The following is a 72,089-nucleotide window of genomic DNA, read 5'->3' as shown; positions in this document are numbered from 1 at the left end:
AATATTTGTAAATTATATTTACCTGTTAGTCGTCTGGGAAAAAACCGTGGGGGAAGATATCGTGTATCATGTCTGAATTTGTTAGTAATTTTGCTAGTATGCGAATGATGTTTTTAATTTGGAGCAGTGGCCAAAGCAATTGAAGTGCTTTAATAGTTTATAGTTCTTCGGTGCCTACTGCAAACTCATAAGGTGTGTTTTGATTGAGATTATATATTTTGTGATTGTATTTAGTATTGTGAATAAATTCTAATATAGGGATTTCTACAGGTTGGATAAATTCATGTGGGATAAGGAAGGGTCTGGATTCTTCAGCATTAAAGGTCTTCGTGATGGGACAAAATATATACATTTGTGTTATTGGGTCATAATTGCGGAGGATGCCGTGGAGGTTAGTATCTTTGATGCAATAGGTGAAGTTTAGAAAAAATGGCGAAGTCTACTTAGAGTTAAGAAACTGAAAACTATGGTGTGGTTGTCTTGATGGAGTATGTAGATCAAAATGATTTTGTATGAAGCGATAGTATGTATATGTGTGAGTTTGTTTAGTGCGTAACATAATGTCGTGTGAACAGTGCAACTCGCGTTCATGTGGTGCAAGGAAGTGGAAGGTTAGTGAAAATAATTGAAATTTTTCTTTAAAATTTTCGTAAGCTTACATATCAGTTAGTGCTTCAGAAATGATGTGATCATATTTTCGATCAAAAATATTGAGTGTGAATACATATGGTGTTTTGATGAAGAATTTTTCTGTTGGTTGTGGGTTAGCGAAGCGGTCGTCATCTAAAAATTGGTCTTGATTGGTTCGGATGATATTATGGTCGTAATATTCTATTGTAAATTCGTTAGCTCGGGGTGCAGTGAAGGTTTTTAGTGATTTTTTATATCCTACATAAGTAAATTGTCGATGTGTTAGTGGTGTGGTGAGTCGATATAGCATATCTTTATTCCTTTCTATATCGTTATGAGTACTAGATAATGGCAGGCAAAGGGGATTAGTAAAATGATAATAGGTTGTCCAATGAAGTGCAGGCATTAAAACGTGTTCATCTACAAAACTACGTGTGTCGTTAGTGTCGTTAGGTGTGTTTAAAGTATATTGTGGGAATGAAGGTAAGGTGATTGCTAGAAAATCTTTCGTGTTGGTGTGGTGTGGATGATAAATATATTCGCAGGCTGTTCCTGGTTTGGTCGGGAATGAATGGTTTGGTAATTTTCTTTTAAAAGTGCGATAAGCTCGGTTAGTGCTATTTGATGATTCGGTGGATGTGGATGATTGTGCTAATGATGCAGTATAAGCTGAGGAGGGTGTAGGAGTAGGTGGGTTTGAGCATTCTATTGTGGATGAAATTTGATTTAGAGTGAGGGTGTTAGGGTGTATTAGCTGTTGTTGTAGGGTGATAAAATTATCGAGTTCTTGGGAGATTTGGGGAGTATCGGGAGAATTAGATGATCGGTCGGAATGAAATGGAGAATAGGTTGGGGTTACTTGTGAAGCATAAGAGGGAGTAGAAACGGACGGGTGTGGATTATTTAGTGGGATCGGTTGAAAAGGGGGCTTTGAAAAATCGGAGGAGTTGGTTTGAAAATTATTAGATGGAGATGGTTCGGAGTCTGCAAATTCATCAGGGGTTTCTATATTAGGGTTATTAAGTTGTGAAATGGAGTATAAAACTGAAATATCTGAATTAGTATCCGAATTCATGCTTGATGTTGTATTAATAGTAGGAAAATTGGGTGGCTGGAAAGCAAAAAGTGGGATTATTGTAATTGGAGTGTTGAGGTTGGTTGGATGGGAATTTGAGCGGTGTAGGGATCCAAGTTGTCGGCTCATCGTGGGCTAAAAAAAATATTATTTTGAGACTGAAAAGCGGTGGTATGGGGTTGTTCTATAATTTGCTCATATGTATTATCATCTTGTGAATGATGTGTCATTATATGTTGTATGGGACTTTGCGATATGTTTGGTCTAACATTTGGGTTATGTGTTATTGCTAGGTTTCGGAAATTACGTGGGACTAAGGATAATGGATGGTTATCTGGTAGGGGTGGCAACTGTGGTGCTGTAGGCGTTACTTCTATATTATTATGTTCTTCGTCGTACGTGTTCTGTCTTGTCGCTATTTTTGTGTTATATTCTTTTATTTGTGCGTCTAGAAGAATTTTGTTTATTGATAATGAAAAAATTCCAAAAAATTCTGCAAATAGTATGCGTGCTACACTTGCTTGTCTATTTACTTGTGTGTGTATAGCGCATGTATTATAGATTCCTTTTAAAAGTGAAAAAGAAATCCTATAAAGTTTAACATTGCGTATAAGATAGTTAATTTTTCTAAGATGTAATAGGGCCATCCTAGAAAATCGAGAATTTCATTTTTTAGTGTAACAAAGCTAAAAATATTTATAGGTGAAATATCTTGTGGTCTGTATTTTTCACCGTTTAGATATATATAGTCTTTAATGTATTTAAAATATCCGCTATAATCTTGTGTATAGATATCTGCAAATCCTGCGGTTTCGGCAAGTTTGCGTAAGTTTTGCTCAATTGATTGTCATTGTATAGTGTCCATTTGTGTTAATAATTCTTGGAATTGTTGTGTTCTAATGTGGTGTTGGATATCGGATTTTGAATATATTCCAATTGATTGTAAATCAATGTTTGGGTTACGAGCAATAGCTCTGATGCTTTCGGGTGAAAATTTTTGGAGTGATTGCATTAACGTGGGGTATGGGGTAAGAAGATAATATTTATCTTCATCAGGGTTCAATTGTACTACATTGTGGCTATTTTTTGATCCACATGGGACTGTGGTATCCCAAAAATATGTTCGTCTTGAAAGTGTGTCAACAAAATGTACTTTATTTTTATAAAAGATAGGGATTCTTTTATAGCATCTTTTATCTTCAAAAACATATAGTGGTGATACTTTTTTGGTACAAGTATAAAACCATAAAATTTTTCCTTCGTAGTTTAGAAAATTTGATCTATTTCCTGATAATAAATATCTTGCATAGGTGGTTTTACTACTGCGAGTGCAAGTGATTGTAAAATTTGTGTCCTTTCTATTTCGCATAGTTGGTGAAGTGTTTCTAATTTGGAGAGTGACATTTCTTGAAAAATTCGACTAATCGTGTAGTCTAATTTCATATCTAAGTGGATATCATGGTGGATATTACCAAAATAAGAATTATTCATTAGTGATAGTTCTTGTAAACGTGTGCTTCTTGTGTCATGTGGCTTTAGATGTCCACCAGGTTGACCATTACTTTTTTGAAAGTTAACTGGTATATAAGATGTTCCTTCGTGTAGAGGATGACCTGTGGCATAAGGGTCAATTTTTTTTTTCCAGTGGTCATGTCGAAACCTTTTTCGTATTCAACTAATATTTCAGAATATTGTGTTTTGTGAAGTGGGTTTCTGTATTTGCATGCGAGTTCTGTTTCTTGATATATTTGAAAACGTGTTAATTTATGTTCTATATTATGGATATTTCGAAAATCAGTACTTTGTTTTCGTTATGGATTGACTTGTTCATATGGAATTGATTGTATAAAATATTTTTCGTGAAATTTTATCATTCGAGCGTGTATTTTTGCTACTTGAAATGTTGTACAGGTATCTTCGGGAAACCAAACAATTGTTGCTTGTGTCCGTGTTGTAGGATCACAATATCCTTGATCGTTTTTACAAGGTAGTCTTATTCCTTGATAGATCCTTGTGTTATCAGATAAATCTCGTGTGAGCTGTATTTTTTCGAGTTGTATTTTCCAATCGAAAACCATTATTTCTTGATATCCTCTATTTTTTGTGTCTGCTTTGCAGTTTGATGGATTATTTATACCAATGTGTGGTATCCAGTGCTTATCGTGTATGTCATAAGTTAATCTTCCGTGTGCGCCATTGTATGGGTAATTTTCATCTATTTTTATATGTCCTTGATATCTTTCAAGTTCTGCTTGATGTACAGAATCGGCAAAAACTTGAAAATATACTAGTTTTCTGTCGGTGTTTTTATTTCTTGTGATGTTTAATCTGAGTAGTTCGTTTTTACAATCATCGGGATTTAGATGTAGAAGTCGTTCTATATTACTTTGGTAGAATGATTCGTGGTCAAGTCGGTTTTTATTTCCGTTTGAAACTTGTGATCAATGTACTTTCTTTTTGGAAAATGTTGCTGTAAATTTATATTCTATGACTGTTGTTGCTCGGGCTTTTGAATATAGTGTCGCTTTTACATTTGTAGTTTCTATAGCTTGTGGTTCCGTTTCGCATTGTGATACTTGATTTATTGCATATTTGTGTAAAGTTTTTTGTTCATTTTCTTCACAATCGTAATGTGTTACTAATAAGTCTTGAGGTCCTGTGCGGGGAGAAGTATTTATGTTCTGATCGGAGAGTATTAGAAAAAAGAGTTGGAGAAATATGAATATTTTTAGAATATACATGATAATCCTGAGTATGGGTTATAAAATGTGATGTAACCAATTGTCTTTTTGGTATATCTGTCGTATTTATATATTACTTCAGTTGTTATAAATGGTGGTGGTAGCGATTGAGCTGTTATATTGGGTGGGTTTACTGGGCAAGGATGTTGAGCAATGTTGTTTAGTTTAACCGTGATTTCAAATTTTAATTGTAAACTGTTTTGTTGGAGTATTTGGATATTATGATCACGAATGTCTTCGTGGATGTCTTGTCTATACTGTAGTCTATGGAGTGCCCAGTTGTGGAGTCGGTTACTTTCCGGGTGTTGTCCAAATAATGGTGGGGGTGCTGTGAACGTGTTCCAATCTAATCTTAAAGGAATATTTGTTGATGATTGTTCTCGATATCTAGCGTCGAGACTATTTGGGAATTTTAGTGGGAAAGGCGTCGGTGAAATCTGGCTTATTGATGGTGTTGATGGTAGTGATAATGTTTCTGGTAGTGATGATGATGTTGTTGTATCTGTAGAAATATCTATTGGATCATTTATTAAATTTGGTTCACCTTGTGTGAATGATTGTGTTGTCCAATATGGTAGTCGTGATGTTTGGTTTGGGTGGTTAAAGGGATTTTCACGTATTTGTTCAGATGTTGGTGTTGAACCTAAGTAATCTGAGGGTATACTTGAGGTGCTACGTTGTGAAAGAAGTGTAGGGGTTTCCGGTAATATGTTAGTTGGGTTTTCTGGAGTACTTGGTGATGGGGATTGGGGTATATCAAAATTAACTCGGGGGGTTTTGAGAGTTTCTATTTCGTCGTGGATGTATAATTTGTCTGTTTATTTCAACTGTTTTTTGGTTTTGATTAAGATTTCTTATTCTAGTTAAGTCTTGTGGTAGTGTTGGGTACAAGTTATATGTTGGTTCACTTAGAGGTGCCTGTCGCTGAACTGGTTCTAATGGTTCAGATAAGCGAGCGTGTCGTTCTTCAAAAGTATATGGGTTATCTTGGAAAGAAATTCGTGTAGATGTTTGGGGGTTTTGGGTAATTGTAGGTATTGTCGGGTTTTCTTGGGATTTTGTCGGTGAAGACTGACTGTGTGATTGTTGGTTAGCAATTTTGGAGGGTTTTTTGATTGATTTCTTTTTAGTGAAAAAATTTATGTTTATTGTAGTATTCTTCAAGAAAAAGAGTTAAAAGGATTGTTGCTAAGGCGAATGTTATGATTGCCTTCTTTTTACATTTGCATTTTGTCAATATTAGGGATGATAAAAATGTTATAAAAATTACAAATAGTAAAAAAATATCTGTTCTACTAAAAAATGGTTCGTATCATTTAAATAAATTTTGGGTTTTTGTACCGTTAATATGGTCAATGACTTGGGAAATTTGGAGATATATTTCAAATAGGGAGTAGAAAATTAAAAAAATATTGCAAAAAATGATTAAAATTATTATAAAAGCTTCAAAAGTATCAAAGAGAAATATGAAGAAAAGTTTAAATATTGTTAAAAAGTTTATGAAAATGTTGAAAATTATGTTGACTGATCGAGAGAAGAGCATTTAAGAAATAGCTTCTTGGTCGAATATTTTTTGTTGTTTGGGGCAATTTTCAAGTGTGGTCGAATTATTTATTGGTTTTTTGACAAGTGGGTTGAGTTTTGTGAAAAGTTGTCGGGGGCGAGTTTTATGGTGTTCGGGAGGTCTTCTTTTACTTTATTTTTATTTGTCAGGTGATCTGGGGTATTTTTGAGGTTTTTGTACTTTAGGCTAAATTAATATGGTCGTACTTTTACTTTAGGCTAATTTAACATTTTTGTTTGGGGGGTTTTTGAGGTCTAAGTTGGGAAAATATTGTTGATCTTTGCGTTATTAGATAAAGGAGGGTTATGATATTATGGTGGTATTTATTTTAGTTGTCAAGTTTGAGTGGTTTGCTTATTTTTGACCTGGAGGTTGTAAAGTTACAGTTATAGATATGCCTGGAGTTTAATATCTTTCGTCTAATTGGTTTGTGTTAGAGTTATAGAAGGTGACGGATTGAATGAATCCTATTGGCTAACTTTGAACTAGAATCGCAGCGTTTTTGCAGCATGTTATTGTGAAAAATGAAAGTTCAAAATGTTTCAGAGGTGTAAACCTTATTAATTTTTAAAATTAAAGCTGTTTTTGAAATTCAATTTTCTTTAATATTTTAGATTGTGGGATGAATGTTTTGTAGTTTTTACGTGGTTGATTTCGAAGTCGTGATGACTCTCTATGTTCTGATTTCTCGACTTGTTCTTGGGGTATATTTTTTTCTATCATTTTCCTATTTTTCCTTTCTTTTTGAGGTATATTTTGATCTAGTTTTTTTGTATTGTTTTTGGTTGTAGTTGATTTTTTAATTTGTTTTTCAAAGTGAATGTCATTTTGTTCATTTATTTCATTTTCCGTATGTGGGTGTTTTTGAATAACTTTGAAACCTGTGAAAGAATATAATTGAGTTAGTTCGCATAGTGCGTATTCTTTTGGGTAGTAAGGTAATAGATTGTTTCTATGTTGAACAATTTCTTTTTGGTCTGAATCGGTGATTTTATATGTTACGTCAGTGGGTTTGGCGATTATTTGGTATGGTCCTTTACGAAGGGGTTGTAATTTTTTAGAAATTCCTTTTTGTGTATTAAAATTAGGTATTAAGACAAATGTTCCAATTTTTAAATCGGAGGCTGGTGTAAAGCGTGAATTTATTTGTTCGTTAATGTTTTGCCTTTGTAACAATTTTTTTGTTACTTTTTGGTAAATTTCATTGTGTTTTTTATCTCTATTTAAAATCCATTCGGTGTGTGTACCGGAGGCTAATTTAAGGATTTGTGGGTGATGAAAATGATCTTCATCACGCGTGTGTAAAGGTAGGTTATAACAAATTGAGTCTTTAGTCGGTTGGCAATGACCTTGTGCATTTTTATGAGAGTTTGCTGTAAACATAATTGGTTTACGTGGCTTTTGATTAAAAACCATTTCATATGGTGACATTCCTAGAGTTGTCGTAATTTGTGAATTATATGCTAAGGGAAATAATTTTACATCTGCTGACCATTCGGTGTATCTTGTATCATTTCCATTTATGATACATCTAAGATATTCTTGTAGTGAACGGTTCATACCTTCGACTAAACCGTTTGTCCAAGGTGCATGAGATGTACGCGGTTTGTGCTTAATGTTGTATAAATGACATGTTATTTATGAACTCTGTACCGTTGTCTGTAAATAAATTTTCGGGTAATCCGAATTTGGCTATCCAGTGTTCATAAAGTGTTGTGTAAGCATAATAAGCGTTACAATGTTGTACTGGGTTGAGTGCTACATAATGTGTAAATGCGTCAACAATTACCATAATGTAGGAGTTTCCTTCAGAGGATGGTGAAATTGGTCCTTTTGTATCGAATGAAATACGGTGGTTAAAATATAAACTTTATCCTTTAAAATCTTGTTTTTGTGCTATTTGTTTTTGATTTGGGTAAGGTTTATTTAGTTGACATACTATACAATCATTGCATAGTACTTTTATCCAAATTAGTGCATTTGGGAAATAAAAATTTTGTGTAAAATTTGAATATGTTTTCTCTGATCCAGAGTGTCCTTTAATGTTTTGTGTATGTTAAATGTTAAAAGCTATGAGAATCATACTTAAAGGGAGACAAGGAACTGTAAAATCAATTAAGTGATATTCTAGAAGGTCTGTGTTTTCATTAATTGTTGTATTATTAAATTTTCGAAAATATCGGAGAAGTGTTTTATTTCCTAAAATTGTTGTATCTGCTTTTACGGGCTTAGTTTTGTATTTGTGCCATGATTTTAGTTGTCTAATTACTGGGTCAAGATTTTGATATTGTTTCAAGGTATTAATTGTAATTTTATCTGTTGGAGGGAGAAAAATGTTTTCAATTTCTAATTTAGACAAAGGAATTGTGTCAAGTGGGTCATGGAGGTCAAAAACTTGATTTATTGTGTATTTTGAATCATTTGTTTGTGGTCCTGATAAATTTATTTTATCAGTTAAATTTTCTTTTTCAATTAACGGAAAAAGGTCTTTTTTATGCGAGTGTTGTTTAATTCGTTTTTGTTGGGTGTTATTTTTTATCCATTGTGAGTATGGAATTGGTTTGAAAGTCGATGTTCCAAGTAGATCAACTTCGTAGTGATTATTTTGGCAATCTAAGTAAAGTGGGAAGTGTTGTAGAATATTTATTTGTGATTGATCAATGTCAGTTTTTACTGCATATTTGCATTCTAGTCGGGGTGATGTTTCGTCTTTTGCAAAGTAAAATTTTATATTTTTGGGTATTTCAATTGTAGTTTTTTGTGTAAGTAATTCAGGTAGTGTATTTCGACTTAATGTATCTGGTAATTCAAGATTCTTTCCTGCTGTCCAAAATATATGTAAGTTTGGAAATTTCATTAGAATTAATTGAAATCTATTAACTCGGTGATTTGGATTTGACTTTTGTAAAAAAAGAAAAAATGATTGGTTTATGATCTGTGAATAGAACTATTGGATGTTTTGATCCAAGTATCAGAAATTCATATTCTGTAAGTGTATAAATTATAGCTGTACATTCTCTCATTAGAGTTGAAAGTCGTAGTTCTGCTTGAGTGAATAATTGGGAATTTGCTGATATAAGGTTCATTTTATTTGTACCATTGTGTGATGGTAGTAAAGCTGCGCCGATGCCAAAATTTGAAGCATCGCACATTGCATAGAATTGTTGATTTGGATCTGGAATTGTGTTTGAAATTTGTTCAGTTAAAAGTTTTTTAATTTCTTCAAATCGTGTTTGATGTTCAGTGTTCCATTCAAAATTATTTTGTTGTCTGAGAATATTATAGAATGGTCTTAAATATAATTGCATTTTATAAACGTACTTGCTTAAAAAATTTAACATTCCAAGGAATTCTTGGATTTTCTTTTTGTTTGTTGGTGGTTGAATTTTTTGAATAGCATCAATGCGTGATTTTAATGGAGTGATTGTGTTTCTTTCTATTTTATGTCCTAAAACTTTAACTCGTGTCAAAAAGAAGTGTGATTTATCGGGGGCGGCCTTCAGATTTTCATTTTGAAGTATTTTATGATAGTGTTCTAAGACTGTAAACATTTCTTTTTTTGTCTGTGATTGCATAAAAAAACGTCTAAATAGGTGATTGCGTTTTTCTTAAGTATTAGTGGTCTAAAAAATTTGCTCATAAAAGCTGAAAACGCTGCTGGTCCTATGCATATTCCATAGAATAGGCGGTTGAATTCATATTGTTGATTTCCAATAACAAATTGTGTTAAACGTCGTGATTGTTCATCTAGTGGCATTTGATTGTATGCACTATTCATATCTGCGGTTGTAAAATATTTTCCGTTTATTTTTTTTAAAATAACTTGGATTGGTTCAATAGGCCAATTGCATTTTGATTCGTCTAATAGTGAATTGAGATATCTAGCGTCTAAAACTATTTTTAATGATTCTCCTTTTGCTAGGATGATAACAGTGTTAATAAATGTGTTACTTTTTGGTTGTTCTTCTTTGTTTACCGGTGAGATAATTTTGTATTGTTCTAAAATATCGATTAATCTATTTACTTTGTCGTGTAAATGAATTGGTACTTTACTTGCTCTTTGTTTTTTGAAAACTGCGTCAGGTTTTAACGGGAGATGTAGTGATGAACTGATTTTTCCAACATCAAATTTTGATGTTGCATAGACTGATGAATATTTTATTAGCTGTTTAGCTAACTTGTCAAATTCATTTTGTGTTATTTGTGAATGTTGGAAGTTAAACATTGTTAAAAATTTCTGTTGATCTTCTGTATAGTTGGTTATGTTGAATGTAGGTTTGAAATATGGGGTTTTTGTGAAATAATCTGTATTTCTTTTTTTATTATTTATTAAATTATTTATGGATAGTTCTTCGTTAAGAATTGTGGATTGACAAATATCTAACAATTGGAGTATATTATTTACGCGGTATGCTTTTTCATGTACGGGTGATATTGTAGCGTTTGTTTCGCAATATCCTAGAAGTCCTAAGGGTAATGTTACTTGATACGGTGTATTGTTATACACATGTAGCGAAATGATGTCTGAATTCATATTTTTCAAATATTTTATAGATGAAATTGTGATTTTGAAAAATTTATGAATAGGTTTAAACTCAAAGCCCGACATAAAAAGTTGTTGTTTATTTTGACTTTTATCATATTGGTGAACTTGTTTTATTGAAAAGTTATATATATTTCCTGATAGTGGTTTCAGGTGTTTCCGTTAGTAGTTATAAATTGGATAAAATTTTGAAACGAATGGTGGTTGTTTATTTAATCTTTGAAAAAATGTTAGAGCTGTATTTTTTGTTTTTGTGTACTTATCTTTGATTAGTATTTTAGTATTCAAGATGTTGATTGCTGGTATATATTTCGATATAAATGGTATGCCAATGATATTGTGTTTAATATCAGTAATATGAAATATTTGTTTAAATGGTTTGTTTAGAATTTTGTTTTGCTCCATTGTTCTTGTGGGAAGGAGGAATAATTGGAATTTTCCATAATTTACTAATGTTGATTCTTGTGATGTTGCTAGTTTACTAAAGGTTGCAAGAGGCGTTAATTTTGGATGTAATGTTTTGATTTCATTCCATGTGGGAATGTTAATTATGTTTGATTCTGCTCCTGAATCAATTAAAAAATCAATTTCAAGATCTGGTGGTTGAAATTCGTTGTTTCTTGGACTTTCTAAGAGAAATGGTATTGTCCAAATTTTTTCTTTGGGTTGTTTTTTTTGTATATTTTGATAAATATGAATTGTGTTTAAACATTTTGTTTTGTCATTTTCATTGGGTTTCTTTACCGTGTTAATTTCGTTTATTTCTTGTGCAGTTTGTGTAGTATTGATGGGTTCAAAAATAATAATTGTGAAGGATTTCCAATTGATTTTCATATATATGTGATCTAAAAGGTTGTTCATATATAATAGGTTCGTAGTCGTTTTCGACTGCTATCATATTTATGGAGATGGTATTTTCTGTATCACTTTCTGTGTCTGATGATCCACAGTTTATTTGATTTAGTTATAGTTCGTTATTTCCTGTGTCATCAATACCTGGGGGGTCTGATGTTGTTTCTTCATTTGACTGTACTTGATTAATATGTCTTTGATGTTTTGGTGTACTACTTCTGTATCGATGTTTAGAATTATTATAATGGTTATTATTCCTATGTGGTGATTGGGAATAATTTCTATATTGATTATTATAACTTGAATTTCGATTTTGTGAATTATTCCGTGATCTGTTTTGATGATTGTCATTTGATCTGTGATAGTTTGATCTGTTATATGAGTTATTTCTTGATCGATTGTTTGTGTAATTCTGGTTTCGATTGTTCGAATAACTTCTATTTCGATTATGTGAATAGTTTCTGTTTCTGTTATTTGATGAGTTTCGTGATTGATTATTGGAATAATGTTTATTTCTTGGGTTTGATTGGGAATTGGATCTAGAAACAAGTTGTGTTGCATTTGAATTTGATCTCGTATAGTTATTTCGACTATTTGATCGATTATAATGATTTTGTGAAGAATTCTGTGTATTTCTTCGTTCTGGTGATCTTCCTCTATAACTTGAGTTATATGGTGATTGATTCCTTGTGTAATTAGTGTTGTTCGGTAGTGGTTTTCCTGAACTGTTGTTACTGTATACATTTTTGTTTGGTAGATTTTGATCTTTCTTCATATATTGATAGAATGATTTATTTGGTTCTTTATATTTTTGAGGTTTGTTTTGGTTATCTTGTTGTTTTTGTCTACATTCAGAAATACTGTGTCCGTATCGTCGGCAATAATTACACCATTTTTGAAAGATGGTTTGCCTTTAAAAATTGGGTGTTTTTCATAAATATTGAGTATTTCAGTGATTTTTTCAACTAGGTCTGTATCTGATTCTTGTATGTTATTGATATGTGTAGTGTTTGTTTCAATTCGATTAACATAATGTAGTTTTAGATTTTCTGTTTCTTCAAGTTTCATTGTGATTTCCGCTTGCTCTAGTTTGTCTACTAGTTTTCGAAAATCTAAATCGGGCTCCCGAATTGAAGAAGGATGAGATGCTCTCTTTTTTATTGCTATTTTCCTTAATTGAGGTGTTAAGTCATCATTAAAATTTCTGTCATTTTTGTGTTTGTATAGTCATGTGTATTTAATGGACTTTGTTTCTTGGACTTTCTAAGAGAAATGGTATTGTCCAAATTTTTTCCTTGGGTTGTTCTTTTGTATATTTTGATAAATATGATTTGTGTTTAAACATTTTGTTTTGTCATTTTCATTGGGTTTCTTTACCGTGTTAATTTCGTTTATTTCTTGTGCAGTTTGTGTAGTATTGATGGGTTCAAAAATAATAATTGTGAAGGATTTCCAATTGATTTTCATATATATGTGATGTAAAAATTGTTCATATATAATAGGTTCGTTGTCGTTTTCGACTGCTATCATATTTATGGAGATGGTATTTTCTGTATCACTTTCTGTGTCTGATGATCCACAGTTTATTTGATTTAGTTATAGTTCGTTATTTCCTGTGTCATCAATACCTGGGGGGTCTGATGTTGTTTCTTCATTTGACTGTACTTGATTAATATGTCTTTGATGTTTTGGTGTACTACTTCTGTATCGATGTTTAGAATTATTATAATGGTTATTATTCCTATGTGGTGATTGGGAATAATTTCTATATTGATTATTATAACTTGAATTTCGATTTTGTGAATTATTCTGTGATCTGTTTTGATGATTGCCATTTGATCTGTGATAGTTTGATCTGTTATATGAGTTATTTCTTGATCGATTGTTTGTGTAATTCTGGTTTCGATTGTTCGAATAACTTCTATTTTTATTATGTGAATAGTTTCTGTTTCTGTTATTTGATGAGTTTCGTGATTGATTATTGGAATAATGTTTATTTCTTGGGTTTGATTGGGAATTGGATCTAGAAACAAGTTGTGTTGCATTTGAATTTGATCTCGTATAGTTATTTCGACTATTTGATCGATTATGATGATTTTGTGAAGAATATTTCTTCGTTCTGGTGATCTTCCTCTATAACTTGAGTTATATGGTGATTGATTCCTTGTGTAATTAGTGTTGTTCGGAAGTGGTTTTCCTGAACTGTTGTTACTGTATACATTTTTGTTTGGTAGATTTTGATCTTTCTTCATATATTGATAGAATGATTTATTTGGTTCTTTATATTTTTGAGGTTTGTTTTGGTCATCTTGTTGTTTTTGTCTACATTCAGAAAGACTATGTCCGTATCGTCGGCAATAATTACACCATTTTTTGAAAGATGGTTTGCCTTTAAAAATTGGGTGTTTTTCATAAATATTGAGTATTTCAGTGATTTTTTCAACTAGGTCTGTATCTGATTCTTGTATGTTATTGATATGTGTAGTGTTTGTTTCAATTCGATTAACATAATGTAGTTTTAGATTTTATGTTTCTTCAAGTTTCATTGTGATTTCCGCTTGCTCTAGTTTGTCTACTAGTTTTCGAAAATCTAAATCGGGCTCCCGAATTGAAGAAGGATGAGATGCTCTCTTTTTTATTGCTATTTTCCTTAATTGAGGTGTTAAGTCATCATTAAAATTTCTGTCATTTTTTTGTTTGTATAGTCATGTGTATTTAATGGACTTTGTTTCTTGGACTTTCTAAGAGAAATGGTATTGTCCAAATTTTTTCCTTGGGTTGTTTTTTTGTATATTTTGATAAATATGATTTGTGTTTAAACATTTTGTTTTGTCATTTTCATTGGGTTTCTTTACCGTGTTAATTTCGTTTATTTCTTGTGCAGTTTGTGTAGTATTGATGGGTTCAAAAATAATAATTGTGAAGGATTTCCAATTGATTTTCATAAATATGTGATGTAAAAATTGTTCATATATAATAGGTTCGTAGTCGTTTTCGACTGCTATCATATTTATGGAGATGGTATTTTCTGTATCACTTTCTGTGTCTGATGATCCACAGTTTATTTGATTTAGTTATAGTTCGTTATTTCCTGTGTCATCAATACCTGGGGGGTCTGATGTTGTTTCTTCATTTGACTGTACTTGATTAATATGTCTTTGATGTTTTGGTGTACTACTTTTGTATCGATGTTTAGAATTATTATAATGGTTATTATTCCTATGTGGTGATTGGGAATAATTTCTATATTGATTATTATAACTTGAATTTCGATTTTGTGAATTATTCTGTGATCTGTTTTGATGATTGCCATTTGATCTGTGATAGTTTGATCTGTTATATGAGTTATTTCTTGATCGATTGTTTGTGTAATTCTGGTTTCGATTGTTCGAATAACTTCTTTTTCGATTATGTGAATAGTTTCTGGTTCTGTTATTTGATGAGTTTCGTGATTGATTATTGGAATAATGTTTATTTCTTGGGTTTGATTGGGAATTGGATCTAGAAACAAGTTGTGTTGCATTTGAATTTGATCTCGTATAGTTATTTCGACTATTTGATCGATTATGATGATTTTGTGAAGAATATTTCTTCGTTCTGGTATCTTCCTCTATAACTTGAGTTATATGGTGATTGAGTCCTTGTGTAATTAGTGTTGTTCGGAAGTGGTTTTCCTGAACTGTTGTTACTGTATACATTTTTGTTTGGTAGATTTTGATCTTTCTCCATATATTGATAGAATGATTTATTTGGTTCTTCATATTTTTGAGGTTTGTTTTGGTCATCTTGTTGTTTTTGTCTACATTCAGAAATACTATGTCCGTATCGTCGGCAATAATTACACCTTTTTTTGAAAGATGATTTGCCTTTAAAAATTGGGTGTTTTTCATAAATATTGAGTATTTCAGTGATTTTTTCAACTAGGTCTGTATCTGACTCTTTCTAGGTCTGTATCTAGGTCTGGTCTGAGTTATTTCTTGATCGATTGATTGTGTAATTCTGGTTTCGATTGTTTCGTTGATTGAACTCATACGATGTAGGAGTTCTGTGTTGAACTATTTCCTTTTTAATTGAATCAATGAGTTTGTATGTTACATCAGAGGGTTTTTCAATAATCACAAATGGTCCTTTTCGGATTGGTTGTATTTTTTATATATTCCTTTTTATTGTTGCAAAATCTGGTATTAAGGCATACGTTCCGAGTAATAAAAGGTAGCTGGTGTGAAACGTGAATTGTTTTATGATTGAATATTCTTTCTTTTTAATAGTTTTTTGCCTTTTTTTTGATAAATGTTATTGTTCTTTTATCTCTACTTAAAATCCATTCGGTATAAGTGCCGGAGGCTATCTTTAAGATTTGCAGGTGATTGAAATGATCTTCATCGTGCGTATGTAACAGTAAATCATAACAAATTGATTCTTTAGTAGGTTGCAAATAGCCTTGTGTCTTTTTTGAGGAATTTGCTCTGAACATTATTGGTTTCCATGGTTTTTGATTCGAAACCATTTCAAAAGGTGATAGTCCTAGCGTTGTTATTATCCGTCAATTTTAAGTTAAGGGGAATAATTTCACGTCTGTTGACCATTCTGTGTGTTTTGTATCATTTCCTATTATGATACATCTGAGATACTATTGTAGTGAACGGTTCATACCTTCGACTAAAACATCAGTCCATGGGGCATGAGACGTTCGGGTTTATTTTTAATGTTGTAAAGATTGCATAAAGTGATGATTTCATTATTTATGAACTCTGTACCGTTGTCTGTAAATAAAATTTCGGGTAATCCGAATTTGGCTATCCAGTGTTCATAAAGTGTTGTGTAAGCATAATAAGCGTTACAATGTGGTACTGGGTTGAGTGCTACATAATGTGTAAATGCGTCAACAATTACCATAATGTAGGAGTTTCCTTCAGAGGATGGTGAAATTGGTCCTTTTGTATCGAATGAAATACGGTGGTTAAAATATAAACTTTATCCTTTAAAATCTTGTTTTTGTGCTATTTGTTTTTGATTTGGGTAAGGTTTATTTAGTTGACATACTATACAATCATTGCATAGTACTTTTATCCAAATTAGTGCATTTGGGAAATAAAAATTTTGTGTAAAATTTGAATATGTTTTCTCTGATCCTGAGTGTCCTTTAATGTTTTGTGTATGTGAAATGTTAAAAGCTATGAGAATCATACTTAAAGGGAGACAGGGAACTGTAAAATCAATTAAGTGATATTCTAGAAGGTCTGTGTTTTCATTAATTGTTGTATTATTAAATTTTCGAAAATATCGGAGAAGTGTTTTATTTCCTAAAATTGTTGTATCTGCTTTTACGGGCTTAGTTTTGTATTTGTGCCATGATTTTAGTTGTCTAATTACTGGGTCAAGATTTTGATATTGTTTCAAGGTATTAATTGTAATTTTATCTGTTGGAGGGAGAAAAATGTTTTCAATTTCTAATTTAGACAAAGGAATTGTGTCAAGTGGGTCATGGAGGTCAAAAACTTGATTTATTGTGTATTTTGAATCATTTGTTTGTGGTCCTGATAAATTTATTTTATCAGTTAAATTTTCTTTTTCAATTAACGGAAAAAGGTCTTTTTTATGCGAGTGTTGTTTAATTCGTTTTTGTTGGGTGTTATTTTTTATCCATTGTGAGTATGGAATTGGTTTGAAAGTCGATGTTCCAAGTAGATCAACTTCGTAGTGATTATTTTGGCAATCTAAGTAAAGTGGGAAGTGTTGTAGATTATTTATTTGTGATTGATCAATGTCAGTTTTTACTGCATATTTGCATTCTAGTCGGTGTGATGTTTCATTTTTTGCAAGGTAAAATTTTATATTTTTGGGTATTTCAACTGTAGTTTTTTGTGTAAGTAATTCAGGTAGTGTATTTCGACTTAATGTATCTGGTAATTCAAGATTCTTTCCTGCTGTCCAAACTATATGTAAGTTTGGAAATTTCATTAGAATTAATTGAAATCTATTAACTCGGTGATTTGGATTTGACTTTTGTAAAAAAAGAAAAAATGATTGGTTTATGATCTGTGAATAGAACTATTGGATGTTTTGATCCAAGTATCAGAAATTCATATTCTGTAAGTGTATAAATTATAGCTGTACATTCTCTCATTAGAGTTGAAAGTCGTAGTTCTGCTTGAGTGAATAATTGGGAATTTGCTGATATAAGGTTCATTTTATTTGTACCATTGTGTGATGGTAGTAAAGCTGCGCCGATGCCAAAATTTGAAGCATCGCACATTGCATAGAATTGTTGATTTGGATCTGGAATTGTGTTTGAAATTTGTTCAGTTAAAAGTTTTTTAATTTCTTCAAATCGTGTTTGATGTTCAGTGTTCCATTCAAAATTATTTTGTTGTCTGAGGATATTATAGAATGGTCTTAAATATAATTGCATTTTATAAACGTACTTGCTTAAAAAATTTAACATTCCAAGGAATTCTTGGATTTTCTTTTTGTTTGTTGGTGGTTGAATTTTTTGAATAGCATCAATGCGTGATTTTAATGGAGTGATTGTGTTTCTTTCTATTTTATGTCCTAAAAATTTAACTCGTGTCAAAAAGAAGTGTGATTTATCGGGGGCGGCCTTCAGATTTTCATTTTGAAGTATTTTATGATAGTGTTCTAAGACTGTAAACATTTCTTCTTTTGTCTGTGATTGCATAAAAAAACGTCTAAATAGGTGATTGCGTTTTTCTTAAGTATTAGTGGTCTAAAAAATTTGCTCATAAAAGCTGAAAACGCTGCTGGTCCTATGCATATTCCATAGAATAGGCGGTTGAATTCATATTGTTGATTTCCAATAACAAATTGTGTTAAACGTCGTGATTGTTCATCTAGTGGCATTTGATTGTATGCACTATTCATATCTGCGGTTGTAAAGTATTTTCCGTTTATTTTTGTTAAAATAACTTGGATTGGTTCAATAGGCCAATTGCATTTTGATTCGTCTAATAGTGACTTGAGATATCTAGCGTCTAAAACTATTTTTAATGATTCTCCTTTTGCTAGGATGATAACAGTGTTAATAAATGTGTTACTTTTTGGTTGTTCTTCTTTATTTACCGGTGAGATAATTTTGTATTGTTCTAAAATATCGATTAATCTATTTACTTTGTCGTGTAAATGAATTGGTACTTTACTTGCACTTTGTTTTTTGAAAACTGCGTCAGGTTTTAACGGGAGATGTAGTGATGAACTGATTTTTCCAACATCAAATTTTGATGTTGCATAGACTGATGAATATTTTATTAGCTGTTTAGCTAACTTGTCAAATTCATTTTGTGTTATTTGTGAATGTTGGAAGTTAAACATTGTTAAAAATTTCTGTTGATCTTCTGTATAGTTGGTTATGTTGAATGTAGGTTTGAAATATGGGGTTTTTGTGAAATAATCTGTATTTCTTTTTTCATTATTTATTAAATTATTTATGGATAGTTCTTCGTTAAGAATTGTGGATTGACAAAAATCTAACAATTGGAGTATATTATTTACGCGGTATGCTTTTTCATGTACGGGTGATATTGTAGCGTTTGTTTCGCAATATCCTAAAAGTCCTAAGGGTAATGTTACTTGATACGGTGTATTGTTATACACATGTAGCGAAATGATGTCTGAATTCATATTTTTCAAATATTTTATAGATGAAATTGTGATTTTGAAAAATTTGTGAATAGGTTTAAACTCAAAGCCCGACATGAAAAGTTGTTGTTTATTTTGACTTTTATCATATTGGTGAACTTGTTTTATTGAAAAGTTATATATATTTCCTGATAGTGGTTTCAGGTGTTTCCGTTAGTAGTTATAAATTGGATAAAATTTTGAAACGAATGGTGGTTGTTTATTTAATCTTTGAAAAAATGTTAGAGCTGTATTTTTTGTTTTTGTGTACTTATCTTTGATTAGTATTTTACTATTCAAGATGTTGATTGTTGGTATATATTTTGATATAAATGGTATGCCAATGATATTGTGTTTAATATCAGTAATATGAAATATTTGTTTAAATGGTTTGTTTAGAATTTTGTTTTGCTCCATTGTTCTTGTGGGAAGGAGGAATAATTGGAATTTTCCATAATTTACTAATGTTGATTCTTGTGCTGTTGCTAGTTTACTAAAGGTTGCAAGAGGCGTTAATTTTGGATGTAATGTTTTGATTTCATTCCATGTGGGAATGTTAATTATGTTTGATTCTGCTCCTGAATCAATTAAAAAATCAATTTCAAGATCTGGTGGTTGAAATTCTTTGTTTCTTGGACTTTCTAAGAGAAATGGTATTGTCCAAATTTTTTCTTTGGGTTGTTTTTTTTGTATATTTTGATAAATATGATTTGTGTTTAAACATTTTGTTTTGTCATTTTCATTGGGTTTCTTTACCGTGTTAATTTCGTTTATTTCTTGTGCAGTTTGTGTAGTATTGATGGGTTCAAAAATAATAATTGTGAAGGATTTCCAATTGATTTTCATATATATGTGATCTAAAAGGTTGTTCATATATAATAGGTTCGTAGTCGTTTTCGACTGCTATCATATTTATGGAGATGGTATTTTCTGTATCACTTTCTGTGTCTGATGATCCACAGTTTATTTGATTTAGTTATAGTTCGTTATTTCCTGTGTCATCAATACCTGGGGGGTCTGATGTTGTTTCTTCATTTGACTGTACTTGATTAATATGTCTTTGATGTTTTGGTGTACTACTTCTGTATCGATGTTTAGAATTATTATAATGGTTATTATTCCTATGTGGTGATTGGGAATAATTTCTATATTGATTATTATAACTTGAATTTCGATTTTGTGAATTATTCCGTGATCTGTTTTGATGATTGTCATTTGATCTGTGATAGTTTGATCTGTTATATGAGTTATTTCTTGATCGATTGTTTGTGTAATTCTGGTTTTGATTGTTCGAATAACTTCTATTTCGATTATGTGAATAGTTTCTGTTTCTGTTATTTGATGAGTTTCGTGATTGATTATTGGAATATTGTTTATTTCTTGGGTTTGATTGCGAATTTGATCTAGAAACAAGTTGTGTTGCATTTGAATTTGATCTCGTATAGTTATTTCGACTATTTGATCGATTATGATGATTTTGTGAAGAATTCTGTATATTTCTTCGTTCTGGTGATCTTCCTCTATAACTTGAGTTAAATGGTGATTGATTCCTTGTGTAATTAGTGTTGTTCGGAAGTGGTTTTCCTGAACTGTTGTTACTGTATACATTTTTGTTTGGTAGATTTTGATCTTTCTTCATATATTGATAGAATGATTTATTTGGTTCTTTATATTTTTGAGGTTTGTTTTGGTAATCTTGTTGTTTTTGTCTACATTCAGAAATACTATGTCCGTATCGTCGGCAATAATTACACCATTCTTTGAAAGATGGTTTGCCTTTAAAAATTGGGTGTTTATCATAAATATTGAGTATTTCAGTGATTTTTTCAACTAGGTCTGTATCTGATTCTTGTATGTTATTGATATGTGTAGTGTTTGTTTCAATTCGATTAACATAATGTAGTTTTAGATTTTCTGTTTCTTCAAGTTTCATTGTGATTTCCGCTTGCTCTAGTTTGTCTACTAGTTTTCGAAAATTTAAATTGGGCTCCCGAATTGAAGAAGGATGAGATGCTCTCTTTTTTATTGCTATTTTCCTTAATCGGGGTGTTAAGTCATCATTAAAATTTCTGTACTCTTTATTCTGTATTTTTTATAGTCATGTGTATTTAATGAATATGCTTTTCGAACTAGTGTTTCGATACGTACTGCTAATTGTTTGATGGTTTCATTTGATAATCTGCGAATTTCATTACATAAAACTCTTTGGTGTTGTTTATTTCTTTCGGAGTCAAACATTTTTGAAAATTCTTGTGTAAATCTTTTCCAGTCTGATTTTTTTTCTATAGGTAATACTGAAAACCATTTTTGAGCTGCCTCATCTAAAGTTGTTTGTATCAACGCTGTGCGTCGATGTATCCAATTTTGATGTAGTGGTGTATTAATTGGTTCAGGTCCTATATTTAAAATTAAATTTGCTGTTACTGCATTTAAATAATCTTCTACAGAATATTCAGGGTCTGTTCCTGTGAATAACATTAGTGGTTTATTTGATGTTATTGATGATCCACCCATAAGGTATGGATTCCTTGTCATCTGTAGTGATTCTGCGGCATTTGGCATTTGTGAAAAATTTGAAAGTTGATTTTTTGTTATTTCGTGTTGTTGAAGATAATATGGGAGTGGTATTTCATTTCGCATTTGAGTTGGTTGATACGAGGGCATAATCATTGGATTTTGTGGTTGAATTGGTTGAAAAGATTGTGTATTAGTTGGATTTGGCATTTGTATTGGTTGTTGATTTCGTGTATCTGTTGGATTTGGAGAAAAAATTCTATTATATGTATAAGGTCGTCGCGCTCCTTGTTTGCGATATTCTTGGGTATATGGTGCAAAAATGTCTGGTTGTAAATAATAATCATCATCAGATGATAAGTAATCCGTATGATGAGGTGCTTGCTTTTTATTTTTATTTTGTTGAAAGAATGGGTAATTTTCACTACGATCCTGTGGAGGATGTGAATTAGTTGGAAAATTTACTGAGTTGGTTGTTGTCATTGGGTTATCCCAATAGTGAGAACATACAAGATTATTATTAGTTTTTCGTGGGGGATAGTTTGTTCTTGACGAATGTGCATAATTATAATTGTGTTCTGCAAAAGTGTTTCTTGTGAACGTTCTTCGTGTTTTTGACGGTACTGTCATAGGTCTATATGTTTGATAATCCATATGTGAATATTTTGGAGCAACCAAAGGTTTAACGGTTGGTTGTAAGGTTACTTGTGCCAGTGAAGTGTTTGTATTTTTTGGTGTTGTTAAATTTGGATGTATCGGTGAAATACTTTGTTGTGTAGTTGTTGTTGTTTGGACGATTTCTTCATTTATGAAGTGTGATGGTGTTTGGATATCTTGTTGTGTAAGATTCCAAGTTCCATTAAGGTTTTCATTGTATATGACGGTCGAATTTAAACTGTTATTTCGCGTATCAGGTAAAAATGTATTGTAGTTTAATGGTGTTGCATCAATCGTCAGTGGTACTACTTTCACATAATCTCTTTGGTAAGATATTGTACTTATTGCTTGACTTGAGATTGATTGTGAGATATTTATAAATGCAGGAAGAGACCATTCAAGGTCCCAAATGTAGTCTGACTGTTCTGTAATGGCAGTATCATCATTTGGATTTTGAGGTCTGAAATTTTTTCTTGCTTGTGAAATTAAGTCTTTATTATGTGTGAAATAATCTATTATAAACCATGCCAAAATTTTTTGTAAGTCATGTTTTGTGTGTCGTGAAACATCGTCTTTTGTGAAATTTTTTTTGATTATATGTAGAAAAATTGAAAAATAATGTGATTTCATGTCGTACTTTTGTATGTTTGGATGTTTCAGTTGTTGAGAAACTTTGAAATTCTGTTTTTTCTAATATAGAAATATAGGTACATAGTATTGCAAAAACTTCGTTAATGAATATGGAGTTTGCTCTTTGTGAATTATGATATTGTATGCTTTTAATATATTCTAAGAATACTTTTGAAAATTCTATTTCAAGATCGTCTGTTTGAATTACATATTTACGATGATTCGGATTTGGTGTGCTGAATTCTATGGTGTAGATTCCATATTGTTGTGTTAAATTACATATATCTTTCAGATAATGTTCAATAATTTGTCTTTTGATTTTTACATCTGGGAATTCTGCTTTGCATGGGCTGATTCCGGGTTCAAACAAATTTACAAGTAAATTCTTGCAAAAATCATGTTGCCCTCTATCATCGGGTGCATCTATGAGGAAGGGGTAAACCTCTTCATCATCTGGACTATCGTCACTTTGAGTGTGGCCCATTTTTTTGTTTAATGACTGTTAATATATAACTATCGATGTGTCTAATCGGTTGATTCCAATTATATAAGTGTACTGGTTTGTGTTTATATTGCTTTTTTATTCTTCTTTTTCCTCTTTTTGATGAATTTGAAGTTGTTTCTGAATCGGAAAAATATAATTGATCGTGAATGGGAAAATTTTTAACAATCGATTTTTTTAATTTATAGAGTTCATCTAAATTGCTGGCTTCTGATTCTGAAAATGCGTTTCTATTTTTTGAAAATCTTTTTCGTGTGATTTGTCTTTGCTTGTTTATGATTTTAAGTTTTATTGTTAGTCGTTTTGTTCTAATGTATCCAACTGTTTGTGTATGAGGTGTGATTACAAGATCGTATTTTTGGTTATCTATCTCACAGTTGTGTAAAACGATTGTTTGTTTATTTCCTAGATTTTTGAATGACATAAAATTTAGGATGAGGGATGCAAAAAGTTGTTAGATGATTTCTATTTTCTTAAACTGTTAGTCCTTACGATTTTTTGGTTAGCTTAACCTGGGTCTTTTTGTTCAGGGTCGGAGAGAAAAGTATATCGATTCCGAAGAATGATTTTTTACTTTCTCGTGGCTAGTATAAGCTAAGGTGTTAACTTACTTAAACTTACTGAGGGGTAGTGATTGTGTTCAAGGGTTGGAGAATAGTAAATCGATCCGCAAGGTTCAGGTATAATTATAACACAAGTAGTTCGTTAGATACTATTTTAAACTTACTTAATTTAAGTATTATCCTGGGTGACGTAAGAGGGGGGATCAAGTTAAGGATGAATAACCGAAGTTCTTCACTGTTTATCCTAATAAGATTGGTTAGTGTGATTGAAAAGTTTCTGCTAGTCCTGGGTCGTAGCAAGGGTTGGGTAGTAAATTGACGTTTGAGGTCGTTAGACATTATGCTAATTGTGTGGGGGAATAGAATTGTTCTATTTGATCCAAGGATAAGCCTTGATGATCTGATTTTAAAATTAAGTGAATTTAAGTTTAAAATGGTGTAAAATTATTTAAGAAAAAGATTTAGTTTTTTAATGATAATAGTGAGCTTATGATTGCTGTTATGTTTAGGTGATGAAGCTGGGACAACAGATGATTTTATGATTATTAACAATTTATTGTCATGCTACTAATTTTTCTTTGATTTTCAATAAATATTTTTCAAACATGTTTTATATAAGACTGCAGAAATTACGAAAACGATCTGAGATCTTTTTATCAATCGTTATTGTATATTAATAATTTTGTTTAGCGCCTGAAATGATCATGAAGATTGACTTCAAAATTTTATCATTGCTAATAAGATTCTAAATATAAAAGTTTGTGTTGGCTTTTGCCGTACAATCATATAACTATATGGTAAGTTTCTACTTTGTCGTATGTCGTCTCTTGTTCGAGGTCTTCCTATGATTCCGGGTAGTTCTGTTATCGTTCGGAATATCGGCTCTGATCTATTGAGTCGTAGAGACATTTCGATTAAATTATTATCGTATAATATTTTTAAAATGTTTTGTCTAAATTCTAATCTATTTTTGGTTAAATCTAAGCTATTAAGGTCTTATTCGAGACTTATGGTCGCACCAGATGAGTTAGAACCGATGTGGTTAACTCATAGAGTAATTTCGGATAGGGTACACCGTCTGCTCGTCACGCTATCTTATTTTCGACCGGATAGATTCGTGCAACTTCTTAGTCTAATACCGATCCTAATCTTACTCTTATACTTTCTAGTCTCAGGGTGTTTAACTAGTCTCTGCTAGGCTCAATAGATCTAGAGTATACTGGTTTGTTGCGGCTGCTGAAGTTCTCTTGGAGAGACAACCAATTTCTAAGTTAAATTCAAATCTCTCTGGTGCTGAAATTACAAGTAATTTCAGCACTTACAAATAAGTGGGTTGTTAGTTAGATGGATCATGATTGGTTAATATTAAATACTTTACAGTGGTAAAATATCTAATTTATCCAATCATAAAAAAAAGTTTAGATCAGGTTCCAACTCAAAAGAAGGTTGACAAATACTGTCAAGTTAAACCTATGATTATCGATTATTTCAGCACTTCAAACAGAAAATAAAGGAACTATGTTCTATGGTAGACTTTATTTACGCTAGTCACTTTCCTCAAATAATTGTTTTTAGCCAAAAAAATTAAAAATTGATATTCTTTGAGATATCAACTTCTTGAGTTCAAATGTCCGAACATATTTCAGAGAAAAGCTCTGACTACTTCAACAGACCACCTTTAACTTGTTATCGAATAATTTCTGTTAAAAATATATTGAAAATTATTAAAATTTGGACAGTACTTAGCAAGTTTTGTTTGAATTCCCGTGTTCAGCACCATCTACTTTCAAACAACTCTATTCAAAAAAATAATCATCCAAATCAATACAAGGAGTGTATAAAAATGTTTATCATACAATTTCCATGTATGAAAAGTAGAAAATAAAAAATATTTGTGTTTTCCATGGCTACAGAAAAAACTCAAAGTAAAAAAATTAAATTTTGAGAAAAAAATTTTTTATTCGCAAAAACACTTCTATGATCAAAGAAATGTTTTCCAGGAAATTGAAAAGTGCGTTTGTGTTTGTTTTTCAACCTTTATAAATTTTTTCATACAAAAGATTCTTAAAAAGTTTGGATGAGCCAAGATTTAATAATGTCTCGTTTTTATGTTGCAAAAAATTTTCGTTTCCCAAAAAGTAACTGCTATCAGGGGCGGATCTAGGATTTTCTCGAAGGGGAGACTTTTTTTAACTCGACCAAATTGATTTTCCGAGCTCTCCTAAAGCACTTAAAGACGTTGTTTTCACCAAATTTGCTGCGCTGCAGGCAACAATTTGAAAAAAAACAGGTGAAAAAAACGTTTTTGATTTTTTGGAAAATTTTGGCAAAAAAAATTCGGATTTTTTTGGCGCGCTCTTGATGGAAGTTTTCATTGATAGCTGTTAGCTGAGTTTTTATAGCTGTTCGATTTTTCGCGCACAAACTGCTTCAGAAACGAGCGGAAATACAAAAACGTCACCTTTCATTGGCTCCGTGTGTGCACGAGAAGAGGTTCGATTTCAAGTTTTTTTCTGTTGAAACACGGATAATAATGGAATTTTTTGAGACATTTTTGTTATATTTTGCCAATTAATTTAGTTGCTTAAATTACGTTATTACTTTTTATATATCAATTAGCTCTTTATTGTTTTGTTGCCCATCCCATGCGTAGATTTGCCAAATAAAGCAAACAGGCGCAAATCTAGGTTTTATCGGGAAGAAGTGGATTTTCGAAACTAAATTTTCTCGTTTTTTTAGGTCGACCAAATTAATAGTAATGAAATTTTATGAAAAAGATTCTTCAGTTCTCCAATTTTTGGCCTATCATCAATCACTGGCCTATCATCAATCACTGTTACAATGGGTTATAACATATTTTTCTCAAAAATAACTAATTACATTAGCATCGTAATTGTTTTTGTGGTTTGAATTTTATTTTCGTAATCAACTACAATGAAGTATTTTTATTCATTGTACTTAGGTATAGGAAAGCTTTGTCATAAAAAAAAATCTTGTAGTAACAATGAAACATGATTATTGTTTCAAAAAATTGTCAGTTAATTGTTTATGTTCTCCAGGTAAACAAAGTATTAAGGATGCTAGAACTCTGGGATTTATAATAAAAAAGATACTCGGAGAAAAATGTTGGATCTTTTCTCAAATTGCAATGAGGATCTTCTCGCCTAAAATCCGCTATTTTATACTGACTTCTCGTTTGTCTAACAATTTTTTGTTATTTTCAAATCTATAATTTTTAAATGACCGAATCTCAGCCCAACAAACTAGTTGCGTTTACCGCTCTGGGTTTTTGTCAGGTTTCTGTTGAACACGGGTTGAAGTCATAGAGGTTATAAGCACTGTTGAAGTAAACAACAGTTGTAGAACAAAAATCAGTCATGTATTAGAATAAATCAGAATTTTACTCTGTTCATTAGCTAACCAAGAGATTGAACAGGAAAAAAGATGTAGTAATCTAGAACTTTAATTTTACTGTTACAGTACTGTTTTATTCTGTTTTTAATCTGTAACATAACTGAAAATAATTTTTCGTAAACTCGAACTAATTTCAAAGTTTTGTTACGTGTCGCTACAAACAAAAACCATTTGAATGGCCATAAAACTATAAAACCTATGCAAAAAACCACGTTGAAGCGCGGTCTTGGGCAACAAAATAAAAAATACAGCTCTGCAGGAATAGCGTTGGGAATTACTGGAAACTGTTAATTTTGGTTGTTTGAAAACGGTTACTTCCAAATTTTGTATTCACCCCCACTGCAGAAAAAAACAGCTGAAGCGACCTTAAAATTCATTTTTTCTCGCGAAGGAAAAATGTGGTGGCGTTGGTATTTAGAAAACTTGAGCAAATAAAATTGTCAAGTTTTTGAATTACTGTTTTTCTCTAAAAGCCGAAATATATAACTGCATTGCAGTCACGTTTGTGTCTAGGCGCAAAGTTTTCGTATTTTTTGAGAATTTTGTCAAGTTTTTGTATCAGAAAGTGATGTTGGGATTATTTCTGATTCCATTCTGATCATAGAAATAGCAGAGCAATATCTTTGTTTTAATTGATCATAGATATAACGAAACAGGAAATCTGATTTCGATAAGATCAGAGAAATATCAGAACAAAACCTTTGAATTTATTCTGATCAGAAAACTAAAAGAATAAAAACTGTAGTGTAACAGTGCTAACTCATTACTGTTACAATACTGCGGTTTTTTCTCTGATTTATCTCCGATCAGATACAAATTGCCACTTGCTATAATCTAATGCAGAACAGAAATTTTACTGATACATTGCTTTTTATCACCGCGACTAATTTTGTGACTACCGCGACTAATTTTTCGACCATCGCGACCGAGATACGCTCTTTCCAGAATTTGTCCGCGACTTAAAGCCCTGTCCAGACTATGGATTTTCGGTCGCGGAATTAACATTTCCGCGACGAACAACGTCGAAAAATTAGTTGCGGACTTTGACCCGTGTCTTACATATCTTGTTACTGATACTTACATATGCTATATGCTAAGTTAGATTTATATAAACCTGGTAAAACAAAACGTTAACAAAAATGTTTTTTAAAGACTATTATGATTGTCATTGCGACTCACATGCTTGTGGTGAATGGATCCTTGAAGTTCATCTGCGGAACATGCTTAAATGAGATTAAATAAAAAAAATTCAATTCACTTGTATAAATTTTGGCATTTTGGGTGTATGGCGTGATGAAAGGAACAAAACTAAATTTTTTAGCACAAAAAAACTTTGTCAACTGGCCCAACTTTTTTCCCTAAGACGCACTGTATCCTGTGTGAAGCTTCAAAAACTAAATTTTTCAAAAGAAGATTTTTAAATTTTTAAAATAAGGTAATTTTTCGAAAACTTTCACTTCTTTAAGGATTGTTTTCCTTTCATAAAACCTACTCGCTCGAAAGCAAGGTAAAACGAAAAAAATGGAAAAGGATTTTCTCTACACTGAGCTAACTGTCGGTTACTGTATTGGTTACTGTATTGGTTACTGTACTCATAGAGTAATTTCAGATAAAGTACACCGTCTGCTCGTCACGCTATCTTATTTTCAGTCGGATAGATTCGTGCAACGTCTTAGTCTAATACCAATCTTAATCTTACTCTTATATCTCCTAGTCTCAATAGATCTAGTGTACACTGGTTTACGCGAGTTAAGTTCAGAATGAGAACAACTGTCGTCTAAGTTTAATTCAAATTGTTCTGGTGTTGAAACTACAACTAATTTCAACACTTTACAAATCAATAGGTTGTTAGTTTGATGGAGTCTGATTGGTTTGTATTTAATCTTTTATAGGGATAAAATATCATCATAATAACCAATGATAAATAATAGTTTAGATCTGGTTCCACCCATCCGGGGTTTAGAGAGTTTTAGTTTTGTTCTTTGACATTTATCTGCGATGGAGGATGGATGAAGTTCGTTTTTGTGTCGCGAGCTTCATTTCTGTTTCGTTCTTGGATATCAGTTTGTCATTCGACAATTGTTGTTGATCACGATCGTTTCGGAAGATCGTATCATGATTTTTGATTGATTGTGATGAATGCTGATCTGATCAATAGGAACGTTGTTTTTCTCAATCTCGTCTGGGAACGGCAGTTATTTCGACTTTGCAGGTAATGCCTGGTGATTTGGATCTGTACGTATACTTGAACATCGAGGTGGCAATTGTTCTGTTGCAATGGATTTCCTTTCCTGCGATGCCAAGTCGTAATCTAAATCCATTGAGTGTAGTGACTGTAGGCCGCATGTCAGGTGGGTTTTGCCATTCAGTAGTTGGAGTGTGATTAGGTTGTCATGTTCCCTGCTGCTCGTCTTTGGAAGGTTTGTAACCTTTATACTGCCTTATTATCATTTACATATACAAATCTTTGTAAATCTTGTTTTTTAGTTATGATCTTTGTATTAGTTTTTATCACAAAAGTTTTTTTTTAGTTCGGTTATTTTTACGAGCTACTCACACTTGAGTAACTCTCGTCAAGAATAGTGTCGTGGGTGTCCCAAAGCGTGGATTTAGCACGGTGGGTGAGGCCGGCTATAGACCTTGCTCAGGACGTCCTCTTCTGGAGGGTTAGGCCAGAAGTGAGTTTATGATTTCGTGCAACCTTTTTGAAGGGTCTTGTGTTAGTTCAACCTTTCATGCCATTTTTTTTACTAGTGTTTTCTTTGGTTGTCTTAGTTTTGTCTTTTCTTCAAATATCAAACTGTTTATTTTGGGTTTGTCTTTCGACTTATTGGTGTTTTGTTCTTTTGTGTTCAGACTTAAAAGTAGTCTTTAAAAGAAAAATTTATCGGGTTATAAGCTGGTGTTAATCCAGTTTGGGTACCGTGGGTTTTCTTTTCTTAGTCATGCTGTTAAGTTGTGGTTTATGGTATTTAGTAAGCTTGCGATGGTTAGTTTGGATTATTATATAGGTCCTTTCCAACCGGGTTAAAGGAAAGTTTAAAACGTGTTAAAACTTGTTAGAGTTGTTATCAGTGAAATTTGAAACTCAAAATCATTATTTTAAACAATTCTTTGTGGGCGAGCAATGCAAATTTGGATAGAATATTTGTGCGAGAGAATATAAAAAAAATGTTTTTTGAAAAAATTAGTACTGCTTTCTGCAATTTATGAACAATTTCTTTCATTTTACTATTTTTAAAATTACAAACTTACTGCTTGATTTGGGGGTTGAAACTATAAATTTATTTCAATTTATGAAAATTTAATACTTTGGGGAAAAGAATTTATATATTTATCTACTGCTTTGTTCGGGGTAATTTTATTGCTTCAATTATTGGATAGGTTAATAGAAATTGATGATTTGAAAAAAAAGTTTCTGTTTTTTGTTTCGCTTTTTGTTTTGTAAATGATTAATGATTGTGCCTATAAAGAAAAAGAGAAAATATTGACTAATAATGGATTGTATTTTTTGAATTTATTAATAAAATATTGAATTCATTTTACCAAATTGTCGTTGAAGAAGCCACGAGGAAAAACATCGAGGATGATATCAGATGAGGTAAGTAGTTTAGCTAACGAATGATGTTTTTAGTTTACAAAAGTGGCCAAAGCAATTCTAGTGCTTTATTGATGTTACGTTCTTCGGTGTTAAGTGATTTTTCATACGGTATGTTTTGAATTAGGTTATATAATTTGTGGTTATAGCGAGTGTTATATATGAATTCTAGGATCGGGACTTCGACGGCCTGAAGGAATTCATGAGGGAAAAATTAGTGGGCGGGATTCGTCTACGTTTAGGAGTTTGTTTAGTGGGCAGAAGATATGAATCTGGGTGATGGGATCATAATTTTGGAGGGTGCCTTGTAGATTAGTGTCTTTAATACAATATGTAAACTTAAGAAAAAACGATGATGTGTATTTTGAGTTAATGTAATGAAATCTATGGTGAGGTTCTCGTGCTGGTGTATTGTCAGTGTAATGACTTTGATTAAATTTATAATAAGTGTACGTTTGTGTTTGTTTAGTTCGTATCATGAATTCGTGTGAACAATGCAAATCACGTTCATTTGGTGTGAGGAAATGAAAGGTTAGTGAAGAATGGTTGATTTTGTTAAAGTATGATTCATAAGCATTAGTATTACGTAGTGCTGCGGAGATGAACTTGTCGTATTTTTTTGCTTAAGATGTTTAGGGTGAAGGTGTATGAGGTTTTAATGAAAAATTTTTCGGTTAATTGGGGATTAGTATATGGATTGTTACTTAAACAAATGTCTCCAATTGATCGGATGATAATATGATCGTAATAGTCGGTGGAGTAATTATTAGCTTTAGGTGCAGTGAATTTGGTTAGGGATTCTTTGTATCCTATTTGCGTGAAGTGGTTTGGGGTTAGTGCTGTTGTTAGAAGGTAGAGTGGGGTTCTGGATATTTCATTATTTTGAGTGGTGTTATATAGTGGTAATGTTAATGGATTAGTAATGAGATGTCCATGAGAGTGTGGGATATAAGGCATGCTCGCTTACATAATTTGGTTTTTCATCATTGGGGTCGGAATAGAAGTATGTATATTGGAAGAAAAAGGATAGACATATTTGTAGGAACTCTTTCGTTTTAGTGTGAAGGGGATGATTTATAAATGTGGTGGATTTTACTGGGTTAGATGGGAATGGGGTATTTGAGAATTTTTTCTTAAAGGTTCGGTAAGCGCGGTTGGTACTAGAGGATGGGGTTGATGGGGAAGTGGGATTTGGGAGGGTGTATATATAGACTGCTATATCCCAGAAATAAGTTCTGCGGGAGAGTGTATCAAAAAATGTACTTTATTTTTGTAGAATATTGGGATTCTTTTATAGCATGTTTTCTCTTCAAAAACATATAAATGTTGAACTTGTGTGCGTTCAAGTTCGCATAATTGATGGAGTGTTTAAAGTTCTGTCAAAGACCTTTCTTGAAAGATTTTACTGATTGTGTAATCTAATTTCATGTCTAAGTGTATCTCATAGTGAGTTGCGCCAAAGTGAGTGTTGTTCATGAGTGATAAATTTTGTAAATGTGTACTGTCTGTATCTTGTAGTTTTAGTTTTCCACCGGTTCTTCCTGTATTCTTTTGAAATTTTACCGAGACATAAAAGTTCTCGTCAGTGTATGAGCGAGATGTAGCCATTGGATGTATAATTAGTGTTCCTGTATCCATGTCAAAACCGTCTTCAAATTCGACAAGAATTTCTGAATATTGTGTTTTGTAAAGTGGTTTGTTGTATTTACTTGCAAGTTCCGTTTCTGGGTATATTTGGAAACGTGTCAATTTGTTCTCTATATTAAGGAGGTTTCTAAAATTATAATCACTATGTCTAATTTGGTCAGGACTTACCTCATCAAATAGGATTCATTCAATAAAATATTTTTGATGAAATTTTATCATTCTAGCGTGTTTTTTTTGCTACTTGAAATGTTGTACAGGTGCCTCCGGTCGTTTTTGCAAGTGAGTCTGATTCCTTGATAAATTATAGTGTCATCTTTTAAATCACGTGTTAGTTGCACTTTTTCAAGTTGGATTTTCCAATCAAAAAACATTATTTCTTGATATCCTTTATTTTTTGCATCTGCTTTACAATTTGAGGTATTGTTTATTCCAATGTGTGGTATCCAATTTTTATCATGGAGATCATATGTTGATCTTTCATGTGCTCTGTGAAAGGGAAATTTGGTATCTAGTCTTATATGACCTTGGTATTTTTCAAGTTCAGCTTGATGTGCTAAGTCTGGAAAAACTCGAAAATTTACTAGTGTTCTGTTTGTCCCTTTATTTGGTGTAAGATTTAGTAGTTTTAGTTCGTTTTTACGTTCTTCAGGGCTGAGGTGTAATAGTCTTTTGATGTTACTTAAGTAGAAATTTTCGTGGTTTAATCTGTTTGTATTTCCTTTTGAAACTTGTGAACAATGTACTTTTTTTTCGGAAAATGTTGCTGTGAATTTATAACCTATTAGTGTGAAAGGGTTAAAGGATTATTGGGATCAGGTTCTGAAAATTTGAAAGAGACAGGAGTTTGAAAAATTATCATCTTTAAAATATACATGTGTATGATAGTCCTGAATATGGATTATAAAAGGTGATATATCCTATTTTCTTTTTTGTGTATCTATCGTATTTGTAGATTACTTCTGTGGTTGCAAACGGGTGAGGTAAAGGTTGAGCTGTTATATTTGGAGGTGCTAGGGACAAGGAATGGTAAACTATATTGTTTAGTTTTAGTGTGATTTCGAATTCTAATGTCAAGTTGTCTCGTCTAAGTATTTGTATTACATTTGTGGTTTCTATAGCTTGTGGTTCGGATTCACATTGTGTTACTTGATTTAAAGCATATTTGTGTAATGTTTTTTGTTCGTTTCCTTCACAATCGTAGTGTGTTACTAATAAATCATGAGGTCCTGTGCGAGGAGAGGGATTTTGGTTTGGTTGGGGAAAAATGAGAAAAAGAAGGTGTTGAAATGTGAATATTTTTAGAATATACATGTGAGGGAAATGGAAGAGGGAGGGGAAAGAGGTTCAATTTTGACTTGGGAATGGAGAGGTTGAAAGGGAGGTTGAGAAAATGTAGATGGACTGGGTTCAGAGTTTGCAAATTTGTCGGGTGTTTCGATATCGGAGTTGTTGAATTGGGAATTGGTGTTACATACTGTTGTGTTGGAATTAGTATCTGATTCCATACTGCGTGAAATGTTAGGATGAGGTGATTGAGATGAGGAAAGCAAAAATGGGATAATGAGGAAGTTGTTCTGAAGGTTGGCTGGGTGGGAAATTGATCGATGGAGGGATCCAATTTGGCGGCTCATCTTGGACTAAAAAGATGGTTGTTCTGAGAACGAACATTAGTGGTGTGTGGTTGTTCTATAATTTGTTAATATGTGTCGTCTATGTTGGGTTGTTGGGTTATTATGTGTTGGATTGGGCTTTGTGGATAATTAGATCTCGAAGTTATGAGGTCTGATAGGTCAATATTTCTAAAATTTCGTGGTACCAATGATAAGGGGTGGTTATGGTTAAGATTTTGTAAATGTGAAGCTGTGGGCGCTGTATTTGTATAAGTTTGTGATTCGTCATACGTGTTTGGTGTTGTTGATAACTTGGTATTGTATTTTTTTGTTTGAGCGTCGAAAAGAATTTTATTGATTGATGTTAAAAAAAGTTCCAAAAAATCCTGCAAAAAGTATGCGTGCTACGCTTGCTTGTTTATTTACTTGTGTGTATATTGCGCATGTATTGTAGATTCCTTTTAAAAGAGAGAAAAGAAATCCAAGAAAATTACACATTGCGTATAAATAGTCAATCTTTCTAAGATGTAGTAGGGCCATCCTAGAAAGGCAAGAGGTTCGTTTTTCAAATTTACAGAACTAAAAATATTTATTGGTGATATATCTTGTGGACTGTATTTTTCACCTTTTAAGTAAAAGTAATCTTTTATATCTGTAAAATATCCGCTATAGTCGTGTGCGTATATGTCTGAAAAGCCTGCTGTTTCTGCAAATTGCGTAGGTTTTGATCTATGGATTGTCGTTGGAATGTGTCCATTTATGTGAGTAATTCTTGAAAATGTTGTGTTCGAATGTGATGTTGAATGTCTGATTTAGAGTATATGCCGATTGATTCTAAATCAATATTGCAGTTGCGGGCAATAGCTTCAATGCTTTCTGATGAAAACTTTTTGAGTGGTTACATGAGTGTAGGGTATGGTGTGAGAAGAGAGTAATTATCTTCGTCCTGGTTTAATTTTACTACATTGTGGCTGTTTTCTGATCCACATGGGACTGCTATATCCCAGAAATAAGTTCTGCGGGAGAGTGTATCAAAAAATGTACTTTATTTTTGTAGAATATTGGGATTCTTTTATAGCATGTTTTCTCTTCAAAAACATATAAATGTTGAACTTGTGTGCGTTCAAGTTCGCATAATTGATGGAGTGTTTCAACTTCTGTCAAAGACCTTTCTTGAAAAATTCTACTGATTGTGTAATCTAATTTCATGTCTAAGTGTATCTCATAGTGAGTTGCGCCAAAGTGAGTGTTGTTCATGAGTGATAAATTTTGTAAACTTGTACTGTCTGTATCTTGTAGTTTTAGTTTTCCACCGGTTCTTCCTGTATTCTTTTGACAATTTTACCGAGACATAAAAGTTCTCGTCAGTGTATGAGCGAGATGTAGCCATTGGATGTATAATTAGTGTTCCTGTATCCGTGTCGAAACCATCTTCAAATTCGACAAGAATTTCTGAATATTGTGTTTTGTAAAGTGGTTTGTTGTATTTACTTGCAAGTTCTGTTTCTGGGTATATTTGGAAACGTGTCAATTTGTTCTCTATATTAAGGATGTTTCTAAAATTATAATCACTATGTCTAATTTGGTCAGGACTTACCTCTTCAAATAGGATTCATTCAATCAAAAATTTTTGATGAAATTTTATCATTCTAGCGTGTTTTTTTGCTACTTGAAATGTTGTACAGGTACCTCCGGGGAACCAAACGATTGTTGCTTGTGTGCGTATTGTAGGATCTCAAAATACTTGGACGTTTTTGCAAGTGAGTCTGATTCCTTGATAAATTATAGTGTCATCTTTCAAATCACGTGTTACTTGCACTTTTTCAAGTTGGATTTTCCAATCAAAAAACATTATTTCTTGATATCCTTTATTTTTTGCATCTGCTTTACAATTTGAGGTATTGTTTATTCCAATGTGTGGTATCCAATTTTTGTCATGGAGATCATATGTTGATCTTCCATGTGCTCCGTGAAAGGGAAATTTGGTATCTAGTCTTATGTGACCTTGGTATTTTTCAAGTTCAGCTTGATGTGCTAAGTCTGGAAAATTTTGAAAATTTACTAGTTTTCTGTTTGTCCCTTTATTTGCTGTAAGATTTAGTAGTTTTAGTTCGTTTTTACGTTCTTCAGAGCTGAGGTTTAATAGTTTTTTGATGTTACTTTAATAGAAATGTTCGTGGTCTAATCTGTTTGTATTTCCTTTTGAAACTTGTGAACAATGTACTTTCTTTTCGGAAAATGTTGCTGTGAATTTATATCCTATTAGTGTGAAAGGGATCAGGTTCTGAAAGTTTGAAAAAGAAAGGAGTTTGAAAAATTAACACCTTTAAAAAATACATGTGTATGGTAGTCCTGAATTTGGATTATAAAAGGTGATATATCCTATTTTCTTTTTTGTGTATCTATCGTATTTATAGATTACTTCTGTGGTTGCAAACGGGTGAGGTAAAGGTTGAGCTGTTATATTTGGAGGTGCTAGGGACAAGGGATGGTAAACTATATTGTTTAGTTTTAGTGTGATTTCGAATTCTAATGTCAAGTTGTCTCGTCTAAGTATTTGTATTACATTTGTGGTTTCTATAGCTTGTGGTTCGGATTCACATTGTGTTACTTGATTTAAAGCATATTTGTGTAATGTTTTTTGTTCGTTTTCTTCACAATCGTAGTGTGTTACTAATAAATCATGAGGTCCTGTGCGAGGAGAGGGATTTTGGTTTGGTTGGGGAAAAATGAGAAAAAGAAGGTGTTGAATTGTGAATATCTTTAGAATATACATGTGTATGGTAATCATGAGTATGGTTTATGAAAAGTAATGTATCCGCTTGTCTTTTTTGTATATCTATCAAATTTATTTATTATTTCTGTTGTTATCAACGGAGGAGGTAAAGATTGAGCTGTTATTTTAGGAGGGGCCAATGTTATATTTAGTTTTACTGTGATTTCGAATTTTCGTGATGTTGTCTAACTAATGGAGTGGTGCTACGAATGTATTCCAATCTAATCGTAGTTATATGTTTTTCGTTGATTTTTCTCGATATCTAGCGTCGAAATTTTTAGAAAAATTTGGAAGAATTGATGTTTGTGAAATTGGAGTTAAAGAAGGTGTTGAGGGAAGTGAAAGAATTTCAGTTAGTGACAAAGATGTGTCAGATGAAACGTCGACTGGGTTATTTATTAAGTTTGGTTCGCCTTGGGTGAAAGCTTGCGTCATCCAAAATGGGAGATGTTCTGTAGTGGCTGGGGGATTAAAAGGGTTTTCTCTGATTTGTTCAGATGTAGGGGTTGAACCTAAATAAATTGAGGGAAGTTTCGATGTGTTTTGTTATACTGGAGTTTGTGGGGTACTTCGAGTTGTACTGCTAGAAAAGTTTATTGGATTTGTTGTAGGTGAGTGAGGTATGCTGAATAGAACTCTGGGGTTTTGTAAATTTCTATTTCGTTGGGATGAATAAACTGTCTATTGATTTCGAGCGTGTTTTGGTTTTGACTTTGGTGTCTTGCTCTATTAAGATCTTGTTGGAGAGAGCGATATATACTATATACTGGTTCGTAATGTGGTTCGCTTAGAGGTGCTTGGCGCAATACTGGTTCTAGTGGTTCGGACAATCGTGCGAGTCTTCTTCAAATGTGTATGGATTGTCTTGAAAAGAAGTGTGTGTTGATGATTGAGAGTTATTTGTTTGATTATTTGTGGTGTTTTGGAGGATCTTGGGACGTTGTCGGTGGGTATTGATGTGGGTGTTGTTGATTAGCAATGTTGAAAAAACTTTTTGAAAGTTATTTAGGAAGAAATTTTGTGTTTACTGTGATATTCTTCAATAAAAAGGAATAAAAGTATCGTTGCTAATGCGAAGGTTACGATAGCCTTTTTTATACATTTGCATTTTGTCATTATCAGGGATGTCAAAAATGTGAGAAATAATAAAAAAAAAGAAGGAATTATCTGTTCTACTGAATAGATGTTTGAACATTTAGATAGTTATTTGAATTATCGTACCTGAAGAAGTGGTCAATGATTTTGGAGAGGTTTATGTAGGTTTGGGCTAGGGATTAAAAAATGATGAAAAAGTTGCAAAAAATTATAAGGGTGAGGATGAATAGTTCGAAAATATTGAATATGAAATTTATGTAAGATTTGAAAAACTTGGAAAGTATTGAAAAAAAAAATTTGAAATTATGTTATGAATTTTATGAACTGTTTGAAAAAAATAGCATTTACAGAAGTGATTTTTTCGTCGAGCTATTTTTTGTTTTTCTTTAGGCTAAATTCAAGTGTGGTCAGATTAATTATTGATTTTTTGACAAGTGGGTTGGTTTTGTTGTTATTTATCGGATGATTGGGGGTTTCTGAGAGATTTTCGTACTTTAGGCTAAATGATCATGTCCATTTTGTTTTTAAGCTAATTTAAAATTTTTGCCTGAGATGTTTTTGAGGTCTAAATTGGTACAATATTATTGATCTTTGTACTGCTTGATAGGAAAGGTTTGTAACTTTGAAACTTTGTTCATTTCAGGTGTCAATGTTTAGTGGTTTGCTTATTTTTGACCTGGAGGTCTTTGAGTAATAGTTAGAGTTTAGCTTGAGGGTGGTTGTTTGTCAGCTATTATAGTCATGTTAAAAATGAGGTGATAAAAAAGGTTTTAGAAATTCTTTTTTGTGTTGTAAAATTTGGAATTAAAACATATGTTCCGATTTTTAAATTTGTAGCTGGGGTAAATCGAGAATTTATTTGGGAATTGATGTTTTGTCTTTTTAACAGTTTTTTTGTTACTTTTTGGTAAATTTCGTTGTGTTTTTGTCTCTGTTTAAATCCATTCGGTGTGTGCTCCGGAAGCTAATTCTAAGATTTGTGGATGATGAAAATGATCTTCATCGTGGGTGTGTAGTGGTAAACTGTAACATATTGATAATTTAGTTGGTTGGCAATAACCTTATGCATTTTTTGAAGAATTTGCTGTGAAAATTATTGGTTTCCGTGGTTTCTGGTTGAAAACCATTTCATAGGGTGATAGTCCTAGGGTTGTTGTGATTTGCTAATTATAAGATAGTGGGAATAATTTAACATCTGTTGACCATTCAGTATATCGTGTGTCATTTCCGTTAATGATACATCTAAGATATTCTTGTAGTGAACGGTTCATGCCGTCGACTAAACCATTAGTCCAAGGTGCATGAGATGTTCGCGGTTTGTGTTTAATGTTATATAAGTGGCATAGTGTAATGATATCATTGTTTATAAATTCAGTGCCATTGTCTGTAACAAGGATTTCGGGTAAACCGAATTTTGCTTTCCAGTGTTCATAAAGTGTTGTATATGCATAATAATTTTGCATCAATAGGTGATTGTTCATACGGTGTGTTTTGAGTTAGGTTATATATTTTGTGGTTATAGCGAGTGTTATAAATGAATTCTAGGATCGGGACTTCGACGGGCTGAAGGAATTCATGAGGGACAATTAGTGGGCGGGATTCGTCTACGTTTAGGAGTTTGTTAATGGGCAGAAGATATACATCTGGGTGATGTTATCATAATTTCGGATAGTGCCTTGTTGGTTAGTGTCATTAATACAATAGATGAAGTTAAGAAAAAACGGTGATGTGCATTTTGAGTTAATGTATTGAAATCTATGGTGAGGTTGTCATGCTGGTGTATCGTCAGCGTAATCACTTTGAATCATTTTATAAGAAGTGTACATATGTGTTTGCTTAGTTCGTAACGTGACCTCGTGTGAACAGTGCCGATCACGTTCTTTTGTTGTGAGGAAACGAAAGGTTAGTGAAAAATGGTTGAATTTGTTAAAGTATTGATTCATAAGCATTAGTATTACGTAGTGCTGCGGAGATGACTTTGACGTATTTTTGTTTAAGATGTTAAGGGTGAAGGTGTATGAGGTTTTTATGAAAAAATTTTCGGTTAATTGAGGAAAAGTATATGGGTGGTCAAGTAGACAAATGTCTTTTTTTGGTCGGATGATATTATGATCGTAATAATCGATGGAGTGATTATTAGCTTTAAGTGCAGTGAATTTGGTTACGGATTCTCTGTACCCTATTTGCGTGAACTGGCTTGGTGTTAGTGCTGTTGCGAAAAGGTAAAGTATGGTGCTGGATACTTCATTATCATGGGTGTTATATAGTGGTAGTGTTAATGGATTAGTAAAGTGGTAATGAGATGTCTATGAGAGTTTGGGGTATAAGACATGCTCGTTTACATAATTTGTTTTTTCATCATTGGGGTCGGAACGGAAGTTTGTATATTGAGGGAAGAAGGGTAGACATATTTGTAGGAATTCTTTCATATGAGGGTGAAGTGGATGATTTAAAATAGAGGTGGATGTTCCTGGGTTAGACGGGAATAGGGTATTTGGGAATTTCCGTTTTAAGGTTCTATAAGCACGGTTTGTATTGGAGGATGGGGTTGATGGGGATGTGGGATTTTGGGAGGGTGTATATGTTGAAGAAGGGGTTGGGGTTGATGGGTTGGATGATGTTAAAGATCGTGAAAACTGGTGAATAGTTAGTGTTTGAAGGTGTTGCAGTTCTTGTTGTAGTGTTATGAAGTTCATGTGATATTTGTGTAGGATCTTGGTCGTTGTTATCGGGTCATTTGTTGGTTAGAAGGGAATATGTGGGTGTGACATATGAAATGGAAGCGGGAGGGGAAGGAGGTTCAATTTTGACTTGGGAATGAAGAGGTTGAAAGAGAGGCTGAGAAAATGTAGATGGACTGGGTTCAGAGTTTGCAAATTCGTCGGGTGTTTCGATATCGGAGTTATTGAAATGGGAAATGGTGTTATATACTGTTGTGTTGGAATTAGTATCTGATTTAATGCTGGCTGAAATGATAGGATGAGGTGATTGAGGTGGGGGAAAGCAAAAAGTGGGATGATGGGGAAGTTGTTCTGAAGGTTGGCTGGGTGGGAAATTGATCGTTGGAAGGATCCAATTTGGCGACTCATCGTGGGCTTAAAAGATGGTTGTTCTGAGAATGAAAATTAGTGGTGCGTGGTTGTTCTATAATTTGTTCATATGTGTCGTCTATGTTGGGTTGTTGGGTTATTATGTGTTGGATTGGGCTTTGTGGATAATTAGATCTCGAAGGTATGAGGTCTGATAGGGCAATATTTCTACAATTTCAGGGTACTAATGATAAGGGGTAGTTATGGTTGAAAATTCGTAATTGTGGTGCTGTGGGCGTGGTATTTATATTATTTTGTGATTCGTCATACGTGTTTGTTGTTGTTGATAACTTGTTTTTGTATTCTTTTATTTGAGCGTCTAAAAGAGTTTTATTGATTGATGTTGAAAATATTCCAAAGAAACCTGCGAAAAGAATGCGTGCTACGCATGGTTGTTCATTTACTTGTGTGTGTATTGCGCATGTAATGTAGATTACTTTTTGGAGTGAGAAAAGAAATCCAAGAAAATTAAACATTGCGTATAATATAAACAATCTTTCTAAGATGTAGCGAGGCCATCCTAGAAAGGCAAGAAGTTCGTTTTTCAAATTACAAAACTAAAATATCGTTGTTGATATATCCTGTGGTCTGTATTATTCACCATTTAAGTAAAAGTAATCTTTTATATCTGTAAAATATCCGCTATAGTCTTGTGCGTATATGTCTGAAAATCCTGCTGTTTCTGCAATTTTGCGAAGGTTTTGATCTAAGGATTGTCGTTGGATTGTGTCCTTTTTTGATAGCAATTCTTGAAATTGTTGTGTTCGAATGTGATGTTGAATGTCTGATTTAGAATGTATGCGGATTGATTGTAGATCGATATTGGGGTTACGGGCAATAGCTCTAATGCTTTCTGGTGAAAATTTTTTGAGTGGTTGCATGAGTGTAGGGTATGGTGCGAGAAGATAATATTTATTTTCGTCAGGTATTAATTGTACTACATTGTGGCTGTTTTCTGATCCACATGGGACTGCTATATTCCAAAAATAAGTTCTGCCGGAGAGTGTATCAACAAAATAAACTTTATTTTTGTAGAATATTGGGATTCTCTTATAGCATCTTTCGTCTTCAATAACATATAAAGGTGATAACTTTTTGGTACAGGTGTAATATCATAAGATAATTCCTTCGCAGTCAAAAAAAATTGACCTGATTCCTGGCAATAAATATCCTGCATAAGGGATTTTTAGTACTGCTAGTGCGAGTGATTGTAAAATTTGTGTGCGTTCAAGTTCGCATAATTGATGGAGTGTTTCAAGTTCTGTAAAAGACATTTCTTGGAAACTCTACTTATTGTGTAATCTAATTTCATGTCTAAGTGTATGTCATAGTGGATTGCGCCAAAGTAAGTGTTGTTCATGAGTGATAATTCTTGTAAACGTCTAATTTTTACATCTCGTGGTTTTAATTTTCCACCGGTTCTTCCTGTGTTCTTTTGAAATTTGACTGAGTCTTATGAGTTCTCGTCAGTGTATGAGCGAGATGTAGCCATTGGATGTATAATTAGTTTTCCTGTATTCATGTCGAAACCGTTTTCGTATTCGACAAGAATTTCTGAATATTGCGTTTTGTAAAGTGGTTTGTTGTATTTACATGCAAGTTCTGTTTCTGGGTATATTTGGAAACGTGTCAATTTGTTCTCTATATTAAGGATGTTTCTAAAATTATAATTACTATGTCTAATTTGCTCAGGGTTTACATCTTCAAACATGATTGATTCAATAAAATGCTACTTGAAATGTTGTACAGGTGTCTTCGGGGAACCAAACAATTGTTGCTTGTGTGCGTATTGTAGGATCTCAAAATCCATGGTCGTTTTTGCAAGGGAGTCTGATTTCTAGATAAATTCTAGTGTCATCTTTTAAATCACGTGTTAGTTGTACTTTTTCGAGTTGTATTTTCCAATCAAAAAACATTATTTCTTGGTAGCCCTAATTTTTTGTATCTGCTTTACAATTTGAGGGGTTTTTTGTTCCAATGCGTGGTATCCAATTTTTATCAGGGAGATATGTTAATCTTCCATGTGCTCCGTGAAAGGGAAATTTGGTATCTAGTCTTTATGACCTTGGTATTTTTCAAGTTCAGCTTGATGTGCTAAGTCTGGAAAAACTTGAAAATTTACTAGTTTTCTGTTTGTGCCTTTATTTGGTGTAAGGTTTAGTCGTTTTAGTTCGTTTTTACGTTCTTCAGGGCTGAGGTGTAATTATCTTTTGATGTTACTTTGGTAGAAAGATTTGTGGTCTAATCTGTTTTTATTTCCGTTTTAAACTTGTGAACAATGTACTTTCTTTTCGGAAAATGTTGCTCTAAATTTGTAATTTGTATCCTGTTAGTTGTCGCTCAGGCTTTTTAGTATAATGTAGCCATTACATTTGTGGTTTCTATAGCTTGTGGTTCGGATTCACATTGTTTTACTTGTTTTATAGCATATTTGTGTAATGTTTTTTGTTCGTTTTCTTCACAATCGTAGTGTGCTACTAATAAATCCTGAGGTCCTGTGCGAGGAGAAGGATTTTGGTTTGGTTCGGAAAAAAAGAAAAAAAGAAGGTGTTGAAATGTGACTATCTTTAGAATATACACGTGTATGTTAATCATGAGTATCGGTTATAAAAAGTTATGTATCCGATTGTCTTTTTCTTATATCTATCGTATTTATATATTGTTTCTGTTGTTATAAATGGAGGAGGTAAAGATTGAGCTGTTATAATAGGAGGGGCCAATGTTATATTTAGTTTTACTGTAATTTCGAATTTTAATGTCAAATTGTCTTGTCTAAGTATTTGTATATTATGTTCTTGAATATCTTTGAGAATGTCCTGTTGATAATCTAGTCTATTTAGTGCCCAGTTGTGTAATCTGTGACTTTCGTGATGTTGTCCAAAAAATGGAAGGGTGCTACGAATTTATTCCAATTTAATCGTAATTGTATGTTATTTGTTAAATTTTCTCGATATCTGGCGTCGAGATTTATAGAAAAATTTGGAGGAGTTGGTGTTTGTGAAATTGGAGTTAAAGAAGGTGTTGAGGGAAGTGAAAGAGTTTCAGGTAGTGACAGAGATGTGTCAGATGAAACGTCTATTGGGTCATTTATTAAGTTTGGTTCGCCTTGGGTGAAAGCTTGTGTCATCCAAAATGGGAGATATTCTGTAGTGGCTGGGGGATTAAAAGGGTTTTCTCTGATTTGTTCAGATGTAGGGGTTCAACCTAAATAAGCTGAGGGAAAGTTCGATGTGTTTTGCTCTACTGGAGTTTGTGGGTTACTTTGAGTTGTACTGCTAGAAAAGTTTATTGGATTTGTTGAAGGTGAGTGAGGTATGCTGAATTGAACTCTGGGGTTTTGTAAATTTCTGTTTCGTCGTGTATGAATAATTTGTCTGTTTATTTCGAGCGTGTTTTGGTTTTGACTTTGGTGTCTTGCTCTATTAAGATCTTGTTGGAGAGAGCGGTATATACTATATACTGGTTTGTAATGTGGTTCGCTTAGAGGTGCTTGGCGCAATACTGGTTCTAGTGGTTCGGACAATCGTGCGTGTCTTTCTTCAAATGTGTATGGATTGTCTTGAAAAGAAGTGCGTGTTGATGATTGAGTGTTATTTGTTTGAATATTTGTTGGTGTTGTTGGAGGATCTTAGGACGTTGTTGGTGAGGATTGATATGGGGGTTGTTGATAAGCAATTTTGAATAAAATTTTGAAAATTATTTAAGAAGAAATTTTATGTTTATTGTAATATTCTTAAAAAAAAAGATTAAAAGTATTGTTGCTAAGGCGAAGGTTACGATAGCTTTTTTTATGCATTTGCATATTGTCACTATCAGGGAAATCAAAAATGTGAGAAATATTTGAAAAAGAAGGTAAACATCTGTTCTACTGAATAGATGTTGGAACATTTAAATGGTTATTTGAATTATCGTACCTGAAGAGGTGGTCAGGGATTTTGGAGAGGTTTATGTAGGTTTGAGCTAGGGAAAAAAATGATAAAAAAGGTTGCAAACAATTAACAGAATGAGGAGAAATAGTTGGAAAGTATAGAAAAAAGCTTTGGAAGTATGTTGTGAATTTTATGAACTGTTTGAAAAAATAGCATTTGCAGAAGTGATTTCTCTGTCAAATTATTTTTCGTTTTTGAGGCTAAATTCAAGTGTGGTCGGATTATTTATTGATTTTTTGACAAGTGGGTTGGTATTCGGCAATTTTTGAGAGGTAAAAGTTTGATGGGCTCCCAAGTGTCTTCTTGGTTTTAATGTTATTTATCGGATGATGGGGGTATCTGAGAGATATTCGTACTTTAGGCTAATTGATCATGTCCATTTTGTACTTGAGGCTAATTTAATATTTTTCCCTGAGGTGTTTTTGAGATCTAAATTGGTACAATATTGTTGATCTTTGTTTTGCTTGATAAGGGAGGGTTGTAACTTTTAAACTTTGTTTATTTCAGGTGTCAATGTTTACTGGCTTACTTATTTTTGACCTGGAGGTCTTTGAGTTATAGTTAGAGATTAGCTTGGGGGTAGAAGTCGTGATAAAAATGAGGTGATGATTCGGAAAAGCTTCTGATTGGCTGAATTTGAACTAGTTTGTTCAATTGCTTTCAGCATGAAATTTGAGAAAATGTTCGGTCCATGAAAATATCATCAAGAGGTGAAAAGTGGTTTTTGAAATTCATTTTTCTTAAATTTTTTAGATTGTGGGATGAATGTTTTGTAGTCTTTTCGTGGCTGATTTCGAAGCCGCAATGATTGTCTCTGTGGAAATTTTTGTTTTTGATTTTGTGGTATAATTTGTTTTTCTAGTTTTCATTTTTTTCTTTCTGTTTGAGTTATCTTTTTGTTGTCTATGTTTTTTGATATTTGTTTGGGTAGTTCTTTTTCCTTTTTCTCTAATTGTTTTCGTATGATTTGCATATCAGTGTTTTGATTTTGGTTTTGTTCTGAAATATTTTGAATGACTTGAAGTCCTGTAAAAAAGGTAAATTGAGTAAGTTCTCGAAGTGCGTACTCTTTTGGGTAGTAAGGTAAAAGATTGTTTCGTTGTTGAACGATTTCATTTTTGTTTAAGTCTGTAAATTGGTATGTTACATCCGTGGGTTTATCAATTATTTGATATGATCCTTTCCGGAGTGGTTGTAATTTTTTAGAAATTCCTTTTTGTGTTGTCAAATTTGGAATTAAAACATATGTTGTGATTTTTAAATTTTTAGCTGGGGAAATCGAGAATTTATTTGGGAATTGATGTTATGTCTTTCTAACAGTTTTTTTGTTACTTTCTGGTAAATTTCGTTGTGTTTTTTGTCTCTGTTTAAAATCCATTCGGTGTGTGCTGCGGAAGCTAATTTTAAGATTTGTGGATGATGAAAATGATCTTCATCGTGGGTGTGTAGTGGTAAATTGTAACATATTGATTCTTTAGTTGCTTGGCAATAAACTTGTGCACTTTTTGAAGAAATTGCTGTTAATATTTTTGGCTTGCGTGGTTTCTGGTTGAAAACCATTTCATAGGGTGATAGTCCTAGGGTTGTTGAGATTTGTGAATTATAAAATAGTGGAAATAATTTTACATCTGTTGACCATTCAGCATATTGTGTGTCAATTCCTTTAATGATACATCTAAGATATTCTTGTAGTGAACGGTTCAAGCCTTCGACTAAACGATTAGTCCAAGGTGCATGAGATGTACGTGGTTTGTGTTTAATGTTATATGAGTGGCATAGTGTAATGATTTTGTTGTTTTTTAATTCAGTGCCCTTGTCTGTTTTAAGGATTTCAGGTAAACCGAATTTGGCTATCCAGTGTTCATAAAGGGTTGTATATGCATAATAAGCATTACCATGAGGTACTGGGTTAAGTGCTACATAGTGTGTGAATGCGTCTACTATTACCATTATATATGAGTTTTCTTCTGAGGATGGTGATATTGGTCCTTTTGTATCGAAAGAAATTCTGTAATTGAAATATAAACTTTGTGCTTTAAAATCTTGTTTTTCGGCAAATTGTTCTTGATTTGGGTATGGCTTATTTATTTGTAATGTTATGCAATCATTGCATAATAATTTTATCCATATTGGTGCATTTATCCATAGAATAAAAAATTTTGTCTAAAATTTGAATATAAATTTTATGCTCCTGAGTGTCTTTTCGTGTGTAAAGAGTGAGAGGTATGAAAAGCTGTAAGCATCATACTTAAAGGTAAGCAGGGTACTTTGATGTAAGGTGTTTATTATTCTAACATAACCGTGTTTCCGTTGATTGAGGTGTTGTTAAATTTTCTGAATTATCTAATAAGGGTTTTGTCTCCTAGCATGGTTGTATCGGCTTTCAGTGGCTTGGTTTTATATTTGTGCCAAGATTTTAACTGTCGAATGACTGGGTCAAGGTTTTGATGTTTTTGTAATAGTTCGAGTGTTATTTTTTTTGTTATTGGTAGATAAATGTTTTCAATTTCCAATTTTGATAGAGGTATTGTATCTAGTGGGTCATGGAGGTTAAAAACATAATTAATTGTATAATTTGAATCAGTATTTGATGGGCCTGATAAATTTAGATTATCAGTGAGATTTTTTTTCTATTAAAGGGAATAGATCTTTTTTGTCTAGCTTTTGTTTGAGTGGTTTTTGCTGTGTTTTGTTTTTTATCCATGTAGAGTATGGTATTGGTTTGAATGTAGATGTTCCTAGTAAATCTACTTCGTTGTGATTGTCTTGACAATCTAGAAATAGTGGAAAATGTTGTAGATTATTTTTTTGTGATTGTTCTACATCAATTTTTTACTGCTTATTTGCATTGTAATTTTGGTGATGTTTCATTTTTTGCCAGGAAAAATTTTATATTTTGTGGTATTTCAAATTTTTTTTTTCGTGTTAAAACTTCAGGTGGTGTATTTCTATTGAGAGTGTCGGGTATTGCAAGGTTCTTTCCTGCTGTCCAAACTATATGTAAGTTTGAAATTTCATTAAAATAAGTTGAAATCTGTAAACTCTATGGTTTGGGTTTGATTTTTGTGTAAAGAGAAATATTATTGGTTTTTGGTCTGTAAATAAAACTGTTGGATGTTTAGATCCAAGTATTAAAAAAACTCATATTCTGTAAGTGTATTTTTTATAGCTGTGCATTCTCTCATAAGGGTAGAAAGTGTAAGTTCAGCTTATGTAAATAGTCTAGAGTTTGCTGAAATGAGGTTCATTTTGTTTGTTCCATAGTGAGATTGTAATAATGCTGCGCTGATGCCAAAATGGAGGCGTCGCACATTGCATAAAATGGTTGATCGGGATTTGGGATAATGTTTGATAATTGTTCAGTGAGAAGAGTTTTTATCTCTTCGGATCGCTTTTGATGTTTTGTTGTCCATTCGAAATCATTTTGTTGTCTAAGGATGTTGTAAAATGGTCTTAAAAATAGGTGAATTTTGTATACGTATTTACTTAAGCAGTTTAACATTCCAGGAAATTCTTAAATTTTTTTCTTATTTGAAGGTGGTTGGAGCTTTTGGATTGCGTCTATACAAGATTTTAATCGAGTTATAGTGTTTCTTTCTACAATATGTCCAAATTTTACTCGTGTTAGGAAAAGTGTGATTTATCTGGGGTTACTTTCATGTTTTCTTGTTGTAAAATTTGATGATATTTTTCTAAGACAGTAAATATTTCGTATTTTGTTTGTGATTGCATAAAAACATCGTCTAAATATGTAATTGCATTTTTATTGAGTAATAATGGTCTGAAAATTTTACTCATAAATGCTGAAAAAGCTGCTGGTCGTTGGAAATTCCATAGAATAATCTGTTCAATTCGTATTGTTGATTTCCAATAACGAGTTGAGTTAATCGTCGGGATTGTTCAACTAGTGGCATTTGATTATATCCACTATTCATATCTGCTGTTGTAAAGTATTCACCATTTATTTTTGTGAGAATTACTTTAATTTGTTCAATAGGCCAATTACATTTAGATTCATCAATGAGTGAATTGAAATATCTTGATCTAGAACAATTTTTAATGATTCTCTTTTTGCTTAAATGATGACAGGGTTTATGAATGTTTTACCTTTTGGCTGTTCTTCTTTATTTACCGGGGAGATGATTTCATAATGTTCTAGTATTTCAAGTAATCAGTTAACTTTACCTTGCAAGTGAATTGGGACTTTACTTGCTCGTTGTTTTTTGAAAACTGCGTCAGGTTTTAGGGATAAACGCAATAGTGCATTTATTTTTTCTACATCAATATTTGATGTTGCGTAAACTTTTGGATATTTTAATAATAGGTCAGCAAGTTGTTCGAATTCTTTTTGTGTTATCTGAGAGTGTTGAAAATTAAACATTGTTAGAAATTTGTGCTGTTCTTTCGTATATTTTGAAAATTGAAGTGTTGGTTTGAAAAAGGGTGTCTTTGTGAAATAATCTGTATTTCGTTTTTCATTGTTCAAAATTTTGTTACTTGACAATTCTTCATCAAGAATTGTTGATTGACATATATCTAAAAGTTTTAGAATTTTATTTTATTCGATACGCTATTTTTTTCGTGTGAGAAACTGTCGCGTTAGTTTCAAAATAACCTAAGAGTCCTAGAGGTAAGATTATTTTATATGGTCAATTGTTATATATGTGTAGGGAACTCATATCAGAACTTGAGTCCTTCATGTATTTAATCGATGAAATTGTTACTCGGAAAATTTTGTGAATTGGTCTGAATTCAAGGTCAGACACAAAGAGATGTTTTTTCTTTTGCTTTTTTTTCATATTGGTGAATTTGTTTGATTGAAAAAATGTAATTTTTTCCTGATAGTGGTTTCAGGTGTTTTCGTTCCTGATTACATAGGGTAAAATTTTGAGAAAAATGGTGGTTGTTTGTTCAATTTTTGAAAAACGGTCAAAGAGGTGTTTTTCATTCTTGTGTATTTGTCTTTAAATGAATTTTTTTATTTAAGTTTTTTATTGTTGGTATATATTTCGTAAAAATGGTGTTCCAATGATATTATTTTTTATATCAGTGATATGGAATGTTTCTTTAAAAGGTTTGCTCATGAGTTTGTTTTGTTCCATTGTTCGAGTGGGGACAAGGAAGATTTGTACTTTTCCATAGTTTGTTAGGGCTGATCCTTGTGCGGTTGATAGTCTACTTGTTGTTTTGAAGGGTATCAACTGTGGATGAAGAATTTTGATTTCATTCCAAGTGGGAAGGTTTCTAATATTTGATTCTGCTCGAGAATCTATTTAGAAATCTATTACAAGGTCTGGTGTTTGCAATTGTTTGGATTTTGGACTTTCTAAAAAAAATGGGATTGTCCATATTTTTTCTTTTTGCAAATGTGTATCTTTTGGTATATTTTGATAGATATAATTTGTGTTTGAGCATTCTGTGGTTTTGTCGTCTGATTGATACTTCTTCTTCTATTTTTTGCATTTTTCCTTTGTTGTATTATTGGGTATATGTCTTGTAAAATAATTTAAAAGAGATTGGTCATGGTTTTGATATATATGAGAACATGTCGGTTGTTCAGATATAATAGGCTCATAGTCATTTTCAACGTTCATCATGTTAATTGAAATTGTGTTTTCTGTATCACTTTCGCTCTCTATGAATTCGCAATTGATGTTGTTTAATTGCAATTCTGTGCTTTCGTTATTATCAAACCGGGGGGGGGGGGGGGGGTTTGGTTGAGTTTCTTCCGTTGGTTGTACTAGATTTATTTGTCTTTGATGTTTAGGTGTGTTACTCCTATAATTTTGTTGTGAATTATGATAACTTGTGTTATTCCTAACTGGTGATTGGGAGTAGTTTCATTGTCTGTTGTTATAGCTTGAACTTCTGTTCTGTGAATTGTCGCGTGATCTATTTTGATAATTATTATATTTTGATCTATTGTTTGAATATCGCGTGACCGGTTATTTTGGCATCTGGAATTTCGATTGTTTGAATCGTTTCTATTCCGATCGTTAGAATAGTTTCTATATCGGTTGTATGAAGAGTTTCTAGATCTATTATTTGAAGAATTTCTATTTCTAGAATTTGACTGGGATCTGTCATTGACGAAAATTTGGGATGATTTGAATTTGATCTTGAATAGTTATTTTGATATTGACTTTTTCGACTATGTGATCAATTATATCTATTTTGTGAAAAACTTAATGATTTTTTTTGGGATGTGATCGACCTCTATAATTTGTATTATAGGGTGATTGTTGTCTCGAGTAATTGGAGTTTTTCCTGAACTATTATTTTTATGAATGTTTTAGTTAGGTAAATTTGGACCTTTCTTCATGTATTGATGAAAAGGTGTTGTTGGGTTCTCTATATTTTTGTGGTTTATTGTGGTTATTTTGTTGTTTTTGTCTGCATTCAGCGATACTATGTCCGTATCGTCGACAATAATTACAACATTTTTTAAATGATGGTTTGCCTTTGAATTTCGGATTTTTCTCGTAGATATTTAAAAATTTGGTGATTTTGTCGGATAAATTGATATCAGAGTCGTTGATATTGTTTATGTGTAAAGTAGTGGTTTGGATGTTATTTACATATTGTATTTTTATTTTTTCTGTTTCTTCTAAATTCAGTGTAATTTCTGCTTGTTCTAGTTTATCTATTAGTTTCCTAAAATCTAATTCTGGTTCTTGGATTGAGGAAGGATCTGATGCTCTCTTTTTTATTGCTATTTTTCGCAATTGAGGTGTTAGAGTCATCATTAGGATTTCTGTCATTTTTGTATTTTTAATCATGAGTAATAAGTGAATATGCTTTCCGGACTAGTGTTTCTATTTTTAGTTCAAGTTGTTTTATTGTTTCATTGGGTAGTCTACAAGTTTTTTTGCTTAAAACTCTTTGATGTTTGTTTCTTTCTGATTCAAACATTTTTGAGAATTCTTGTGTGAAGATTTTCCAATCTGATTTTATTTCTATAGGTAATACTGAAAACCATTTTTGAGCTGCGCCATCAAGGGTAGTTTGGATTAGAGCTGTGCGTCTATGTATCCAATTTTGAAGAAGTGGCGTGTTTACTGGTTCAGGTCCTATATTTAGAATTAATTCTGCTGTGACTGCGTTTTGATAAAATCTGTGCCTGTGAATACCATTAGTGGTTTATTTGATGTTTTTGATGATCCACCCATTAAGTTTGGATTCATAGTCATTTTTAATGATTCTGCGGCGTGTGCCATTTGAGAAATTTTTGTTAGTTGGCTTTTCGTTATTTCGTGTTGTTGTAAATAATATGGTAGTGGGATTTCATTTTGCATCCGAGTTGGTTTATATGAATGTGTATTAACTGGATTTTGTTGTTGAAAGTTGTTATTTTAAGGTGTTGGATTAGTTCTAGCTTGTCCTATCTGTTCATTTTGTGTGTATGGTTCGAAAATATCTGGTTGATCAATACTGTAAGAACGAAGTCTTTGGTTAGAGGAAAATCGATGATGATTTTCATTATAGTATTCATCATCATCTGACGGAAAATAACTTTGTGCGTAATGATGAGGTTGATTTTTAGTATAGTATTTATTTGTATTGTTTTTACAATGTTGAAAAAATGGATAGCTTACATTTTGTTCAAGTGAGGATCGTGGTTGGTCATGAACATTTACTGAGTTTAAAAGCGGTTGTGGTACATTTTGACTTTGTGCAGATAGTTGAGTATTTGCTTTAGCTTTTGTCGTTTTTAATCCATTTACGTAGTTATAATTGTCTTCGGCAAAATTAATTCTATGCTAATGTATGACGGTTTTGTCACTGGTCGACCGTTCGGTAATTCACTTTCGAATATTTTTGCGCAACAGAGGGTTTTACTGTTGATTGTATGACTGTTTGTTGTAACGTTGGTTTTTTTAATTTTGGAGTTGTAAAATTTGGTTGAGTAGGTGAAATGCTTCGTTGTGCTTCTTTTGTTGTTATTGTTTCATTAACTTCTTCGTTTGTAAAATGTGATGTGGTTTGTATATTTTGTTGTGTAAGATTTTTTGTTCCGTTTAATTTATCATTATTTATGAATGTGGAGCTTAAACTGTTATTTCCTGCTCTTTCAGAGAATAATGAGTTATAGTTCAAAGGTGTTGCGTCAACTGTAAATGGATATACTCTAACATAGTCTTTAGTAAAAGAAATAGTGCTAATTGCTTGACTTGATACATCTGTTGGTATATTGATAAATAATTCATAAAAACATTCAGGGTCCCATACATAATCTGATTGCTCTGCTAGTACAGTTTCATCATCTGTACTTTGTGGTCAAAAATTTTTTCTTGCTTGTTTAATAAGATCAATATTGTGACTAAAATAATGCATTTTGAACCATGCTAAGATTTTTTGTGAACCGTGTTTAACATTCTGTGTTATTTGATCATTTGTTCGGTTTTCTCGAATTGCATGTAGAAATTTTGAAAATATATGTATTTCCTGTCGTACAATTGTATGTCGAGATGTTTGAGTAGGTGAATCGCTTTCCGTTTCGTCTATTTCTAATATAGATAAATAGTTAAAGGTAAGTGAGAAAACGTCGATTGTCAATATCGAATTTGCTCTTTGTGAGTTTCGGTGTTGTATGTTTTTGGTGTATTTTGTAAAACCTTTTGAAAATACTAGATCAATATCGTCAGTTTGAATGAGATATTTGTCATAAAATGTATTTGGGGATCTGATTTTTATTGTGTAGATTCCATAGTATGATGTGAGACTACATATACCTTTGATCTAGGGATCGAGAAGTTGTCTTTTCATTTTTACATCGGGAAATTTTTTTGTGCACGGACTTTCTCCTTTTTCGAATAAGTTCGCAATTAGTTTTTACAAAATTCTTTTTGTCCACGAGGTTCAGATAATGGTGATATTAAAAATGGGAGTATTGAACTTTCTGGTTTATCTTCATTTTGAATCATTTTTGTGTTGTATTACTGTTAATGTGTAGTTTTCAATGTGTCTTATTGGTTAGTTTCAATTGTACAAACGTATTGTTTTGTTTGTGTGGCAATTTTTTTCCGTTTGCCTCCTATTGATGCTGGTGATATGGTTTTCGAATCTGTGAAATTTAGTTGATTGCCTATTTGGTGATTTTTGTTGATTGAGTCTTTTAAATTATGGAGTTCGTGTATTGCGGTTGTTTCTGATTCTGAGACTGCGTTTCTTCGTTTTGAAAATCTTTTCCTAATAATTTGTTTTTGTAATTATCTTTTTTCTTAGTGTTTGTTTTTTTGTTTTTATGTATCCTACTGATTTTCCGTGTGGTGTCATTGCGAGGTCCTATTTTTTGTCATTAATTAAACAATTGTGTATTATGCTTGTTTGTTTGTTTCCTAAATTGTCTCTTGACATAAGGCTTAGGTTGATGGATGCACAACCTGGATTAGGGATTCTAATGCCTTAATTTTCTTCCAATTTTTTATGGTTAGCTTAACTTGAATCGTATATTTTGGTTGGAGAGAAAAGCGTATATCGATTCCGAAGAATGATTTGTACTTTATGGGTGACTAATTCTAAGCTTAAGATTTGACCTACGTAATCTTACTTAGAGGTTGAGATTTATGATCAAGGGTTGGAGATTAGTAAATCATTTCACAAGGTTCAGGTATAATTAGAACGCAAGTAGTTCGTTAGATACTGTTTTATGACACACTAAGTTTAAGTATTTTAGCCTGGGTCATCTAAGAGGAGTGGGATCAAGCGAAGGATGAGTAACCGAAGTTCTTCACTGTTTAGCAAAATTCTGTTAATTTTGGGTCTTTGATGAGGGTTGGGTAGTGAATCGTCGACGTTTGAGGACACTAATTAAATGTAGAGGTAAAAAACAAAATTGTTCTATTTGAACCAAGGGTAGGCCTTGATGATCAGGGATTTCAATATTTAAAATTTTAAAAATTAAGGTATAATTTAATTTAAAGATCCAAAGGAAGCCTTGATGATCTATTATTTAAATAAAATTAATTGAAGTGAGAGTAAGGATAAGCTTTAATAGTTTTAAATTGGAGCGTTAAGGTTAGGTGCAATAGTGCATTTATTTTTCCTACATCAATATTTGATGTTGCGTAAACTTTTGGGTATTTTAATAATAGGTCAGCTAGTTGTTCGAATTCTTTTGGTGTTATCTAAGAGTGTTGAAAATTAAACATTGTTAGAAATTTGTGCTGTTCTTTCGTATATTTTGAAAATTGAAGTGTTGGTTTGAAATAGGGTGTCTTTGTGAAATAATCTGTATTTCGTTTTTCATTGCTTAAAATATTGTTAATTGACAATTCTTCATCAAAAATTGTTGATTGACATATACCTAAAAGTTGTAGAATATTATTTATTCGATACGCTATTTTTTTCGTGGGAGAAACTGTCGCGTTAGTTTGAAAATAACCTAAGAGTCCTAGAGGTAAGATTATTTTATATGGTGAATTGTTATACATGTGTAGGGAAATCATATCAGAACTTGAGTCCTTCATGTATTCAATAGATGAAATTGATACTCGGAAAAATTTGTGAATTGGTCTGATTTCAAGGTCAGACACAAAGAGATGTTTTTTGTTTTGCTTTTTATCATATTGGTGAATTTGTTTGATTGAAAAGTTAAACATGTTTCCTGATAGTGGTTTCAGGTGTTTTCGTTCCTGATTATATAGGGTAAAATTTTGAGAAAAATGGTGGTTGTTTGTTCAATTTTTGAAAAACGGTCAAAGAGGTGTTTTTCATTCTTGTGTATTTGTCTTTAAATGAATTTTTTTATTTAAGATTTTTATTTTTGGTTTATATTTCGTAAAAATGGTATTCCAATTATATTATGTTTTATATCAGTGATATGGAATGTTTCTTTAAAAGGTTTGCTCATGAGTTTGTTTTGTTCCATTGTTCGAGTGGGGACAAGGAAGATTTGTACTTTTCCATAGTTTGCTAGGGTTGATCCTCGTGCGGTTGATAGTCTACTTGTTGTTTTGAAGGGTATCAACTGTGGATGAAGAATTTTGATTGCAATTCTGTGCTTTCGTTATTATCAATACCGGGGGGTTTGGTTGAGTTTTTTCAGTTGATTGTACTGGGTTTATTTGTCTTTGATGTTTAGGTGTGTTACTCCTATAATGTTGTTGTGAATTTTGATAACTTGTGTTATTCCTAAGTGGTGATTGGGAGTAGTTTCGTTGTCTGTTGTTATAGCTTGAACTTCTGTTCTGTGAATTGAATCGTTTCCATTCCGATCGTTAGAAAAGTTTCTATATCGGTTGTATGAAGAGTTGCTAGATCTATTATTTGAAGAATTTCTATTTCTAGAATTTGACTGGGATCTGTCATTTGACGAAAATTTGGGATGATTTGAATTTGATCTTGAATAGTTATTTTGATGTTGACTTTTTCGACTATGTGATCAACTATATCTGTTTTGTGAAAAACTTAATGAATTTTTTTGGGATGGTGATCGACCTCTGTAATTTGTAGTATAGGGTGATTGTTGTCTCGAGTAATTGGAGTTTTTTGGAAGTGTTTTTCCTGAACTATTATTTTTATGAATCTTTTAGTTAGGTAAATTTAGATCTTTCTTCATGTATTGATGAAAAGGTTTGTTGGGTTCTCTATATTTTTGTGGTTTATTCTGGTTATTTTGTTTTTTTTGTCTGCATTCAGCGATACTATATCCGTATCGTCGACAATAATTACACCATTTTTTAAATGATGGTTTGCCTTTGAAATTCAGATTTTTCTCGTAGATATTTAAAAATTTGGTGAATTTGTCGGATAAATCGAAATCAGAGTCGTTGACATTGTTTATGTGTGAAGTAGAGGTTTTGATGTTATTTACATATTATAATTTTTTTTTTCTGTTTCTTCTAAATTCAGTGTGCTTTCTGCTTGTTCTAGTTTATCTACTAGTTTCCTAAATTCTAATTCTGGTTCGCGGATTCAGGAAGGATGTGATGCTCTCTTTTTTATTGCTTTGTTTCGCAATTGAGGTGTTAGAGTCCTCATTAGGATTTCTGTCATTTTTGTATTTTTAATCATGAGTAATAAGTGAATATGCTTTCCGGACTAGTGTTTCTATTTTTAGTGCAAGTTGTTTTATTGTTTCATTGGGTAGTTTACAAATTTTTTTGCTTAAAACTCTTTGATGTTGTTTGTTTCTTTCTGATTCAAACATTTTTGGAGAATTCTTGTGTGAAGATTTTCCAATCTGATTTTATTTCTATAGGTATTACTGAAAACCATTTTTTGAGCTGCGCCATCAAGGGTAGTTTGGATTAGAGCTGTGCGTCTATGTATCCAATTTTGAAGAAGTGGCGTGTTTACTGGTTCAGGTCCTATATTTAGAATTAATTCTGCTGTGACTGCGTTTAGATAAAATCTGTGCCTGTGAATACCATTAGTGGCTTATTTGATGTTTTTGATGATCCACCCATTAAGTTTGGATTCATAGTCATTTGTAATGATTCGGCGGCGTGTGCCATTTCAGAAAATTTTGTTAGTTGGCTTTTCGTTATTTCGTGTTGTTGTAAATAATATGGTAGTGGGATTTCATTTTGCATCCGAGTTGGTTTATATGAATGTGTATTAACTGGATTTTTTTGTTAAAAGTTGTTATTTTAAGGTGTTGGATTAGTTCTAGCTTGTCCTATCTGTTCATTTTGTGTGTATGGTTCGAGAATATCTGGTTGATCAATACTGTAAGAACGAAGTCTTTGGTTAGAGGAAAATCGTTGATGATTTTCATTATAGTATTCATCATCATCTGACGGAAAATAACTTTGTGCGTAATTATGAGGTTGATTTTTAGTATAGTATTTATTTGTATTGTTTTTACGTTGTTGAAAAAATGGATAGCTTACATTTTGTTCATGTGAGGATCGTGGTTGGTCATGAACATTTACTGAGTTTAAAAGCGGTTGTGATACATTTTGAATTTGTGCAGATAGTTGAGTATTTGCTTTAGCTTTTGTCGTTTTTAATCCATTTACGTAGTTATAATTGTCTTCGGCAAAATTAATTCTATGCTAATGTATGACGGTTTTGTTACTGGTCGACCGTTTGGTAATTCACTTTTGAATATTTTTGCGCAACGAGGGTTTTACTGTTGATTGTAGGACTGTTTGTTGTAACGTTGGTTTTTTTTAATTTTGGAGTTGTAAAATTTGGTTGAATAGGTGAAATGCTTCGTTGTGCTTCTTTTGTTGTTATTGTTTCATTAATTTATTCGTTTGTAAAATGTGATGGGGTTTGTATATTTTGTTTTGTAAGATTTTTTGTTCCGTTTAATTTATCATTATTTATGAATGTGGAGCTTAAACTGTTATTTCCTGCTCTTTCAGAGAATAATGAGTTATAGTTCAAAGGTGTTGCGTCAACTGTAAATGGATATACTCTAACATAGTCTTTAGTAAAAGAAATAGTGCTAATTGCTTGACTTGATACATCTGTTGGTATATTGATAAATAATTCATAAAAACATTCAGGGTCCCATACATAATCTGATTGCTCTGCTAGTACAGTTTCATCATCTGTACTTTGTGGTCAAAAATTTTTTCTTGCTTGTTTAATAAGATCAATATTGTGACTAAAATAATGCATTTTGAACCATGCTAAGATTTTTTGTGAACCGTGTTTAACATTCTGTGTTATTTGATCATTTGTTCGGTTTTCTCGAATTGCATGTAGAAATTTTGAAAATATATGTATTTCCTGTCGTACAATTGTATGTCGAGATGTTTGAGTAGGTGAATCGCTTTCCGTTTCGTCTATTTCTAATATAGATAAATAGTTAAAGGTAAGTGAGAAAACGTCGATTGTCAATATCGAGTTTGCTCTTTGTGAGTTTCGGTGTTGTATGTTTTTGGTGTATTTTGTAAAACCTTTTGAAAATTCTAGATCGATATCGTCAGTTTGAATGAGATATTTGTCATAAAATGTTTTTGGGGATCTGATTTTTATTGTGTAGATTCCATAGTATGATGTGAGACTACATATACCTTTGATATCGGGATCGAGAAGTTGTCTTTTCATTTTTACATCGGGAAATTTTTTTGTGCACGGACTTTCTCCTTTTTCGAATAAGTTCGCAATTCGTTTTTACAAAATTCTTTTTGTCCACGAGGTTCAGATAATGGTGATATTAAAAATGGAAGTAATGAACTTTCTGGTTTATCTTCATTTCGAATCATTTTTGTGTTGTATTATTGTTAATGTGTAGTTTTCAATGTGTCTTATTGGTTAATTTCAATTGTACAAACGTATTGGTTTGTTTGTGTGGCAATTTTTTTCGGTTTGCCTCTTATTGATGCTGGTGATGTGGTTTCTGAATCTGTGAAATTTAGTTGATTGCCTAATTGGTGATTTTTGTTGATTGAGTCTTTTAAATTATTGAGTTCGTGTATTGCGGTTGTTTCTGATTCTGAGACTGCGTTTCTTCGTTTTGAAAATCTTTTCCTAATAATTTGTTTTTGTAATTATCTTTTTTCTTAGTGTTTGTTTTTTTGTTTTTATGTATCCTACTGATTTTCCGTGTGGTGTCATTGCGAGGTCCTATTTTTTGTCATTAATTTAACAATTGTGTATTATGATTGTTTGTTTGTTTCCTAAATTGTCTCTTGACATAAGGCTTAGGTTGATGGATGCACAACCTGGATTAGGGATTCTAATGCCTTAATTTTCTTCCAATTTTTTATGGTTAACTTAACTTGAATCGTATATTTTGGTTGGAGAGAAAAGCGTAAATCGATTCCGAAGAATGATTTATACTTTATGGGTGACTAATCCTAAGCTTAAGATTTGACCTACGTAATCTTACTTAGAGGTTGAGATTTATGATCAAGGGTTGGAGATTAGTAAATCATTTCACAAGGTTCAGGTATAATTAGAACGCAAGTAGTTCGTTAGATACTGTTTTATGACATACAAAGTTTAAGTGATTTAGCCTGGGTCATCTAAGAGGAGTGCGATCAAGTGAAGGATGAGTAACCGAAGTTCTTCACTGTTTAGCTTAATTAAAACGGTTAATTTTTTGAAAAAATTCTGTTAATTCTGGGTCTTTGATGGGGGTTGGGTAGTGAATCGTCGACGTTTGAGGACGTAAGACACTAATTAAATGTAGAGGTATAGAACAAAATTGTTCTATTTGATCCAAGGGTAGGCCTTGATGATCAGGGATTTAAATGTTTAAAATTTTAAAAATTAAGGTATAATTTAATTTAAAGATCCAAAGGAAGCCTTGATGATCTATTATTTAAACAAAATTAATTGAAGTGAGAGTAAGGATAAGCTTTAATAGTTTTAAATTGGAGCGTTAAGGTTAGGTACAATAGTGCATTTATTTTTCCTACATCAATATTTGATGTTGCGTAAACTTTTGGGTATTTTAATAATAGGTCAGCTAGTTGTTCGAATTCTTTTTGTGTTATCTGAGAGTGTTGAAAAATAAACATTGTTAAAAATTTGTGTTGTTCTTTCGTATATTTTGAAAATTGAAGTGTTGGTTTGAAATAGGGTGTCTTTGTGAAATAATCTGTATTTCGTTTTTCATTGCTTAAAATATTGTTAATTGACAATTCTTCATCAAAAATTGTTGATTGACATATACCTAAAAGTTGTAGAATATTATTTATTCGATACGCTATTTTTTCGTGGGAGAAACTGTCGCGTTAGTTTGAAAATAACCTAAGAGTGCTAGAGGTAAGATTATTTTATATGGTGAATTGTTATATATGTGTAGGGAAATCATATCAGAACTTGAGTCCTTCATGTAGTTAATAGATGAAATTATTACTCGGAAAAATTTGTGAATTGGTCTGATTTCAAGGTCAGACACAAAGAGATGTTTTTTGTTTTGCTTTTTATCATATTGGTGAATTTGTTTGATTGAAAAGTTAAACATGTTTCCTGATAGTGGTTTCAGGTGTTTTCGTTCCTGATTATTTGGGTAAAATTTTGAGAAAAATTGTGGTTGTTTGTTCAATTTTTGAAAAACGGTCAAAGAGGTGTTTTTCATTCTTGTGTGTTTGTCTTTAAATGAATTTTTTTATTTAAGATTTTTATTGTTGGTTTATATTTCGTAAAAATGGTATTCCAATTATATTATGTTTTATATCAGTGATATGGAATGTTTCTTTAAAAGGTTTGCTCATGAGTTTGTTTTGTTCCATTGCTAGGGTTGATCCTCGTGCGGTTGATAGTCTACTTGTTGTTTTGAAGGGTATCAACTGTGGATGAAGAATTTTGATTTCATTCCAAGTGGGAAGGTTTATACTATTTGATTCTGCTCCAGAATCTATTTAAAAATCTATTTCAAGGTCTGGTGTTTGCAATTGTTTGGATTTTGGACTTTCTAAAAGAAATGGGATTGTCCATATTTTTTCTTTTTGCAAATGTGTGTCTTTTGGTATATTTTGATAGATATTATTTGTGTTTGAGCATTCTGTGTTTTTGTCGTCTGATACTTCTTCTTCTATTTTTTTGTATTTTTTCCTTTGTTGTATTATTGGGTATATGTCTTGTAAAATAATTTAAAAGAAATTGGTCATGGTTTTGATATATATGAGAATATGTCGGTTGTTCAGATATAATTGGCTCATAGTCATTTTCAATGTTGATCATGTTAAACGAAATTGCATTTCTGTATCACTTTCGCTATCTATGAATTCGCAATTGATGTTGTTTAATTGCAATTCTGTGCTTTCGTTATTATCAATACCGGGGGGTTTGGTTGAGTTTTTTCAGTTGATTGTACTGGATTTATTTGTCTTTGATGTTTAGGTGTGTTACTCCTATAATTTTGTTGTGAATTTTGATAACTTGTGTTATTCCTAAGTGTTGATTGGGAGTAGTTTCGTTGTCTGTTGTTATAGCTTGAACTTCTGTTCTGTGAATTGAATCGTTTCTATTCCGATCGTTAGAAAAGTTTCTATATCGGTTGTATGAAGAGTTGCTAGATCTATTATTTGAAAAATTTCTATTTCTAGAATTTGACTGGGATCTGTCATTTGACGAAAATTCGGGATGATTTGAATTTGATCTTGAATAGTTATTTTGATGTTGACATTTTCGACTATGTGATCAACTATATCTGTTTTGTGAAAAACTTAATGAATTTTTTGGGTTGGTGATCGACCTCTGTAATTTGTATTATAAGGTGATTGTTGTCTCGAGTAATTGGAGTTTTTTGGAAGTGTTTTTCCTGAACTATCATTTTTATGAATGTTTTAGTTAGGTAAATTTGGATCTTTCTTCATGTATTGATGAAAAGGTTTGTTGGGTTCTCTATATTTTTGTGGTTTATTCTGGTTATTTTGTTGTTTTTGTCTGCATTCAGCGATACTATGTCCGTATCGTCGACAATAATTACACCATTTTTTAAATGATGGTTTGCCTTTGAAATTCAGATTTTTCTCGTAGATATTTAAAAATTTGGTGAATTTGTCGGATAAATCGATATCAGAGTTGTTGATATTGTTTATGTGTGAAGTAGAGGTTTGGATGTTATTTACAGATTATATTTTTTTTTGTTTCTTCTAAATTCAGTGTGCTTTCTGCTTGTTCTAGTTTATCTACTAGTTTCCTAAAATCTAATTCTGGTTCTCGGATTGAGGAAGGATGTGATGCTCTCTTTTTTATTGCTATGTTTCGCAATTGAGGTGTTAGAGTCATCATTAGGATTTCTGTCATTTTTGTATTTTTAATCATGAGTAATAAGTGAATATGCTTTCCGGACTAGTGTTTCTAATTTTAGTGCAAGTTGTTTGATTGTTTCATTGGGTAGTTTACAAATTTTTTTGCTTAAAACTCTTTGATGTTGTTTGTTTCTTTCTGATTCAAACATTTTTGGAGAATTCTTGTGTGAAGATTTTCCAATCTGATTTTATTTCTATAGGTAATACTGAAAACCATTTTTTGAGCTGCGCCATCAAGGGTAGTTTGGATTAGAGCTGTGCGTCTATGTATCCAATTTTGAAGAAGTGGCGTGTTTACTGGTTCAGGTCCTATATTTAGAATTAATTCTGCTGTGACTGCGTTTAGATAAAATCTGTGCCTGTGAATACCATTAGTGGCTTATTTGATGTTTTTGATGATCCACCCATTAAGTTTGGATTCATAGTCATTTGTAATGATTCGGCGGCGTGTGCCATTTCAGAAAATTTTGTTAGTTGGCTTTTCGTTATTTCGTGTTGTTGTAAATAATATGGTAGTGGGATTTCATTTTGCATCCGAGTTGGTTTATATGAATGTGTAGATTGTAGGACTGTTTGTTGTAACGTTGGTTTTTTTTAATTTTGGAGTTGTAAAATTTGGTTGAATAGGTGAAATGCTTCGTTGTGCTTCTTTTGTTGTTATTGTTTCATTAATTTATTCGTTTGTAAAATGTGATGGGGTTTGTATATTTTGTTTTGTAAGATTTTTTGTTCCGTTTAATTTATCATTATTTATGAATGTGGAGCTTAAACTGTTATTTCCTACTCTTTCAGAGAATAATGAGTTATAGTTCAAAGGTGTTGCGTCAACTGTAAATGGATATACTCTAACATAGTCTTTAGTAAAAAAAATATTTCTAATTGCTTGACTTGATACATCTGTTAGTATATTGATAAATAATTCATAAAACCATTCAGGGTCCCATACATAATCTGATTGCTCTGCTAGTACAGTTTCATCATCTGTACTTTGTGGTCAAACATTTTTTCTTGCTTGTTTAATAAGATCAATATTGTGACTAAAATAATCCATTTGAAACATGCTAAGATTTTTTGTGAACCGTGTTTAACATTCTGTGTTATTTGATCATTCGTTCGGTTTTCTCGAATTGCATGTAGAAATTTTGAAAATATATATATTTCCTGTCGTACTATTGTATGTCGAGATGTTTGAGTAGGTGAATCGCTTTCCGTTTCGTCTATTTCAAATATAGATAAATAGCTAAAGATAAGTGAGAAAACGTCGATTGTCAATATCGAGTTTGCTCTTTGTGAGTTTCGGTGTTGTATGTTTTTGGTGTATTTTGTAAAACCTTTTGAAAATTCTAGATCGATATCGTCAGTTTGAATGAGATATTTGTCATAAAATGTTTTTGGGGATCTGATTTTTATTGTGTAGATTCCATAGTATGATGTGAGACTACATATACCTTTGATATAGGGATCGAGAAGTTGTCTTTTCATTTTTACATCGGGAAATTTTTTTGTGCACGGACTTTCTCCTTTTTCGAATAAGTTCGCAATTAGTTTTTACAAAATTCTTTTTGTCCACGAGGTTCAGATAATGGTGATATTAAAAATGGAAGTAATGAACTTTCTGGTTTATCTTCATTTCGAATCATTTTTGTGTTGTATTATTGTTAATGTGTAGTTTTCAATGTGTCTTATTGGTTAATTTCAATTGTACAAACGTATTGGTTTGTTTGTGTGGCAATTTTTTTCCGTTTGCCTCTTATTGATGCTGGTGATGTGGTTTCTGAATCTGTGAAATTTAGTTGATTGCCTAATTGGTGATTTTTGTTGATTGAGTCTTTTAAATTATTGAGTTCGTGTATTGCGGTTGTTTCTGATTCTGAGACTGCGTTTCTTCGTTTTGAAAATCTTTTCCTAATAATTTGTTTTTGTAATTATCTTTTTTCTTAGTGTTTGTTTTTTTGTTTTTATGTATCCTACTGATTTTCCGTGTGGTGTCATTGCGAGGTCCTATTTTTTGTCATTAATTTAACAATTGTGTATTATGATTGTTTGTTTGTTTCCTAAATTGTCTCTTGACATAAGGCTTAGGTTGATGGATGCACAACCTGGATTAGGGATTCTAATGCCTTAATTTTCTTCCAATTTTTTATGGTTAACTTAACTTGAATCGTATATTTTGGTTGGAGAGAAAAGCGTAAATCGATTCCGAAGAATGATTTATACTTTATGGGTGACTAATTCTAAGCTTAAGATTTGACCTACGTAATCTTACTTAGAGGTTGAGATTTATGATCAAGGGTTGGAGATTAGTAAATCATTTCACAAGGTTCAGGTATAATTAGAACGCAAGTAGTTCGTTAGATACTGTTTTATGACATACAAAGTTTAAGTGATTTAGCCTGGGTCATCTAAGAGGAGTGCGATCAAGTGAAGGATGAGTAACCGAAGTTCTTCACTGTTTAGCTTAATTAAAACGGTTAATTTTTTGAAAAAATTCTGTTAATTCTGGGTCTTTGATGGGGGTTGGGTAGTGAATCGTCGACGTTTGAGGACGTAAGACACTAATTAAATGTAGAGGTATAGAACAAAATTGTTCTATTTGATCCAAGGGTAGGCCTTGATGATCAGGGATTTAAATGTTTAAAATTTTAAAAATTAAGGTATAATTTAATTTAAAGATCCAAAGGAAGCCTTGATGATCTATTATTTAAACAAAATTAATTGAAGTGAGAGTAAGGATAAGCTTTAATAGTTTTAAATTGGAGCGTTAAGGTTAGGTACAATAGTGCATTTATTTTTCCTACATCAATATTTGATGTTGCGTAAACTTTTGGGTATTTTAATAATAGGTCAGCTAGTTGTTCGAATTCTTTTTGTGTTATCTGAGAGTGTTGAAAAATAAACATTGTTAAAAATTTGTGTTGTTCTTTCGTATATTTTGAAAATTGAAGTGTTGGTTTGAAATAGGGTGTCTTTGTGAAATAATCTGTATTTTGTTTTTCATTGCTTAAAATATTGTTAATTGACAATTCTTCATCAAAAATTGTTGATTGACATATACCTAAAAGTTGTAGAATATTATTTATTCGATACGCTATTTTTTCGTGGGAGAAACTGTCGCGTTAGTTTGAAAATAACCTAAGAGTGCTAGAGGTAAGATTATTTTATATGGTGAATTGTTATATATGTGTAGGGAAATCATATCAGAACTTGAGTCCTTCATGTAGTTAATAGATGAAATTATTACTCGGAAAAATTTGTGAATTGGTCTGATTTCAAGGTCAGACACAAAGAGATGTTTTTTGTTTTGCTTTTTATCATATTGGTGAATTTGTTTGATTGAAAAGTTAAACATGTTTCCTGATAGTGGTTTCAGGTGTTTTCGTTCCTGATTATTTGGGTAAAATTTTGAGAAAAATTGTGGTTGTTTGTTCAATTTTTGAAAAACGGTCAAAGAGGTGTTTTTCATTCTTGTGTGTTTGTCTTTAAATGAATTTTTTTATTTAAGATTTTTATTGTTGGTTTATATTTCGTAAAAATGGTATTCCAATTATATTATGTTTTATATCAGTGATATGGAATGTTTCTTTAAAAGGTTTGCTCATGAGTTTGTTTTGTTCCATTGCTAGGGTTGATCCTCGTGCGGTTGATAGTCTACTTGTTGTTTTGAAGGGTATCAACTGTGGATGAAGAATTTTGATTTCATTCCAAGTGGGAAGGTTTATACTATTTGATTCTGCTCCAGAATCTATTTAAAAATCTATTTCAAGGTCTGGTGTTTGCAATTGTTTGGATTTTGGACTTTCTAAAAGAAATGGGATTGTCCATATTTTTTCTTTTTGCAAATGTGTCTTTTGGTATATTTTGATAGATATTATTTGTGTTTGAGCATTCTGTGTTTTTGTCGTCTGATACTTCTTCTTCTATGTTTTTGTATTTTTTCCTTTGTTGTATTATTGGGTATATGTCTTGTAAAATAATTTAAAAGAGATTGGTCATGGTTTTGATATATATGAGAATATGTCGGTTGTTCAGATATAATTGGCTCATAGTCATTTTCAATGTTGATCATGTTAAACGAAATTGCATTTCTGTATCACTTTCGCTATCTATGAATTCGCAATTGATGTTGTTTAATTGCAATTCTGTGCTTTCGTTATTATCAATACCGGGGGGTTTGGTTGAGTTTTTTCAGTTGATTGTACTGGATTTATTTGTCTTTGATGTTTAGGTGTGTTACTCCTATAATTTTGTTGTGAATTTTGATAACTTGTGTTATTCCTAAGTGTTGATTGGGAGTAGTTTCGTTGTCTGTTGTTATAGCTTGAACTTCTGTTCTGTGAATTGAATCGTTTCTATTCCGATCGTTAGAAAAGTTTCTATATCGTTTGTATGAAGAGTTGCTAGATCTATTATTTGAAAAATTTCTATTTCTAGAATTTGACTGGGATCTGTCATTTGACGAAAATTCGGGATGATTTGAATTTGATCTTGAATAGTTATTTTGATGTTGACATTTTCGACTATGTGATCAACTATATCTGTTTTGTGAAAAACTTAATGAATTTTTTGGGTTGGTGATCGACCTCTGTAATTTGTATTATAAGGTGATTGTTGTCTCGAGTAATTGGAGTTTTTTGGAAGTGTTTTTCCTGAACTATCATTTTTATGAATGTTTTAGTTAGGTAAATTTGGATCTTTCTTCATGTATTGATGAAAAGGTTTGTTGGGTTCTCTATATTTTTGTGGTTTATTCTGGTTATTTTGTTGTTTTTGTCTGCATTCAGCGATACTATGTCCGTATCGTCGACAATAATTACACCATTTTTTAAATGATGGTTTGCCTTTGAAATTCAGATTTTTCTCGTAGATATTTAAAAATTTAGGTGAATTTGTCGGATAAATCGATATCAGAGTTGTTGATATTGTTTATGTGTGAAGTAGAGGTTTGGATGTTATTTACAGATTATATTTTTTTTTGTTTCTTCTAAATTCAGTGTGCTTTCTGCTTGTTCTAGTTTATCTACTAGTTTCCTAAAATCTAATTCTGGTTCTCGGATTGAGGAAGGATGTGATGCTCTCTTTTTTATTGCTATGTTTCGCAATTGAGGTGTTAGAGTCATCCTTAGGATTTCTGTCATTTTTGTATTTTTAATCATGAGTAATAAGTGAATATGCTTTCCGGACTAGTGTTTCTAATTTTAGTGCAAGTTGTTTTATTGTTTCATTGGGTAGTTTACAAATTTTTTTGCTTAAAACTCTTTGATGTTGTTTGTTTCTTTCTGATTCAAACATTTTTGGAGAATTCTTGTGTGAAGATTTTCCAATCTGATTTTATTTCTATAGGTAATACTGAAAACCATTTTTTGAGCTGCGCCATCAAGGGTAGTTTGTATCCAATTTTGAAGAAGTGGCGTGTTTACTGGTTCAGGTCCTATATTTAGAATTAATTCTGCTGTGACTGCGTTTAGATAAAATCTGTGCCTGTGAATACCATTAGTGGCTTATTTGATGTTTTTGATGATCCACCCATTAAGTTTGGATTCATAGTCATTTGTAATGATTCGGCGGCGTGTGCCATTTCAGAAAATTTTGTTAGTTGGCTTTTCGTTATTTCGTGTTGTTGTAAATAATATGGTAGTGGGATTTCATTTTGCATCCGAGTTGGTTTATATGAATGTGTATTAACTGGATTTTGTTGTTAAAAGTTGTTATTTTAAGGTGTTGGATTAGTTCTAGCTTGTCCTATCTGTTCATTTTGTGTGTATGGTTCGAGAATATCTGGTTGATCAATACTGTAAGAACGAAGTCTTTGGTTAGAGGAAAATCGTTGATGATTTTCATTATAGTATTCATCATCATCTGACGGAAAATAACTTTGTGCGTAATGATGAGGTTGATTTTTAGTATAGTATTTATTTGTATTGTTTTTACGTTGCTGAAAAAATGGATAGCTTACATTTTGTTCATTTGAGGATCGTGGTTGGTCATGAACATTTACTGAGTTTAAAAGCGGTTGTGGTACAACTGTGCAGATAGTTGAGTATTTGCTTTAGCTTTTGTCGTTTTTAATCCATTTACGTAGTTATAATTGTCTTCGGCAAAATTAATTCTATGCTAATGTATGACGGTTTTGTTACTGGTCGACCTTTTGGTAATTCATTTTTGATTATTTTTGCGCAACAGAGGGTTTTACTGTTGATTGTATGACTGTTTGTTGTAACGTTGGTTTTTTTTAATTTTGGAGTTGTAAAATTTGGTTGAATAGGTGAAATGCTTCGTTTTGCTACTTTTGTTGTTATTGTTTCGTTAATTTCTTTGTTTGTAAAATGTGATGGGGTTCGTATATCTTGTTGTGTAAGATTTCTTGTTCCGTTTAAATTATCATTATTTATGAATGTGGAGCTTAAACTGTTATTTCCTGCTCTTTCAGAGAATAATGAGTTATAGTTCAAAGGTGTTGCGTCAACTGTAAGTGGATATACTCTATCATAGTCTTTAGTTGAAGAAATAGCGCTAATTGCTTGACTTGATACATCTGTTGGTATATTGATAAATAATTCATAAAACCATTCAGGGTCCCATACATAGTTTGATTGTTCTGCTAGTACAGTTTCATCATCTGTGTTTTGTGGTCAAAACTGTTTTCTTGCTTGTTCAATAAGATCAATAATGTAACCAAAATATTCCATCTTGAACCATGCTAAGATTTTTTGTGAATCGTGTTCAACATTCTGTGTTATTTGATCATTTGTTCGGTTTTCTCGAATTTCATGTAGAAATTTTGAAAATATATGTATTTCCAGTCGTAAAATTGTGTGTCGAGATGTTTGAGTAGGTGAATCGCTTTCCGTTTCTTTTATTTCTAATATAGATAAATAGCTATAGATAAGTGAGAATACGTCGTTTGTCAAAATCGAGTTTGCTCATTGTGAGTTTCGGTGTTGTATGTTTTTGGTGTATTTTGTAAAACCTTTTGAAAATTCTAGATCGACATCGTCAGTTTGAATGAGATATTTGTCATAAAATGTATTTAGTGATCTGATTTTTATGGTGTAGATTCCATAGTATGATGTGAGACTACATATACCTTTGATATAGGGATCGAGAAGTTGTCTTTTCATTTTTACATCGGGAAATTTTTTTGTGCACGGACTTTCTCCTTTTTCGAATAAGTTTGCAATTAATTTTTACAAAACTCTTTTTGTCCACGAGGTTCAGATAATGGTGATATTAAAAATGGGAGTATTGAACTTTCTGGTTTATCTTCAAGTTGAATCACTTTTGTGTTGTATTAGTGTTAATGTGTAGTTTTCAATGTGTCTTTTAGGTTAATTTTAATTGTACAAACGTATTGGTTTGTTTGTGTGACAATTTTTTTCCGTTTGCCCCTTATTGATGCTGGTGATGTGGTTTCTGAATCTGTGAAATTTAGTTGACTGCCTATTTGGTGATTTTTGTTGATTGAATCTTTTAAATTATGGAGTTCGTGTGTTGCGGTTGTTTCTGATTCTGAGACTGCGTTTCTTCGTTTTGAAAATCTTTTCCTAATAATTTGTTTTTGTAATTATCTTTTTTCTTAGTGTTTGTTTTTTTTGTTTTTATGTATCCTACTGATTTTCCGTGTGGTGTCATTGCGAGGTCGTATTTTTTGTCATTAATTAAACAATTGTGTATTATGATTGTTTGTTTGTTTCCTAAATTGTCTCTTGACATAAGGATTAGGTTGATGGATGCACAACCTGGATTAGGGATTCTAATGCCTTAAATTTCTTCCAATTTTTTATGGTTAGCTTAACTTGAATCGTATATTTTGGTTGGAGAGAAAAGCGTATATTGATTCCGGAGAATGATTTGTACTTTCTGGGTGACTAATTCTAAGCTTAAGATTTGACCTACGTAATCTTTCTTAGAGGTTGAGATTTATGATCAAGGGTTGGAGAATAGTAAACCGATTCACAAGCGCAAGTAGTTCGCTAGATACTGTTTTATGACTTACTAAGTTTAAGTTTTTTAGCCTGGGTCATCTAAGAGGAGTAGGATCAAGCGAAGGATGAGTAACCGAAGTTCTTCACTGTTTAGCAAAATTCTGTTAATTCTGGGTCTTTGATGAGGGTTGGGTAGTGAATCGTCGACGTTTGAGGACGTAAGACACTAATTAAATGTAGAGGTATAGAACAAAATTGTTCTATTTGATCCAAGGGTAGGCCTTGATGATCAGGGATTGAAATATTTAAAATTTTAAAAATTAAGGTATAATTTAATTTAAAGATCCAAAGGAAGCCTTGATGATCTGTTATTTAAATAAAATTAATTTAAGTGAAAGTAAGGATAAGCTTTAATAGTTTTAAATTGGAGCGTTAAGGTTAGGTGTTAGTTTTGATGATTGTTAGTTTTGAAATTTGCAGTTATGTTTTAGGTGATGAAGCTGGGATGATTTGATGAATTATAATACTAACAGTTTATGATTTATACTAACTAATTTTTGTATTTTTTTATATTTAATAATTTTTTTAAGATATCATTGAATTTACAGCTGATTTAAGGGAAACGACAAGTGTTATTTTTATCAGTCGTTATTGTACAATTAATAGGTTTAGCTCCATGAAAGGTTTTTTGAAATTGATTTAAAAGATTTGAATACAAAAAAGATGCACAATTGAGTTTGTAAAAATCTACGCAATATGTTTGTTAAAATTCACCAACTGCAAAAAAAACCATAGAGTGACTTGCGTCTAACTGTGCAATATTTTTTTGCTTTTTTTCTCAATTTTAATTTTGCACAAGCAAAAGTAATGTTATTGTACCATCACAACGTTGAGATTACTTTTCAAACTGGAAAATTGACTGCGAAGTGGCGAAGGGTATGAAAGTAGAAAACATCCAACAATTCTTAAAGGATTTTAATTCAAAGTGAATTAAATTTATAGTCGTTAGATAAGTTTAATTTTATCCATTCAATGAAACTGAACTTCAGCGGAATTGAAAAATATCTTTTTAAGTGTTTTTCTTTAGGTTATCAAAAAATTTAGTTGGTTTTTTTAATCAAGTTATTAAAATCACAAACAAACTATACCGTAGCAAGCAATCAGAAAAATACAATCAACTTATAATAGCATATTTTTAAAATCCGATGAACAACTAATTTCGGCCAGTTCTCGCCATTTTTTCACTTTTTTGTAAAAGAATCCGATATAATAAAATGGTCAAGCCTAAATTTAGATGTGGCTAAAAAGTTTCAGTTTCCATATTTGAGTCATTTTTTGTTCCGACTTTCCATACGAAAGTAACGGAATATTTGTGCTCGGGTGAGTTTTTTTCTTCAGACAAATTTCGACTTTTTAACTAGCCATTTTTGACGAAAA

Source organism: Symsagittifera roscoffensis, chromosome 5, assembly GCF_963678635.1.
Source record: "Symsagittifera roscoffensis chromosome 5, txSymRosc1.1, whole genome shotgun sequence".
NCBI lineage: Eukaryota > Metazoa > Xenacoelomorpha > Acoela > Convolutidae > Symsagittifera > Symsagittifera roscoffensis.
This window is presented reverse-complemented; position numbering follows the sequence as displayed.